The sequence below is a fragment of the Choloepus didactylus genome, chromosome X, assembly GCF_015220235.1.
Source record: "Choloepus didactylus isolate mChoDid1 chromosome X, mChoDid1.pri, whole genome shotgun sequence".
NCBI lineage: Eukaryota > Metazoa > Chordata > Mammalia > Pilosa > Megalonychidae > Choloepus > Choloepus didactylus.
In genome coordinates this window covers 122,096,885-122,168,973 of record NC_051334.1, presented here as the reverse complement: position 1 = coordinate 122,168,973, position 72,089 = coordinate 122,096,885, and the positions used below count along the sequence as shown (strand labels likewise).

At 40.7% G+C, this 72,089-nt stretch overlaps 1 long non-coding RNA gene across 1 annotated transcript; it reads left to right on the top strand.

Moving 5' to 3' along the window:
• The first annotated feature begins 42,766 nt into the window (after window positions 1-42,766).
• LOC119522718 lies at window positions 42,767-57,745 on the top strand. Its single transcript, XR_005214512.1, has 3 exons — window positions 42,767-42,899; window positions 56,761-56,860; window positions 57,620-57,745. It is a non-coding gene; the product is annotated as an uncharacterized LOC119522718 (long non-coding RNA).
• The last annotated feature ends 14,344 nt before the right edge of the window (window positions 57,746-72,089 follow it).

Below are 72,089 nucleotides of genomic sequence, written 5' to 3'. Positions count from 1 at the left end.
GTATATATGTGGACTCATTCACGTAGATATTTTATTTTGCAATGGGACCGTCGGGCACTTAAGAACTTCCATAGCTGACCTACAGAGAGCATGTCTTTTGAGCAATACCCAGTGTACCTAGAGGACACAGACTTTAACACTGACTTGTGGAAAGGAAGCTGTGTAGGATGGGAGTGGATCACAGAGGGCTGAAAACTCAGTGGAAAATGGAGACCTTCAGTAGCAATGTTAGGAAGTAAAATCAAGAACTCCTGGTCATAGAGAAGCCTGTCATGGTACTGAGCGAAGACAGAATGTGGTGATCCCTGCCACAGTGACTGGGGAGCCAGATCCAGCAAAAGGGTGGGAAGGTGGTGGAGGGGTTGGCTGGGTCACGAGATCAGGCCGTGACTGTGAACGCCCATCCACCCATCCCCGGAGAAGCCCTGGACAATTCGTTATGGTCAAGGGTTTACCATTAATTACTTTGTAAACCTGCAAGGACATTTTGCTTAGTGGATTTCTGTTTTCGTCTTCCAAATGTATGCTTTTAAAATTTTTTCTAAAGATGACAATAGAAAACTTCAAAGTTTTTAAAGACATAAGTAAAGGGGGTAATTATAACCCCAAGACTCTTGGCTAATCAACTAGGCTGGGTATGTTATGTTGTTATCTAAGTTGTGTGGTGGGAAAGCCCTATTACATGTGCAGACATACACATAGACACACAGTATGCACACAATTCATATACACAAACACACACATACATCCTATGGAGTCAAGACTGTACAATATATACATAGCAATATACCTTTCATTGTTAGTTCCAAAGCCATAAACTTGCTTTCTTCCTTGCAGAAGAGCCAATTTCCCCTCTCTCCACTTTCTTAAAACTTGGGAGACTTCTTCCCCCAGCTGAACTGTATAACGGAATCAAGAAGCCCATGCTCCCCATTTCCTTGCTGCATCATTTTGCCCAAAACACACAAAGACCTTTTGCTTTAAGGGTTTTTGTGCTAATAACTATAGGGATTTAAAAAACAGATGAAACATTTGAGAGTGTACAAGGTTTCCAGTCTCATAAATGCTATCAATTCTTACTTTCTTTGGGTTTTACTGTTGACTCCTTTGTTGGGGTGTTTGATGGAAATATTCAACTTCCCACTCTTTTTTTTTTTTGTCATTATTAAAATCATTTATTAAACACCTGTTTACATGTACCTCAGTGTTAGATACTGTATAAAACAAGTAAAACTGACAGGATCCCCCTGGGAATGGGAAAGCGGTCCAGAGCCGTTTCCAAACCAGGTGCATAGACTTTAACTGAATCCGTTGAGCAGAAAGAGCAAAATGGATGGACAATTAATGTGGTCATTTGAACCTAAAAACCAGCTGCTCCAGAATGGGCTGCTCAGTTGCCCAAGATGAAGCTTGGCAGACCCTCGTTGCTCCTTTCCCTCTATGGTTTGGGAGTGCTGGAGGCAGCTGCGTATGGGAAGAGGGGCCTGGAATGGGTTCCCTGCTGCCCCTTGACCTTCACCAGCCTCACTTTGAGCTGGTGCCTCGGTTCTCGCCATGTGCAGTGTGCACTGTGTGGGTGGGCTCGCAGATGGGAGATTGTCAACTTCCCACTCTTAATATCTGGGGTTTACAGCTCCTCAAATGTACTTTTCCTGTGACTCATCTCCTTTAGGTATAAAGACCAACTGTACAAAGATGAACAGTAGGTATCCGAGTATTTCAAGGGGGAAATTTTACATCTCTAGACTCAAGGGTAGGTGTAAATCACTTGAGGTGGCAGTTAGGATGTAGGCCACAGTGATCTGGTTCACCTCTTCTGCCAGGCTCATGGTCCGAGTTCAGGTATGTTCCTGACATGATTTGGCCAATAAGCTTGATTGGAAGGAACATGACTCACCTCTGGGTGAGCTTTAAAAGCCAGTGCGTGAATTGTTTCATTTCTTTCCTTCTACCCAGTTGTGCACAGAAATACCTGCTGATTTGGGGACCCATTAAGGTCCACAAATGACCTTGATGAGTAGAGACCCTGTGTGTTGGTAAGGGAGCATAAGTAAATAATGAACTGTTGTATTAAGCCGTTAGAACTTTAGGGTTGTCCATTATATAGTGTAACTAAGCCCAACTGACCAATACACTGTTCTGTGGAACTTCAAGAGAAAGAACTTCTACTTGTCAACAACTTCCCTGAATTTCTCAGTCTATTTCCTCTGAAAACCAGCAGCTAACCTATTGCCATAAGGTGCAAAGAATTTCCACTAGTTACATCTCATAGAATTAGCTAGGACAGGACAGGTCTTTTGTCCTATATGAAAGGAGGTGCAAAGATCTTTCTTCTGCACTTTTCTCTGTTAAGTCAGAAAAGCAGGGCCTTCAAAGTAAAGACTAAGCCGTGGCTTTTCAAGGTAGCTGTTGCAAGCCCCCATGTTTTGATTTGGGAACTGGACCTCAGAAATATTGGGCAGGAAGAGAATTGGGTGGGGCCGGTGGTAATGTGTAGTATCCTGGGATGGGTAGTCCCACAAATGAAGCAGAAATGCATTCTGAGGGTGGCAGTTGTTCATGGGCTCCTCCAACACAGAGTATGGGGCTTTGGCAGTGGAAAACCAAAAGGATCTCATTTCAGTATAGCAAGCAAGTGGTAGATAAAAACCTGCCTTACATTTCCAACCAAACCTGGAGCTATGAAGGTCAATCAGCTGATCTTAATGTAAATGAAAGAGTGGAATTTGAAAAATACTCCAGGTTGACATAGAATGAAGATGCCTATAATCCACACAGCCTATTTGTAACAGAGGGCACACATGGGCAAGTCTCCTTTACATAAGTCAGGTAAATAGAAACAAAGCAAAAACCACCAAGATCCCAAAATATGTTCATGTTAGGTTAAAGACTAGAATTAGGAGTTTTGATTAATTCCTCTTTAGAAACATTCAGTGGTTTCTAAATTTCTGCTCATAGACAACCAAAATCCCTAGCCACACATTTCAAAGTCTTCGAAAGTTTGACCCCAGAGCCAACTACATAATTTGCAGAGCCGACTACAAAATGAAAATGCAAAGCCTCTTGTTCAAAAAAGCAGGGAAAAAAAGTTAAAGGTACTAAAACACAAAACTACAACATGGATGGACCTTGAAAATACTATGCTAAGTGAACAAAGCCAGTCACAGAGGGCCACGTATCAGCTGTATGATTCCACTTATAGGAACTGTCCCAAATCAGGAAATCTATAGAGACAGGAAGATTACTATTTGCCTAGGGATAGGAGGCCTGGGAGAACTGAGGAGTGATAGTTACGAGATTTCTTTTTGAGATGACAGAAATGTTCTAAAATTGACCATGGCAATGTTTGTACGACTCTATAAACACACTAAAGACCACTGGGTTGTATACTCCAATTAGGTAAGTTGTATGGTATGTAAGTTATATGTCAATAAGTCTGTTATAAAAAATGGTGGTAATCATGATACATGAATAGCAATATACTATTTACAAAAATAATTTATATAATTTACTTTATTAATGTGGGATCTTGCTCATAAGATTTTTTTCTGGCTTACCTGCAAATTCAGTTATTAGGTCATCAAAATGTCTACTTTAGCAATTCCATTTTCAATCAACAGAATTGAAGGTGATGATGTTACTCATAATTTTTGATACATTTTTACTTTGAGAAGGATATTTCTGCTGATAAAACTGTTACTGGAGCTGTTAGGAGCCTATAGGTTGTGACAAAATGGGATACATTTCTGACAAATTATTTTGAAATATAAATTTTAGCACGTTTAGATCTGATGATTCTTGCGGGATGACTTTTGTAGGAAGATTTAACTTCACAGAAATAGTTTTTTGTAAGTCTGAACTTAATTTTAAATATAAATTTACAGAGTGGCATTTTAATGTTTCCACTGATATTTCCTGTAACTTGTGATGGTCCCACATGAAACCAAGTCACTGTGATTTTTGCATGATTTAAAATGTCTGTTTATGCATTCTATCACTGTGTCTTCAATTACAAGGAAAATTTAACTTTAAAATTTTCTTCTTCTTTAAAGATTGGTTCTTCTGAAGATTCATATGAAAACAGGATTCTTTTCTGTCAAATGCAACAGACTTTAACCTTAATTTCCATTTCTAAGCCTGTGGATCTTTGCATTGCAATGTCAGTGCTGTCATAGTTTTCAAAAGTAAAAGTGATCAACTCTGAAGACTTCTAATGGCCCCCTGATGTGTTTTATGGCAACATGCATGTGTATGCTTTTATTTTGTGATGATTTGCAAAGCTGACAGCCTGAGCATTGCATTTCCTGTCCTGGGGCTCAGGCTGGATAGTTATGTTTGTGCAGATGCCACTGAGATTGGGCCCCCAGCGGTGGGCAGGACAGCCTCCCCCGGCGGGGATGGCGGTGCCCTCTGTGGAGTCCCTCCTTTCTTTCCACGGACGCCTCCTGCTGCTGTTCTCATCTGCTGCTGCTCTCGCCACCGCTGGGATCCCAGGCTCACATCCTCCTGGAACGGGAGGGCCCAGGGTTGAGAGCCTGCTGTTCTACCCCTGTTGCTAGTGCCTGGTGTCAGGTGGCTGTAATTAGTTAAGCTGGGTTTTAAATTTGGGTCCTGGTGGAGGTCAGGTGCAACACCATGGGAAATGGAGGCCATCAGGTGTGAAAAAGATAGTTTGTTATTCACAGGTCAGAGAGAGGGAGGGGGGAAGAGAGAGAGAAAGAGACTGACTTATGTATTTATGTATCAAGATTACCACCGTTATTTTTTATAACAGATTTGTTGACATATAACTTACATACTATACAACTCACCTACTTAGAGTGTACAACCCAACGTGAGATGGAAGCCGAGGCAGGACAGAAAAACTGTTGGTAATTGTAACAGTAGCTCTCCCTGGATATTTGGGGAAGATGTGAAGACGACGCTATTGCTCTCCCTGCTTGCATGCATTTCTCCGTGGTTCTTTCCTGCTGTTGGATTATACTCTCCTGGAAGGACAGAGCTAGCCCACCTTCCAAGCCCTCCAAAAAATTCCTCTTCATGCTGCTGTCCCAGGAATTTGATGGCAACGGGATGCAGAATTCACAGCATGTTTATTTAATGTAATTTATTTCTCCCAACCACCAGGACAGATCCTACCATGAGCATTTTACAGGTGAGATTTGGAGACATTTGCCACTTAACCTGTATCAGTGACTGAGATGGGACTCAAGCTCACAGGTGTATCCTCTCTGCCCAGTGCACTTTCTCCTTTACCCCTACTGCTTCCTTCCCTTCTACACAGTCTGCATTCAAGATCAGATTTCATTAAGTCAAAACATTAAAGAAAATTCTGTTTTGTGGCTGATTGCATTATACAATCTTCTTTATGGATATGATAATATTTAACAATTACTGACAGGTCATATCCTAAGGATGCAAGGAAGATGGAATTCATTCTATTTCAAATTAAATAAAAATACAGAATGCAAATCTATAGCCATACATTTCAAAGGCTTTTATTATGAATACAAAGATGCTTGTAAGACACCAAAAATAACTCTTGAGTAAAATATTTTTTATTGATGATTAATTGGTTAGTCATACAAGCCAGATTTGTATCAACAAGGCAGGTAAGAACTTACTGAGTTTGGGTTATGAAAGGGAAATGATGGTTTGTTTGATTTTTGATCCCTCAGTACTTCTGCTTCCTTCCTTGATACAGACGTTCTCCCAGGAACTGCCTTTGTTTTCTTTCCTTCTTTCTCCTCAGTTTATCCTTTGGTGGACTTTGTCAAGCCCGAGGTTTCAAATATCTTAGTTGAGTCCCCAGTTTTTGCCTGTAATAAATGAATTCAACTTATATGTATTTCTAGGCACAGAGGACACAGCAGTGAAAAGAACACACAGGTCTCTGCCAGCCTGGAGCGTCGAGTCTACCAGGGGTGAGTCAAGAACATGCACATGTGTCAACAGGAAGTCCCTTCTGCCCTGCCTCTCCAGCTGCTACAGCTGTGCTTGACAAGAAGAACATACAAGGGACGAAGAGAAAAACTCTTTGGGTCCTCTGAGTGGGGAAAGGGATGGAGATAAAACCTAAGTCACCTGCTGCCTCTGTGGATATTTCTAGATGCTTCCTAAACATCTCCATCTGGATATCCAGAAGACATGTCAAAATTCTACCTGTCTAAAAATAAACTCCATAAAATTGAGCTAAAGCCAGACCCCAAAGAGTACATACTATATGGTTTCATTTATATAAAGTCCAAATCAGGCAAAACTCACCTGTGGTGACAGAGGTCAAAACAGCACTTACTTCTAGGGAGTGGAGAGGAGGAGGGTCTTCCAAGGTTTGGTAATGTTCTGTTTCTTGACAGATTGTTAGTTACATGGGCATGTTCCTTTTGTGAAACTTCATTAAGCTATACTCTAAAATACTTTTATTGCAGTATAATACACAGAAAATGCACTTACCTTATGTGTACAGCTTGATGAGTTTTCACAAGAACAGAACCAGCTAAATGAAGAAAGATTACTGACACCCATGTAGATTAATTGCCTATCTTTTTGTACTTTATATATCATAAGTATGGTGTCTTTTGTGCCTGACTTCTTTCAGTCAGCGTTGTGTTTGTGAGATTCATCCATGTTGTATGTGGCAGACTGGTCCTCCTCATGTCACATAGTATTCTGTGGTACAAATATACCGCAACACACTCACACATTCAAGGTCTGATGGACATTTGGGTTTCTACTTTTTTTGTCATAATGAAAAAGCTGCTATGAATATACCATCCATGTCCTTTAGTGAACGAGTATTAGCATAATTGTTGAGTGTATTCCTAGGAGTGGAATTGGTTATAAGGTATGCATGTGTTCAGCTTTATTATATACTGCCCCATGGTTTTCCAAAATGATTGCACCAATTTATACTCCAGGAGTGTATGAGCATTGCCCCACATCCTTGCCAACACTTGGTGTGGTATGTCTACGGAATTTTAGCCATTCTAGTTTAGATTTGCACTTGGTCCTGTATAAACATTGTATTAAAAAAATACACTTGTAGATCTTCACCCTTCTTGTAAAGCTGATCCTTCTTCTGCTTTCCTTTTCTCTCATAATGGCTTGCCATTATTCTTGTTCTCCATATTCAAAACCCTAGAGTTCTTTGACTCATCTCATGCTCTCTCCCATAAATACATTGTTTTATTTCCGTCATTCTATCACACTACACAGGAGCATGAACTGACGCTTCCTCGAGATTCATGGAGTCCTTCAAAGGGAAGAGAACTTTGAGCTACACCTTAAAGGACAACAGGACCACCAGGTAGGCAAGGGGCTCAAAGAGGCACCTCTGGAAGGGAGAATAGCATGTAAACATGTGAAGGCAAAGAGACGTGGGTGTGCTTCAGGGTGCCGCGGCTGCAGCACTGGAGGGTTGGAAGAACTTGCAAAGATAGATGGGAGGCAGATCACAGAGGAGGCTTGATGTGATGCTAAGCCATTTATACTTCTGTGGTTACAGAATGGGGATAGCTGGTAATGTCTTAACTAAGAGATGAAACGGATTGTATTTGTCTTTTAGAAATATTGCTATAACATAATGAAACAGATTAGAATCTTGAGGTTATTTTCAGGGAAACCCATTGGGAAATAGTTGCAATATTTCAAATGATAAATTTTGAGTATCTTGGCAAAAATAATAGCAATGGATATGGCAAGGAGGTGGTCAGTGCTCTGTGTTGAGATGGTAGAATTGAGAGGAGCTGGCCACTAGGAAGGTGATAGAAAGGGAAGATGCTAGGATGACTGAAATTGTTCTGCCATGGGTGACTGAGGCTAAAGTGGTGCCAAGGGTCAGGATTGCATCTAGAGGATGAGGAGAATGGGGAGGAAGAAAAGATAATGCTCTGAGTTCTGGCTATGGTGGAGTTGAGGTGTGAATAAAACATTCAGGTGGAGAAGTTAGTAGCCAGTTAAAATATGATTCTGTGGGCTTAGGAAAGACATATGGGCTCGAGGCACGAAATTGACAATTGTGAACATTCCCAGATAATGGTGAATGAGAATGTGGTCTCTTAGGAATAAGGAGAGTAAGAAATAAATCAGAGACTCAGAGGTGGAACCCAGGGAAGCACCAACATTGAAGAGACAGGCAGAGGGATGAGAACCCCATGAGAGAGACTAAACCAAGTATGTTGCTTTGACAACCAAGGGAGTAAACCATTTCAAAAAGATGAGAATGGCCAACAGTATCAAGTATGATGGAAGGGTCAAGGAAAACAAGGACCAAAAAGTGAGCGATGGTTTTGAGAAAACCAATTTCCATGATGCTGTTGAGGGTGAAAGCCCAATGGCAACAGCCAAGAAAAATGCATTCTGTTGACAATGACATTTTTTTTCAAGAATCTTGCCTCTGGGGGAGGGAGCAATGAAGGGATAAACAAAGGTACCAAGGAGGGTGTGTTTCCCTGTAATATGGAGCAGGGTCACCAGGATGGTAACTATTCAATAAGAGAGTGCTGGAATGAAATATAAATTATTTTGAATCCCTTTGCTCACTTATTAGCGTGACTTTTATTGGCTAATGAGCATGAGATCACCATTTAAACTTAGTCTTCTCTCTATAACTCAGAAATTCAGAGTTGTAAATTTATATAATCTAGATTCATAAACATACAAATCTCTGGTGGGCTTTTGAGAGAGATATTGTTAAGCACTTATATTTAAATACTTTGTGGGATATTCAGGTTTCCTAACATAAAGAGGCTGGGTTTTCAGTGACTGTTGTCATTATAATTGAAAAAATGATCTGAATTAAGTAGGATTTTGGAATGGCAAATGTAGAGAGAAGGGAAAATTTATGTAAACAATTGACCAGAGACACACAGTTTAGAGAGGAGGCAGAACCCATCTCAAGATGAAAGCTGCTGTTCTTATTGGAAAAAACACCCATCAAGCCCTGTCTGGTTTGCAATGGGGAGGTTGAAACAAAGGGAGATAAAAATGCTCAACATGCTAGAGCAGCTGAAGGCATTGAGGGAATGCAATTTCATGCCAATGGAGTTTGTTTTGTTTTCTGCTGAACCTCTAGCACCTAGAACCATCTCTCGTATATAAATAAGCTTTCAATAAATATTTGCTGGGTGACTGAAAGATTCTTCATAGAGTAAGGGCAGGCTGCAGAAATGTGGGATTCTCTGGGCAAGAATGGCTGGTGGACTTTCAGAACAGAAGCACCTGATACTCAGGGTTGTTTTTTATTCTATGCCATTGTTCTTTGTTAAAGTCTCAGAGATAAAAGAAAAGAGATTATATTTAGCAATATAGCAGGGCTGGGTTAATGGTACTTTGGGAAAAGAGCAGAGCGGCCAGCTGTGCCCTGGGGGTTGGGGGGAATAGGGCAGACAGCAGGTAGCAGAAGGAGCCCAGGTATTGTGAAGTCAAACAAGAACAGGAACTCAGGGTATGTGGTGCTGGGCAATAGCCACGGGATTCTATGACCCCACCTTGAGAAGCTGAAGCAATATTTGAAATGGGGTGCATATCTCCTTATCTGTTTATTAAAGAAAGGGTGAAGGAAAAGTACTCACATAGATTCACAATTTGAATTTTAAATACACAAACATGCACTTGCCACCACACACTCACTCCCGCCCCCACACATTCCCCACTGCAAAGTGTGGGGGAGCAGAGAGTAATCTGAAGCCTGGGTCCTTTAACCCTCCTGTTTATCATGGTGGAGTCAGGTGAGACAGACATCTCAGAAGGGACATAGGGAATTCTCCGTTTCCCTAAATCACAGAGTCTTGCCTAGGTATGCAACACCTTGAAGCAGAATTCTTCTTGTTGTCTAAGGGATGGGGGGTGGGTGGCTTGCCCCTCACTACCCTACACCCATTTCTTACGGGCTTTGAGGGTCTGGGTTTTAAAACCATTTGACTCAAAACCCATTGCTGGCAATACATCTGCATTTTAACAGCTGCTTTCTTAAGATGGTATCTTTAACTGTCTTCCCTGCCCCCAGCCCCCCAGATTTCAGCACTTGGTGGGGAATGAGTAGTGGTGAGAGAGTATAGAGAAGGAAGCCTCGAAGTATTCCTTAAAGGCTATATTGGTGGAAAAGACACCTGTTATATTAGGAAATCTGGGTGCTTGCTCTGAATTGGCCTCTAACTGAAATGACCTTGGGCAAATCAGGAGAGTCTCTAGGCACCTCAATGTCTAGAAAGTTGGAGAATGCATTTTCTAGTTGCAGTCTTACTCGAAAGCCCTGTGTATGAAGCAGAGCTAGCTTGGGGTGAAGCCAGATCATTGGGTGGATGGCACTGGGGGTGTTTGTCCTCTCTTGCCCCAACCTCCTGCAGCAGCCCTGAGGAACTCCTCAGAATTCCTAGGAGCATTCAGGGCACAGGCCGAAGCTCAGTGAACTAGAGCTCTCCAAGGTCCCATCACGCACCAACAGTCTAGGATTGATTGTTGCTCCATGGATAGATGCTTGATCTGCCTGCATAGTCTACCCAGGCTCAATTTGGGTTCCTTTGGATGGAAACTAGTGAGTTATGTTTTATGCTGGATGGGTGAAAGCAGATGATCTGAACCCACTTCACACACTGGGGTCATTCCTATCACCAAAAATATAGTGAATGAGGTGGACCAACCCAGGGTTGTATTGGCCTATTTATAACTCAGGAGGAAGACTGCACAAATGCCATCCATTATTTGAGACTCTACAGGGTGGAAATTCAATAATAACCTTCATTTTGCTGTTCCCAAGAGGCTTATTCTCTATGCTGTGGGGGTGTGTATATATACAATGATGAAAAATGAATCATTTTTGTTAATAGAAGAGTTATTTTCTAAGCACATTTGAAGATGGGTTATGCAAGTGGCATTTTAATCAGACTTCGTTCCTTAAGCAGTCAGTCAAGTGGAAGAAGAAAGAAAGTAAAATAAAACTTAGCTTTGGTTAGATCTAAAGACAATAAAATAACAGTAAAGATCTAGAAATATAAGAACAATAGCAAAACACAGCCAGACAATTCCACAGCCTCAAGTTTTACATTACAAGTCTGCAGTGAAGGACATAATACTATGCATAAGGGAGAAAAAAAGATGTGCTTTTTCTGATGATTGGATTCAGGCAACAATAGTACTTTTCTAAAAGACAGAGAATGAGGATGAACTGGCACCTATCTACAGAAAAATGACATGGCACATTCATTGAATAACTTGAATTTTTGTTCTAAGCACTGTTTTAGCTGCATCCTGCACATTCTGATATGCTTCATTTTCATTATCATTCACTTCAAAATATTTTCTCAATTCCCTTGTCCTTCCTTCTTTGGCCTACTGGTTATTTAGAAGTGTATTGCTTAATAGAAAGATATTTGGTGATATAATATTTATTATGCAAGTTGCTCCTGGAATGTGTAAAATATTGCATAATTCTCAAATTTTGCAAGTTCTCTGTTGTATAAAGTAGTTAGGACAAGTACATTAATTAGATATATGTTTTTAGCACTGGTCTAATACTGTTGAAATATACCAATCCATAATTTACCTTCCATCTCCTCAAGTCAACAAATGTTTTATTTGAATTTTAAATTTCATTGGTTATATTTTCTAGAATGCTCCTTCCTTTTTGATCAACTGCACAAAGCTACTGCAAATACTTTGGAATTCATAACTCCTTACAATATAGTTTTTCAACATATCCTTTGGCTTCTTCACTTTCCAAGTACTTAGAGTGTTCATAACAGAGAAGCTTTGCCTAAGCGTAGGTCAGATGAAACAAAAGTTTGGCATCATGCTGCAGAAGAAATCTTTAGTTAGATCTGTCTGTTCTTGGGCATATGTGTCCAATGTCCCATCCCTAAAGCAGCAGTTCACGTGGCATCTTGCAAAGTGTGGTGGGCCCTTCTGGATCTTTGAGTTACCCAGAAGGTCACAAGAAATCCTGCTGCTGAAAAAGAATAGAATAGATTTTTAACCCCCCAAAATGGGCAGCTCCTTCTGAACTGTTGCCCCTGCAAGCAGGTGGAATTTCATTTGATATCTGAAAGCTCAAATGGCTCCAAGGCAGCTGTGTGGTAGTCATGTGGCTGGGGAGTCAGCTCCCTGCTCTCTGCCTGCCAGATGCCAGAGGCGTGTCTCAATGTCAGAAACTCATTCCCACTGGCCACCTTGCTAACTGATTGTGACATGCCAAGCAGGTTTATCAGAACCCAGAGTGTTCATTCAGTCTTTTGGAAATGAATAACCATGTTGCTCCTGCTACTTGACCTTTCTACATGACTCAGATCATTGAAGATTTTGTTCAAGCCAAAATTAGTTTCTACATTAAACTCCAAATATTTAACACAGTATAAGGCTATGAACTGTAATTAAGCTCAGGGCTTCTCCCCGAGGGGACTTTGGGTATTTATAGGGAGGTTTTTTATTGTCTGGATGAGTGGAGGGCTGTACTGCAGCGGATGGTGGAAGTTGGTCCTGCAAATATACAACCAATCCAGATGCCATTTTCACAGATAAGCTAATTAAAAACAAAAAAACTGCTTATAAGTTTCTGAGGCTAGAATTATAGCATTTTACATGTAAAGCAGAGTGTTTTTTAAAACTATAATATACATTGGATTTTCCAGGATTGCAGCTGTTTTGAAATGTGGGGGTAGGCTGCACTTTGTTTTGTTCATAAGCTTCTAACAAGTATTTCACCTTTTTTTGGGGGGTGGGGGGAAGGTTGATGAATTTATTTGCAGAGCTAGGCTTAGAGAGAGAAAGTCCACATTTGAGCAACAAAAGAGGTTCTCTGGAGGTGACTCCTAGGCATAATTACAGGTAAGCTTAGCCTCCTCTCTACAGCTATTAGTTTCACCCGAGCAAGTCTCAATATCGAGGGCTTGACTTATAAAGTAGGAGGTTCCTAAGTTCACAAAGCATATGTTATATCCACGATAATCCACCCATATCTCACAGTATCGTCACTTAGTTGTACAATCCTCATCACTCTCCATTTTGAACAATTCTCATGACCCAAAACATCTCATAACTCTTGCCAGCCCTTATTTGTCCCTAGTATTTGTATAATACTAGTATGGTATTCCTATTAATTATAGTCCCTAGAATTCAATATTTAGATTTTTTCCATATACCCTTTTGTTATCAACTCTCTGTGCTAGTGTCATACCTTAGAAGTATATCATGCAAACCCCTGTCTATATTTGTGGTTCTGTTCTGTGAGAAACATGCCTTTAAACAACCCCTTTCAATCCTATTCACCTTCAGTGCAGCTCTGATACTTATCATCCCATTAACAAACAATCGTCACCCCATCCATTACCATACCTTTGAGTTCATCATCATTAACATATCTGAACATATTAATTTATCATTCTCCCTCACTAGTTACTGTTTATCACTAGGTTCCCAATTTCTTATAAGACTGATTTTACATTGTTCAGATAGTTCATAGAAGTGGTAACATATGATCTCTCTCCTTTTGTGTCTGGCTTATTTCACTCAGAATTATGTCTTCTAGTTTCATCCATGTTGTTTCAGGACCTTGTTGCTTCTTAACTGCTGCCTAGTTTTCCATCAGATGTATATAGCACATTTTGTTTATCCTCTCGTCTGTTGAAAGACACTTGGATTGTTTCCATCTCTTGGCAATTGTGAACAATGCAGCTATGATCATCGGTGTGCAAATATTTGTTTGTGTTACTGCTTTCAAATGTTCTAAGTATATACTGAGAAGTGGAATTGCCAGATCATAGGGTAATTCAATATCTAGTTTTCTGAGAAACCGCCAAACAGTCCCACCAGCAGTGAATAAGAGTTCCAATTTCTCCACATCCACTCTAGAATTTGTAGTTTCCTGTTTGTTTGATGGCAGCCATTCTTATTGGTGTGAGATGATATATCATTGTGGTCTTGATTTGCATCTCTCTAATAGCTAGCTGTTCCAGTTTGCTAATGCTGCTGTTATATAAAACACCAGAAATGGATTGGCTTTTATAAAGGGGGTTTATTTGGTTACACAGAGTTATATAGCCATAAAGGTGTCCAAACCAAGGCATAAACATTAACATACCTTCACTGGAGAAAGGCCATTGGCGTCCAGAAAACTTCCGTTAGCTTGGAAGGCACATGGCTGGCGTCTCCTTGCTCCCACGTTGCATTTCAAAATGGCATTCCCCAAAATGTCTCTGGGCTTAGCTTCTCAGGGCAAACTCTGGGCTAGTATCTCCAAAGCGTCAGCAAAACTCTCTTTTCAATGGCTGTCCCCAAAATGTCTATCTCAGCTGCAGCAGCAAGCTCCTTCTGTCTGAGCTCTTATGTATGGCTCCAGTGATTAAATCAAAGACCCACGCTGAATAGACAGGGCCACATTCCATGGAAACATTCAATCAAGAGGTCATACCCTAATCAAAGGTATCACTCACTGTTGGGTGGGTCACATCTCCATGGAAACACTCAATCAAAAGGTTGCAACCTAATCAACACTCATACATCTGCCCGCACAACACTGCATCGAAGAACATGGTGTTTTGGGGGACATAATACATCTAAACCAGCACACTAGTGAAGATGAACATTTTTTCATGTGTTTTTTAGCCAATTGCATTTCCTCTTCAGAGAAATGTCTTTTTATATCTTTTGCCCATTTTATAATTGGACTGTTTGTACTATTGTCATTGAGTTGTAGAATTTCTTTATATATACAAGCTATCAGTCTCTTATCAGATACATGGTTTCCAAATATTTCCTCCCATTGTGTTGGCTGCCTCTTGAGGCAAATTCCTTTGAGGTACAGAAGCTTTTGATTTTGAGGAGTTCCCATTTATTTCTTATTTCTTTGTGCTTTGGGTGTGAGGTCTAAGAAGCAACCTCCTAATACAAGGTCTTGAAGATGTTTCCCTACTTTATCTTCTAGGAGTTTAATGATACTGTCTCTTATATTGAGGTCTTGGATCCACTTTGAGTTAATTTTTGTATAGGATGTAAGGTATGGGTCCTCTTTCATTCTTTTGGCTATGGATATCCAGCTCTCCCAGCCCCATTTGTTGAGGAGACTGTTCTGTCCCAGTTCAGTAGATTTGGGGGCCTTATCAAAAATCAGTCAACCATCTATCTGGGGGTCTATTTCCAAACTCTCAATTTGATTCCATTGATCAATATGTCTATCTTTATATCATGCTGTTTTGATCGCTAAAGCTTTATAGTAGGCTTCAAAGTCTCGAACTGTAAGTCCTCCCACTTCATTCTTCCTTTTTTAGGATATTTTGGCAATTTGAGGCCCCTTTCCCTTCCAAATAAACTTGATAACCAGCTTTTACAAGTCTGCAAAGTAGGTTGTTGGAATTTGGATTGGGATTGCATTGAATCTGTAGATGAGTTTGGGTAGAATTGACATCTTTAGCCTTCCTATCCATGAGCATGGAATATTTTTCCATCATTTTTTTCCATTTAGGTCCTGTTTTACTTTTTTTAAGAAATTTTTTTAATTTTCTGTATCTTTTACATTCTTGGTTAAGTTTTTTCCTAGGTACTTGATTTTTAGTTACTATTGTAAATGGAATTTTTTTTTGATTGCCTCTTCAGTTAGGTCATTAGTAGTGTATAGGAACATTACTGACTTATGTGCATTAATCTTATATCCTGCCACTCTGCTGACTTTGTTTATTAGCTCAAGTAGCCTTGTGGTGGAATTCTCAGGATTTTTCAAATATAAGATCATATCATCTGCAAATAATGACAGTTTAACTTCTTCCTTTCCAATGTGGATACCTTTTCTATCTTTATCTTGGTGAATTGCTCTGGCTAGAACTTCTAGCACAATGTTGAATAATAGAGGTGACAGTGGGCATCCTTGTCTCATCCCTGATCTTAGGGGGAAGGCTTTCTGCCTCTCACCATTGAGTCCAATGCTGGCTGTGGGTTTTTATTTTATGTCCTTTATCATACTGAGGAAGGTTGCCTCAATTTCTGCCTTTTGAAGAGCTTTTATCAAAAAAGGGATATCGAATTTTTTTCAAATGCTTTTTCGGCATCTATTGAAATGATCATTTGATTTTTCCCCCTTTTGATTTGTTAATGTGTTGAATTACATTGATTTTCTTACATTGAACCATCCTTGCATTCCAGGAATGAACTCCAGTTGGTCGTGGTGTATAATTCTTTTAATGTGCCTTTAGATGTAATTTGCAAGTATTTTGTTTAGGATTTTTGCATCTATTTTCATTAGGGAGATTGGCCTGTAGTTTTCCTTTTTTCTTTATCTGGTTTGGATATCAGAGTGATATTAGCTTCATAAAATGAGTTAGGGTTCCTTTTTCTTCAGTTTTTGGAAAGAGTTTCAGCAAGAGTGGTATCAATTCTTTTTGGAAAGTTTGGTAAAATTCCCGTGAAGCCATCCAGCCCTGGGCTTTTATTTGTAGGTAGATTTTTGATGACTAATGGATCTCTTTGCTTGTGATTGGTTTGTTGAGGTCTTCTATTTCTTCTTGGGTCATTCTAGATTGTTATGTGTTTCTAGGAAATTATGCATTTCCTCTAAATTATCTAGCTTGCTGTCATACAGTTGTTGATAGTATCCTTTTATGATTATTTCTTTAGGATCTGTAGTAACTATCCCCTTCTTATTTCTGATTCTGTTTGTTTGGGTCTTCTCTGTTTTTTACTTTGTCATTCTAGCTAGGGGTCTGTCAATCTTGATCTCAAAGAACCAACTTTTGGTTTTATTTATTCTATTGTTTTTTTTTTTTTTGTTCTCCAGCTCATTTATTTCTGCTTTAATCTTTGTTATTTCTTTTTGTCTATTTGCTTTAGGGTTAGTTTGCTGATCATTCTCTAGCCTCTTCAGTTCTGTTAGTTCTTTAGTTTTAGCTCTTTGTTGTTTTTTGATATATGCATTTAGAGCTATAAATTTCCCTCTCAGCACTGCCTTTGCTGCATCTCACAGGTTTTGATATATTGTGTTTCATTTTCATTCGTCTCTAGATATTTACCAATTTCTCTTGCAATTTCTTCTTTGAACCCCTGGTTATTTAGGAGTGTGTTGTTTAACCTCCAGATATTTGTGAACCATCTGGTTCTTTGGTGATTATTGATTTCTAGTTGCATTCCATTGTGGTCAGAGAATGTGCTTTGAATAATTTCAATTTTTTAAATTTATTAAGACTTGTGCTTTGCCCCAGCATATGATCTATCCTGGAAAATGTTTCATGGGCACTAGAGAAGAATGTATATCCTGGTACTTTGGGATTAATGATCTATATATGTCTGTTAAGTCTACTTCATTTATCATATTTAGGTTTTCAATTTCCTTACTGGTCCTCTGTCTAGATGTTCTATCTATAGAAGAGAGTGGTGTATTGAAGTCTCCCACTATTATTGTAGATGTGTCTGTTGCTCCCTTCAGTTTAGCCAATGTTTGGCTCATGTATTTTGGAGCTCCTCGATTGCGTGCATATGCTGGTTTGAATGTATTATGTCCCCCAAAATGCCATTATCTTTGATGTAATTTTGTGTGGGCAGACATTTCAGTGTTGATTAGATTGTAATTCTTTGAGTGTTTCCATGGAGATGCACCCCACCCAACTGTGGGTGATGACTCTGATTGGATGATTTCCATGGAGGTGTTACCCCACCCATTCAGGGTGGGTCTAAATTAAATCACTGGAGCCATATAAATGAGCTGACAAACAGAAGGAACTCAGTGCAGCTGTGAGTGACATTCTGAAGAGGAGCTACAGCCAAAAGGGACACGTTGAAGAACACACAGGAAACTGAGAGAGGCGCTTCAGCTTACAGAGACATTTTGGAGACAGCCTTTGAAAGCAGACTTTTGCTCTTGAGAAGCTAAGAGAGGACAAACACCCCAAGAGCAACTAAGAGTGACATTTTGAAAAGGAGCTGCAGCCTAGAGAGGAACATCCTGGGAGAAAGCCATTTTGAAACCAGAACTTGGAGCAGACGCTGGCCACGTGCCTTCCCAGCTAACAGAGGTTTTCCGGACACCATTGGCCATCCTCCAGTGAAGGTACCCGATTGCTGATGTGTTACCTTGGACACTTTATGGCTTTAAGACTGTAACTGTGTAAGCAACTCATTTATGGTATCTGCTTTGAGCAGCTTAGCAAACTAAAATATCCTACTTATGAGAACCTGTAAATATATCAGGTTGCATGGCAAAGGAAATTAAGAGTTGCATATGGGATTAAGGTTGCTAATCAGCTGATTTTAAGATAGGGAAATTTTCCCGGATTACCTGAGTGGGTTCAATATACTCATAAAGATCCTTAAAGGTAGAAGGGGGACTCAGAAGAGAGAAACCGGGAGATGGCCAGAAGGACTTAGCCTGATGTCACTAGCTTTGAAGAGGGAGGAAGAGGCCATGAGCCAAGGAACACAGGTAGCCTCTAGAAGTTGGAAAAAGTAAGGAAGTGGATTCTACTCCAGAGGTCCTAGCAGGAACACAAGAGCCCTGCTGCCACCATGATTTTAGCCCAGTGAGATCCATTTTGGACTGCCAACCTCCAGAACTCTAAGAGAATACATTTGAATTGTTTAAGCCACTAAGTTTGTGGTGTTTGTTGTAGCAGCCATAGGAAACTTATACTCTACCTCATCCATCAGGCTTGATTAACTTTTGAAGACTCTGGAACTATTTTTCTCTTTTTCCCTCTTTCTGCTTTTATTTTTCCTCTGTTTCCTTCTTACACAAATGAGACATGCATGTAGAAAATGAGAAAATACATATAAGCAAACAAGGAAATAAGAGAAAAACCATCCTAATTCCCACTACCCAGGGATAATGAGAGGTGTCATTTCAGTGTTTGCTCCTCCCTACTTTTTCCTGAGCTGATGTAGAGCTAGAAAGGCACATCCCCGCACACACACAAGCACATGCTCCTGTGCGTGAGTATACATGTGCAAAATTTAGGATCCTGGCCCCAGACTTGATTTTTAACAGCGTTGGGTGTTCAAACACCACACTTGCCCTCAAATTATAGAGATTTGCCACCCTAAGAATATTTATAAGGATGTATCATAGTAGCTGAAGCTAGTTTCAAAAGCATATTGAGGAATTACAGCATTACTGCAATGTGTTTAGCTTCTAGATGACAACGTCAAGGGGGAAGCATTTATTCATATTATTTCATACAGTTTCTATTGTTTTGTAGTCACCCTTGATAAAGAGCTTCTTTTTGACTTCTTAGTTCCATTCTGCATTGAACAGAAAGTACATAGGAGACATCATCAGAATTAGCAAGGAATTACAGATACATTCAAGGGTTAAATAAATAGCATTAATTTATTTAAAATACATGCCATACTGTGCATGCATATAATGAAAAGGAGCTGGTCCCTCCCATACAAATTATGAAATTTTTTCTATATAATGAGAAAAAACAAATATATATACACACATACATATATATATATACACATATATGTATGTACACACACACATACATATATATAGCAAACCAGAATCTCTTGGTGATGCGTCTCTGTGAGGCATGGGCAATTGTTGGCAATCTTGTCTTTCAAAAGTAGGGGGGAGAGCATGTAGGACTAATAAAAATAGCACTTAGCACCACTACTCAAGTTCAAGTACTATGTCATTTCAGGCTTTCTCATTATATTTGCTTCTATTTTAAAGGACTATTTTAAAGATCAAAAGCACCATTTGTTTCCATTTTGTCAATTCACTTTGAGTATTTACACATTATACAGATGGGCATGAAACTGCCCCTGACCTTAAAAGCATGGGGTGGGGTAACAGCTGTACTGAAGAAGAAACATTAAAGCTGGGTTTGAAATCCTGATAGGATTTCATCAGCTGGGAAAGAACATTAATAATATCAGGCATATCTGGAGGAAAGTCTGTTTTTTCTGGAAAGGAGTCACATCAGTGGAGAATCATGTGGCAAACCTCAGTGGTAACTGAGACCACTGTGTGAGGCCTTGGCAGGTTGCCATTTGGAAAATGCTTGCCTCCCCTTCATCCAGTTTGGAATATTTGTGTTTCACAAAGTTGCTGTGCTTTGTGCCTAGGCTGATGGTCTGGGGAATTGTACCCAGACCCTTACAACATCTTTGTTTCTCTATTTTTTAGTATCTGGAGATACAATAATTTCCTTTTTAATTTCCTGGTTTGTACAGAAAGACAAAGTAAATGATAAAGCATTATGCAAATATTCCTGTTAGAAAAGGATTAATTTTACTAATGGAACATAAAACATAGAGAATATAAGGAAAATCTCTAATATTTTGAACACAGAATCCTACGAAGTGTGTGCACTTCACATTATGTCACCCAACCTCCCAAATAAGAGTTTTGAAATGCTCCCGAAGCCTTCAGTGAGAGATCGTTAAAAAGTTTAATTTTGAGAACTGTGAAGGAAAGTAAGAGGGATTTGTGTTTTCTGGGGTGGAGTAAAGGTGGCTGCCATAGCCACTACAATATCATCTACTGACAGTTTTTTTCTGAGGGTGAGAGAAGCTTCTAGAACAGGAATTCAAAATGGCACAGAACTTCTGTAACATGGTATTGTATTTTGGACCTGTTATGTATCCCAGAAAAGGCCATATTCTTTGAATCCATTCTTGTGGGTGGGACCTTTTGATTAGGTTGTTTCAATTGAGATGTGACCCAGCCCATTCAAAGTGGGTCTTAATCCTTTACTGCAGTCCTTTATGAGAGGATAAAAGTCAGAAGCATTTGGAGAGAGCAGAGAGAGAGAAACATCCCTGAGATGCTGAGAGAGAAGCCACAGATGCTCAGAGAGAAAGCCATTGGAATCAGAAGCTGAAAGCAATGAAACCCAGGAGCAAAGGATCAGCCGACATCACCATGTGCCTTGCTGTCTGACAGAAGAACCCAGATGCCAGCAGCCTTTTCTTCACAGAAGGTGTCCTCTTGTTGATGCCTTAATTTGGACATTTTTCATGGCCTGAGAATTGTAATTTGTAACTTAATAAATTCCCATTGTTAAAAGCCAGCCCATTTCTGGTATATCACATTTCGGCAGCTTTAGCAAACTGAAACACATGGCTTTATGCAGCTTCCTCAGGCAGCATTTTACAGCCCACGGCTCACTTGTTCTATTCTCAACATAATGCTGTTACGATTTCAATGCATCAGATGGAACATTACCTTCTACATTTTACTACTGCTAAAGGGGGGGAAGAAATCATGTGAAAATTTCTTTCAAGTTATGAAGACTTTTTAAGATCACTTAATGCTGATGATACCAATCAAAAATGGTGGGTTCTTTGCCCAATGCACTCAAATGACCAATTTCTGATACACTGAGGTTTCAAAGAGAAAAAGAATTTTTTGCTGTGAGCCAGGAGATTAGATGGCCTATTGGCCTGAAACTCTGTCTGCCCAAACTGAAGTAACTCTGACAGTTTTACGGTAACAAAAGATGGGCAGGTTTTAGGATAATGAGCACAATGGCTTGAGATGGCAAGCTTAGAGATGATGTAATTGTTGAGCATGCACAGACTGATTACATGCTTAGTCACAGAAGGTATGTAAGAAAATGGTGGCCTTAATATGATGATGGGCATGATTTTTAGTATTATAATAAGGTGTAGGTCACTTATAGGTTAAAGTTTAAGCTACTGTGCATGTCAGATGGGCCCATTTTGGTTAGATCCAGTTCCATCTAGCAAGGTGGTTTTGGAATTGGGGTGGGCTAGTTCTGGGTTGACTCAGGGCCCTTCATTAATGAACATTAAAGGCTGTCTTTAATCATCAGAAGACACTAAAGTTGAAAAACAGGATAAGGGGGTAAAAGTGATGCTCAGTCACAAGGTTTCTGCAATCACAAGATAAAGCCTATCTAGCTGTACAATTGTTATCAGAGATCAAGGCAGCTGGATTACAGTTCAGTAATTTCAGGTGTTTCCTTCTGGCTATTCTAATATACTAGAAAGAAAAAAAATCTATGTAATGATTCCATAATCATAATGATTTCTTAAATCCTAACTTTTTGGTTACACTGACTGCCATTTTTTAAAAACAAACAAACATCAGATACTCACGTGTGGCAGGTGTGTGTGCATATACACACCAAAGCTGACACTAAAACCCAACATTGTTGTCACATCAGGAATCACTGAAGTAAAGAGCAAACATGTACCTCATGCAGCAAGTGCATTTGAGCGGGCAAAGCCCAAGAAGGGAAAGGTTCTCACTACAGTTTTGCTCTATCATCAATTTTCTGTATTTCTAGAGAGAAATGTCTAAGCTGCCGCTCACTCCCTTTGTCAAAATGGCTTTAATAAAATACCACACTTGATCTCACTATGCAAAAAGATGATTCTCCAAGTGCCAGCCCAGAATAGTCTATGGGAGAAGGAATAGTTCAGTTAGTCAGAAGCCCAAGAGGTCAGATTTCTTTGTAATCCCAGGCTGGGCATCTTCCTCAAATTACAGAACAAATCTAAGGAGAAGAGAGAAACCATCGACTTCTGTCCCACCTAAGGTCATAGGTTTGCATACTTGGTTTGTGAAACTTATGTCAATTCTAAAGCATGATTTTTTACATTTCTGCCTATTTCTGGTAGTGATATACAATATTGGCTTTTAAAAAAGAGAATAAGGCTCAGTGGAAAGAGAATGGGGTCTGGGGTGAAGAGGGACCTGCGTTGGGGTGCCCTCCCACGAGCCCCCATATTGACTGGGTATACGCTTCAGAGCAAACCTCTCCTCTCACTTGAATGACCCTGATTTTTGTTATAGGGCACATAGGACATAAATGCTTTGGAGAAATATGTCATTCATATTAAGCAAGGAGAAATCTCCTTGATGAGAAAATAGGTCATGAACATCTTCATTTATTACCATTCTTTTGCATTCATTTCATTGTTTTTTCCTCCACTAGATTCTATTTCCCATCACCCTGAGTGAATTTTTTTCTCTGATCCCCACACATTTTTGTTGTGACCTGGTCAAAGTCCAGGCACAGAAATAGTTATCTACGGAGGACAAAAACATAGAAGAGTGTGATACCTTATTTCTCAATGTGGCAGAGAGGTCTGGAGCAGCTGGGAAAGATGGATGAGACAATGTTGGGTCCTGACACCCCTGAAGCATCTTCCTACTTCCGAGCCTGCCCAGTGTCCCTGCTGAGCCTCCACACTGCGGAGGAAATCAGCGGAGTGTGCTCTTCAGACACTGCTTCCCCTGTGACGTGTAGCCTGCTGAGCTATCACAAAGGATGCACCTAGAGTTACATACCCAGATTTGAAACCCATTCCCTGGCACACAGGGGCGGAGAGGCTTTGTCAGCTCCCTTGAAAGTTAAAAGCTAAAGTAATTCATTATTTAGAACATGTGATGGTCAGTTATTTCACTCTCCTTGAAGAAACCCTGGGCCACTGTATCTCTCTTTAGGCAGAAGAGTGGGGACATGGGAGATGTTTCAACAACAAACCAACTGAAGAAGGGTCACCAAGAATGTTCTCTCTCCAAGACCCAACCAAGTTGGGTTGGCCAAGTCAGGGTAAGAGGGTCCAGTTCCAGATCTGTATATGGTACATTTTGAACTCCACAGTGATCCCTGGACATTAAATTAAATGATCTTCCTATCATCCCTGTGAGGATGAGCCAGTTCATACAGAACAGAGAAGTACCAAATGGTCTATGACTCAGTAAAATTCCCAGTTATGCAGATGGTCTAATGGGTGGGTCTGCCCTTTAACAACTTGAGGGAATAGAAATAATAAATCCTGCATATCAGAGCTCAGATTTGTTCTGAACTACCATGCACATATGCAAGTGCTATTTTCTCTAAGTTGGTCTACTGTGGCTATTCCCAGCATTGCTTTAGTAACTGATTTAAAAGGCAGTGTTGCAGATAAAATAGATCTATGCTGTCTACAAAAAAATAAACACCTAAAATATGTTATGTTCTTTTTCTTGGGAGTCAGTTTCTATTTGGAAAATTGCACTGAAGCTTAAAATGTGCCCCTCCTTTCCCATTCTTGTGGGAGTTGTTTAGATTCCCAAATTACTCTCATTTTGCTTTGATGTATATTAATTACTTGTTGAATCTGATAATGTGAAACCTGGAATTTGAGGGTGTTATAGTTTGCTAATACTGCCAGAATGCAAAACACCAGAAATGGATTGGCTTTTATAAAAGGGGGGTTTTTGGTTACACACTTACGGTCTTAAGGCCATAAAGTGTCTAAGATAACACATCAGCAATCGGGTACCTTCACCAGAGGATGGCCAATGGCATCTGGAAAACCTCTGTTAGCTGGGAAGGCACGTGGCTGGCGTCTGCTCCAAAGTTCTGGTTTCAAAATGGCTTTCTCCCAGGATGTTCCTCTCTAGGCTGCAGTTCCTCAAAAATGTCACTCTTAGTTGCTATTGGGGTGTTTGTCCTCCCTTAGCTTCTCTGGAGCAAGAGTGCTTTCAAAGGCCATCTTCAAATTGTCTCTGTAAGCTGAAGCTCCTCTCTCAGTTTCCTATGTGTTCTTCAAAGTGTCCCTTTTGGCTGTAGCAAGCTTGCACCTTCTGTCTGATCTTATATAGTGCTCCAGTGATTTAATTCAGACCCACCCTGAATGGGTGGGGCAACACCCCCATGGAAATTATCCAACCAAAGGTCTTGTCCACAGTTGATTGAATCACATCTCCATGGAAACACCCAAAGGATTCCAAAATCTAATCAATACTAATATGTCGGCCTACACAAGATTGCATCAAAGATAATGGCATTTTGGGGGACATAATACATTGAACTGGCACAGAGGGTTAACTGTCCTGACCCTCTCCAAACCACTGCCTCTATTCATCCCCACGTTTGGCAGTCCATTACTGTGTGTATGACTCAGCCTTGGGATTCGTGAGCGCTCCTTAGAAAGGTCCAGTCCAGGAGAACACCCAGCAGGATCCTGGCCTTTTAGGCCAAGCTACATGATAATGTACTTGTGTGCCCATTTGTATGGACTTGATTGTGTATTTTGGTGGTGCATGTTAGGTGGGTGTTGTTTCCATGTTTGGAATTCCCAACACATGTGCCTGATTCAGCAACTATCAGTGATCTACAAGAGAACCAGACAGTATGATTGAGTTTATGTGACATGGTGCTTGTGCCACCAGGGCTCTTGGAAAAGCTGCTAAGTAGGTGACTCTGCTCTCTGATCCCTCTCTGCCCCTTTTCTGTGCCCAGTTGTCTCAATGCATGGTGCTCCCTTGTTTGCCAAATCCCTCCATTTATTATCTTGCTCAGTCCTGCCCTCAGCTTCATTTATTAAATGTGAAAATTGCCTTCCACCCCCAGCTCCCTCAACTTCCCATCTCAACAAGGAGTTATGTACAACGGTTACCCTAATAAGGTCATATGCGATAGCTATGAACAACTGTTGGCTTAAACCTCTCATGGGGTCCCTGTACTTTAAAACTAGAGGTATTGAATAAATAGAAATCAACATGAAGCTATTCGACTGTCTCACCTCTCACTGCTCTGGGCTTTCCAGGAGACATCAAGGTGCAGACAGGTGCTGCCATTCTTTGTCTTTCCAGAAAGTCACAGTCAAAGGGAAAATTTGAAATTTTGTCATGATAGACTGGATAAAAATGTTTATTTGCTATATGTTTAAATGTTTCAAAATGAAATGAGGTAAGGGTTTGGTAGGAGAGTCAAAACATGCACACAAATGATTCTAGATTATAGCTCCACAGGTTAAGATGATACAAATACCTTGAGAGGTATAAAAAGGATGTAGGAGTTCAGAAACCAAGAGAAATAATAGCCACAGAGGGCATATCAAAGAGGCCCTTTCTGCACAGAGGGCTGGCTTATTGAAGTCTGGACTGTGAAGGATGCGCAAGTGGTTGAGAGAACAGGGTTCAAGGGGGTCCTTTCCAGGGGAGGAGACGGGGAACTCTGTCTCAGCTTTTTGCCTTCACTAATAACAGTAGCCAGTTCACTCTCCTCAATTCAGACTGTTTTCTCCAAAGCATTTTCCTGAGGTGTGAGGTGTTTCAATTAGTTTTACAGCTTTGGAACAAATAAGTAAAACCTCTCCATGGTTTCAAGTTTTTAACCTGTTAATTCCTAGAGATTTCTTTAAAATATTTTTCTCACTGACAGAAATTTTTAGGGTGTGCAGATATAGAATGACACGGTTCAGTTTCAGGGAGGAAATAACACTAACCCTTTTAGTTATCAAGCCAGCCAATGAATAAACTGTTCATGATTTGAATTCGTCCTTTCAGTTACTGGAATGATCAAAGGGGATCAGTCTTTGGAGACTTGACTGATATTTTTGCATGCAGCAGTTATGATCACCAGAAAAGTGGCATGTAAACTAACAAATGTTTATTGTCTATTATATGGTAAAACCTTCATGCACATTATCTAATTTCTAAACTCATGTCAGCCAGCTCTGGATTCTGTATCATACTCTCTATAGTCTTCTTCTTGCCGTTAGTGAACCTATCTTTTGCTTTTACTATTTGCTATATAACTTATTACCTGAGCACTCTACAGTTTATAATTCAAAGTCAATGTGTTAGCATCTTGCATCAGTCAACAGGTGCAATACGTAAAACATATTTATAATGCTCTTAAAAATCACTACACTTGGTAAATGGAATTTGACATTACAAGCCATCTTTTCTAAGCAATATTTTTTCCCTGAATTCCACAAGTCCTACAAATTTACTCCTATTCTTCAGCGGAGCAAAACACACATAAGTGTGTATTTAACCGCCTACATCTTGGACACTGTGACCTAATTCACAAGGTGACTATACTGGGTGGTGCTTTTTATGTCCTGGAGTGTCAGTCACTAAACCTGATTCATCTTCAGCCACTCCTGGGAATGTTTCTTCAATTCCTCTCTTCCTCACCACTCCGTTTTCCCTTCCCCCACCAAAAGCTATCTGAACCGATGCACATAAAGTTATTTGGAGGCACTGCAAGCACAGCTCCACCCGGGGTAGAAAGGTAAGTAAGTAGCCAAAGAACTATTTTTGAGATGTGCTCTTTTGTGACAAAGAACCCATTCGTAAAATTGCTAGCAGCACAAGGACGAATAGTTGACAGGGCTGTTGTTGAAGTTGAGGCTGTTGAGAAAGACACATCGTTATTCCCAGAATTTCTGGGCAGATCTTTATATTTCAGGAAGAACCCACTTGCTTAAAAATAAATTGATCTCATGTAAAATAAAGAATGCTACCAAATTTTGCCATATATGTTAAATGGAAAGGTACGGCATGCTGCTCTCAACTTTTATAAGATAGTCATTGGCCATTCTTACAGCATAAAGTGCTTGTTTTTTTAAGACTTTTTCCTGGAGACTAGAGGCTGTTGAATCCTCAGGGAATATGTCTCCTACTGTGAATGGAAAATTTTGATGGAAAATTATGATGGCAGTGATTATATGGCTAGACGTTGTTCTAGGAGCTCAGTGAAACAGTAACTCATTTAATCCTCTCATTTCGGATGCACCAGAAAAGCCAAAGCATGAAGAGTTTAAATGACTTGCCCAGGTCTCTTAGGAAGAAAGACAAGGAACTGAAAAATGTTCACAAGACAGAGAGGAAGTGGTTGAAGGCTGGGATTTCTTCAAAAGCCCTAGTAAATGCTCCTGGTGCCCCCTCCACTTCTCCTTCTCCTCAGCATTTCTGAGCCCACCAGTATAACCTCCACCAGCCAGAACCTGCTTCTCTTTGCCTGAGGGTTCTCTGGGCTTGTCCCTGCAGGGCGGCCCTCCACCGATGGACTGAACCATGCCCCAGCCACCCACCCAAAGACTTGTTCAAGTTCTAACCTCCAGACCTGTGCACATGAACCATTTGGAAATAGGCTCTTTGAAGGTGTTACTAGTTAAGATGAGACCAAACTGAATGAGGGTGAGCCTTTATCCAGTAGGACTGGAGTCCTTGTAAGCAAAGGAAATTTGGACACAGCCGTGGAGACAAATGGGGAGAGAGATGACCATGGGATGGAAGCAGAGATTGAATTATGGATTTGCCCAAAAGCTACCACCAGACTTCTCTGAGGTCTGAAGCTTACTGACTGCAGAGAAAACATGGCCCTGCTGGTCCCTCTCGTTTAGACATCTAGCCGCCCGAACTGGGGGACGAGAAATTCCTTTGGTTTAAGCCAACTGTGCGTGGTACTTGGTACAGCAGCCAGGCAAACCGAGCCCCCCTCCCCTGGGCTACCTCTGTGGCACGTTTCCCCCACTGTTTCTAGGGTTTCTTAGTAGGGAGAAGCTTGAGCCTGCTCGCCTGGGCTCCTTTCCTCCTCTGCCTCACGTCCCCACTGCTCCACGAGCTTTTCTGAGATCACTCCAAATAAACCATCTGCACTCGAATCTTTGTCTCAGTGTCTCCTTTTGGAAGAAGGCCAACTAACGCACAAGGCTCTGCCAGGTAGATGTTGCTGAATAGGGGATATTCAGCATCAGATTCAAGGATGCAAGGTGTGACGCTAACGCTTAAACAGCCCCTTCTTGGAGGCTGACATTTGAGCCAGTGGTCACCAAGTAAAACGTTTGCAGCAAGGACAGCTTTCAGTATAGTGCTGTCATTAGGGGAGCTATTCAATAGACGCTCGTTCCCATTCATGGGTGTATCTGTAATGCTTTTATGATCATTCTGACCTATGCTTTCTCCATGAAATATCACCTTTTAATATATTGATGTTCTCCATAAATAAAAGTTGGTGCACCAATTAGACAAATATTTAAAGGGATACAACTGGCTAGGCATAACGAGGTACACTTTGCCACTTTCTAACCATTACTATTTTTCATTCCCCTGAACCTTCTCAACTTTGCATCCCAAACAACTTTGTGCCACATGCTGACAGCACTTGGTGTGTCCAAGAGCTGCTGGGGTGCTTGAGAAAGGGTCTCTGTAGTCGTCGTTAGCTGTATGCCATGGCTCATGGGCACTAAGTCACTGTTCTCTGTCACCAGATCAGAAAACTTCTTCCTCACCCCTTTCTTCCTATGCTGGCCTAAGCAAGAACCAAAGGAGAGGGTGATGTCCATTTCCAAGCACATGCATTCTTGTACCAACATAAATTCCTCCCTTTAACTTTTCCCAGTTTAAAAACAGAACAATGTCAATCTATCTCATCATTTCTCCCTGAGGCTCTACCCTTTGAAATCTAGAACTGGCATGAAAGCTAACTGGATAGCAGCCAACAACTTTGGGTTGTTACCTTTCTGTCCCTAAGTTCCATTAGAAATAATCGCTTCATTTTTCCAGACTCAGCATCCCAAGATGATTATTAGATTCTTAAGGACAGAATAGCACCTCATACTTGTTTGAATCCCTCATCCTGCTTAGAACTGCCTTACAGAGTACTCGCTCTGTTAATCTGATATTTACATATGATGGCATCATGATTTTCACTCAAGCCATGCATGAGTTGATCCTCACCCAGCATGAGAGCAGGTAGAATAAAAATCTAAACTAAAATTAGATTTTTTGAACATGCTTTTTCTTTTTTGGTGCATGAAACATTTAGAGGGAAATTATTAAGATTAATGCCTTGCTTATAGATATGAAAGATAAAACAATGTCTCTGACCTTCCATTTTATCTTTCCCAAATATGACAGAAGGATAACAGATAGTTTCCACTTAGTATTCAAAGTTATCCTTATGGGAGAATTTCTGAAACGTTTGTGTAGAGAGCCTCATGCTGCCTAGTGTGTGCTTTTGTTTTAGATAAGGCACTAGCAACCCCCTTTTCCATCCCTGGCAGCTGGCTTGGCAGTGCCCGCCTGATCTCGCAGCCTGGGATCGAAAGGGGGGGCGGTGTGCAGCCAGCAAAGGAAGAGAAGGGACATGACAGTGTCACTCGCAGGGGCTCAGCATGCCCGTGCTGGTGAGAATGAGTGTGGCTCTCTCTCTTGAGCAGGATGGACCCCCTGTAGCCTCATAAGGAGGGGGCAGCACCCCACCGCACCCCATGCAGAGGCCGCTAGGGCATGGCTCAGCCTCGCAGCCTCCTGCACCAAAGTGAGGAGAACATTCAATGATTCTGTTTACTTGATTCTGTTGGAGGGTCATCCCCATGGAAATGAAGAGGGATGTTAATCTCCTTAGGCTTGTGCTTCACAACCCATGGGCAGCACCCGAATCAGCAACCCGAATAACACAAATTGGCTCTATCTGCGGGGTCTCTGGTTGGAATGAGTGAAGTGAGAGGCGTCACCTTCGGAAACCATGTCTATGCAAGCAGACATGCTCCAAGGGGCTTTGCCCGTCGCTGCGCCCGTTTCTCATCTCAAACCTGTCCTTGAAGGAGCCCCCACCCTCATAACCTCAACTCGGGAGGCAGGCCCCACACTGCCCGGGAGACCCAGGGGCAGCTCTGCAGAGCCCAGGGCACCTGCTTCACAGGAGCTGGCTGGGGCTCGAGCAGCTTCTCGGCACAGCTTGGAATGACTCAGTTGATCACTTCAGTTGCTGCCCAGGTCACTCTGGGTATCTTTACACGCTAGATGCCAGCTTCCCAGTGTGCACGCTTTACCTGCACACTTGTGCAAAGTTCAGATGTCAGGGCTCAGCCCTGCCCCAGGGGTGCTGACTCAGCATCCCCCAGTTTGTGGATCTGGCAGCACGGGCTCCCCGAAGGCCCTGGTAGGTGCTGGGATTTGAGAACTCCTAGTCTGGGTTCTGCTCTGGGGAGGTGGAAACAACTCTACCCCCTGAATGGGGAATGGGACTCGGCCCCTTGCATGGGGAGCAACTTTATCCCCAAATCAAGGAGATAGCTTTTTAGGTCTCTTTTGTGTCACGGGAGATTTGTCCTCTTAAATTGCAGTGACCCGAATAAAACACAAGCCCTAATGAGGTCCTTTTATCACATAAATCTGATTTATCTTTTAAAAGTACCCACATTGCATTGCTGGAACTGTGCCTGACTGTGTTGCCAATTACACTGGGGACAAAGAACCAGCCTTGCCTCTTCTCCTGACAACATCCTGGGGGGTGGGGATGTGGGGGTGGGGAAAGCACAGAGAGGCTCTACAGCAACCCGAGGGGGGGAAAAATCACAGATTTGGGACAGAATCAGATTCATAAATGAATAAATAAAGGAAGAATGAATAGGTGTTAAAAAAAAAAAAAAACCCACTGAGTTATGGCTTTGCTCTGGAGGGGCAGACAGATCAATGTTGAAGTTATTGGGGATGTTTCTACAGCTCTTAATCTCGGCAGAGTTTTCATTTGGGACTGATCGTTCTGTGCCATGGGCGGTCCGGTGCATTGCAGGCTGCTTAGCACAGCCCTGGGCTCCACCCACTAGACGTCAGGGCATCTTCCCTCACCAGCCAGGACAACCAAAAATGTCCCCAGACATTGCCAAAGGTCCCTGGGGGAGTGAGGGGCAAAACGACCCTCCAGCTGAGAACCACTGCTACAAATGGATGTAGTACCCTTTTAATATTTGCTCAGAGTGCCTCCAAATATAATAGGAACATTGTCTGTTCGCATCAAGCCTGGAAATTGACAGTGGCAACGAAAGGCTTTGAAATCTACATGTAAGGGGAGCAGTAAACAAGAGCTGGGGCCCGACCACTGTGAGCACAGGAGCAGTTAAGAATAAAGCCATTTCTCAGCAACTGTGCCGTATTTTTAAAGAAGCAAGTAAAGTGCTGGGATGTGCAGACACAGGTTGGGCATGCCACAGGTGACATGGCCGCTGCCTTTACTGCTTGTTGGCCGGGCCCCTGAACAGTCATTTACAGGAGCCCTGACGTGGCCAGCCAGGAGGCAGTGAACGCTGGCAGTCGTAAGCCATTTATTTCGTTGGTGGGTTTAGAGGGAGACTCCAAGTTGCACCTGCAGCCAGGTGTTTGTTGAGGCTCAGTCAAGTAGGAGGGAGGCGTTAGCGGTGGAAGATAACCACACAGGTATGATGTGGCAGCATCAGTTGTAGGTCCTTGCTCTTGAGTTCTTATAGACAAGGATTGTGAAATCAATCCGATGGGTTAATCCCATTCTGAGTCCTCACAGTTGGCACCTTGTACCATTAGGAGATCCTGCCTCACTGTGTTACTGGTCCATTCCGGGTCCTTAGGGGCTTGGTTGGAGGCCTTAATTGGGCTCTTTTTACTCTCTGGAGGATGGAGCTTAGTGTCTAACTGGGCAAGGACTTCACCCAGAAAATGACTGCAAAAAACTGCAGATTTTAGATATATTTTGCAAGCTGTGAGCCTATAAAGAGATTTTCTCAGGGCTGGAAGAAGGCTGGGCAAACTGCTGAGGCAGGGAACACTGCTGAGGCCAGGAAGGCTTGCCAACTCATTAAAGGGCCTACTAAGTGCCAAGGAAGGCAGTTTGAATTTTTAAGGGCCCATTATGTGCCAAGGAAGGTGATTCAGATTCATGAAGGGCCTACTGTGTCCCGAGAGAGATGATTCAGATTCTTCAAAGGCCTACTAAACGCCAAGGAAGGTGTATCGGATTCTTTAAGGGCCTACTGTGTTCCAAAGAAGGTGTTTCAGATTCATGAAGGGCCTACTATGTGCTAGGGAAAGTGATCCATCTCCATTAAGGGCCTACTATGTGCTGAGGAAGGTAGTTCCCATTTGTTAAGGGCCTACTATGTGCCAAGGTTCGGATTCATTAAGATCCTACCAAGTGCCAAAGAAAGCCATTCAGTTTCATTTAGGATCTATGGTATGCTGAGGAAGGTGGGTCCCCTTTGCTAAGGGCCTACTATGTGCTAGGAGCTTTCATGTGGTATATTCTTTACACTTCAGAACAACCCTGGGATGTAGCCATTTTCATTTTTATGGAAGAAGACACTAAAACACAGAAATCTTAAATAATGTGTCCAAGGTCACATAGCTAGAACCAGTAGAGATAGGATTCAAGTCCAAATTTGATTATTTTTAAACTAAGAGATTTTCACTGTACTCTACTTCCAGACACCTGGGAAAAGCTGGCCCTCTGCTCCCAGAGTAATCGTATCTCCTGGCATTGGGAGAGATTTTATGCCTTTTCTCCCTCTATATAAGACCCCCTTACTGGCCCAGTGCAACCCCTTCTATTTTTCTTTTGCTGCGCTAGATCAAGGATCAGGAAAAATTTCTGTGAAGGGAGAAAGAGTAATATCTTGGATTTGCGGGCCACAGGTCTCTGTCACAGGGGCTCAATCTGCTGTTGTAGCACAAAAGCAGCCAAAGATATTATGTAAATAAATGAGTTTCACTGTGTTCCAATAAAGCTTTATTTACAAACACATGCAGCCAGCGGGATTTGGCCTGTGGGCTATCCTTTGCAGAAAGGGTCTAGGTTTTCTCTGAACTTCCCAGTTGGAATAACAACAATCCCCTAATACTTCTCACTGGGGGCAGGGAAGGGCACAATTTTCACAATGCCTGGAGACAGTTTTTTATTATCATGAAGGAGGGATGTGGCTATTGTCATCTAATAGGTAGAGGCCAGGAATGTTGCTAAACATTCTACAATGCACAGGACAACACTTACTCTCACCCAACAAGGAATTTTCTAGCTCCAAATGTTAATGGTGCTGAGGTGGAAAACCCTGTTGTTGCACCATGTACTCGTCACATTTTTGTTTAATTATTGGTTTAATTTCCTCTCTTTCCATGGAGTCCGTGAGCACTAAGACAGCAAGGGATCATGTCTTTTTTTTTTTTTGTCCCTATTCCCTAGTCTGAGCTTCCACTCACCTCATGGAATGTCTTGATGAACATTTGTTAGAAAATCATTGACTATCCCCAGATACTGTTGAATAAATTCTCGAATATATCCCAAAGTTCTTGGCCAATGTCAGCCCTGTAACTCCACCAGCTTCTAAAGATCTGCTGAAAAAAATCACAAGCCAAACACCATCTGTAACCACAGGACACCCTGCATCAACCGGATAACCCCCTACAGCATTCCTGGGACCCACGGAGCCCTGACAGGAACCCATCAGTAGTGATGGGGTTATCCTTAAACCCTGGCTTTTTTCCTGCATGAATGGAAGGTAAAGGAACACTTGAAAACGGAATCCGAAGTGCAAGAGTCAAGACTTCTGGTCTACTAATATGGCAGAATAGGCAGAATGCTCCAGGGTTCCATATCCTCACAGACTCTTTGAACAGCTAGCAAAACCTGGCAAAGCCATCTTCCTCAGAGCTCCAGAAAACAGGTAAATGACCGCAGTAACTGGGTGAATGCCAAATCAAGAAGCAGCTTTAAAAACAGGAGAAACTTGTGTTGCCCTTTCTGCCTCCCCCACCCTCCTAGTATGGTGTATTCTCATTGTGGGTCCCTAGCCATGTTCCAGAGGGAGCAGAGTGGGCATACTGGGGTGCCTGTACGTCAATGGCAGACTGAAAGACTGAACCAGAACACTCACCTCTGTCTGGTTCGCCATCCCAGAACTTGCTCTGCAGACAGAAGCATCTCACAGATAGCTAAAGCAGTGTAAGGAACATTTTGCCTGAGGCAATGGATTATCAACTTCAAGACATAAAATAGACTACCAGGAGAGGAGGGGGGATGGGTAGTCTATAGGGAGTAGAGGGGGGCTTTGGATTCCTGGAAACAAAGGAATTCCTAAGGTCATGAGCTCATGCCCAGGACAAACACATGCTCAGAAAAGACAGAGAGGACCCCATGCTATCATCTCAGGCTGATATTCTTGGTAGGAGGGCTAAACTCTAAAGAAGGGCATCAGCTAACACAGAACTAATTTACAAAGCCTATGAAAGGTGTTTTGTTTGTTTGTTTTTGTTAGCTCCTGGCATTCAGGATAATTTTTATCATGACTATCCAGATACAAACTTAAGGCAGACAACACAGGGCCTAAATTCCAAGTTTAACACAGCAAAACATGAAGGTGTACAGTATGCAACAAAATATTGAAAACACACAAAGAAATGAGAAATAATGGCCCATCCAAAGGAACAAGGTAAAACTTCAGAAACCATTAATGAATAATAGAACACTTTGGACATACCAGACAAAGAGACTACAAAAAAATTATCTTCAATATTCTCAAAGAGATAAAAGAAATAACAGAGAAAGGACAAAGAATATTGGGGAAATGATAAATGAACAAAATGAGAATCTCAATAAAGAGAGAGAATTTTTTAAAAGGAACCAAACAGAAATACTGGAATTAAAGGCCACAATAAGTGAAATTCCCTAGAGGGTTTCAATTATTAGATCTGGCAGAAGAAATAATCAGTGAACTAAAAGATGAGACAATTTAAATTGTTCATGTTGAGAAACAAACAAAAAAGAATGAAGGAAAGTAAGCAGTTAAAACAGCAGGAAACCATAGAATGTACCAGTATGGGTGCCCCAGAAGGAGAATAAAGACAAAGGGGCAGAAGGAAAACTCAAACAAATAATGGAAGAAAACTTCCCAGATTTAACAAAAGACATGAATATGCACATTCAAGAAGCCCAACAAACTCTGAACAGAATAAATTCTAAAAGAACCATGCCCAGACACATAGTAGTCAAAATGTTGAATGCCAAGTACAAGGAGAGAGTTCTGAAAGCCCCAAGAGAAAAGCAACATGTTACATGCAAGGAAGACCCAATAAGATTAAGTGTCAATTTCTAATCAGAAACCATGGAGGCAAGAAGACAGTGGGACAAAATATTTGGCGTGCTGAAAGAAAACAAGCCAAGAATTTTCTATCTAATGGGCTATATTTCAAAAATGAGGGAGAGAAAGACATTCCCAGATAAACAAAGGCTGAGGGAAATTTTTCACCACTAGACCAGCCCTACAAGCAATGCTAAAGGGAGTTCTTCAGATTGAAAGGAAAGGACACTAGAAAGTGGATCAAAGTGGCATAAAGGTAACCATATGGGTAAATATAATTGCCAGTACTGTTGTATTTTATTTTTTGGTATGTAACTCTACTTTTCACTTCTCACAGTTTCTAAAATGAAAATGCATATAAGTATTTGCAATTTTTGATGAATACTTTGCTGAAGGTATTCAGAAACTGTGATCAATGTAGATGATGGGTCCAAGGGAAGGATTCAGATGATAGCATCATGGGCAGGACCCTTCTACAATTTTACCCACTCTCCTACGTACTAGCTTTGGGGAGAAAGAAGTCTCTCAGCAAGAAAGGATTTGGTGTTAAGAATGAGCCTTACAGAGACTCTTATCTTGTCCCATCTTCAACTGTGTTGGAATCTCACTTGGCCATTATCATAATCCTCTTTTCTCGTGTGCTGCCACTCTTTGACAACTTGACTACCTCTGTTCTCCAGCTCATTTCTGGTTATCAGTCTTGTATTTCAGAATCTTCTTTCCTTACTCTTTGCCAGTCTTTCTATCAGGGCCTGGGGCCTTTTCATGGAACCCAGCACCAGCAGTGGGGTCCTGCCACACCTGCTAACAAACTCCAGCTTGTGGAAAGCCTGGTCACATGGACTTCCATCATCTTCCCCAGATTCTGTTCTCTGTCCCACCTACATGTTGGAACACACTGCTTCATTTTGTTTTGTTTTTTTTCAATTTAGGTAAAATTCATATAACATAAAATTAACTATTTTAAATGTTACAATTCAGGAGCATTTAATACATTCACAAAATCATGCAACTTCTACCTCTATCTAGTTCCAAAACATTTTCATCACTCCAAAGGGAAACTCCATAACTCCCCATGTCCTTTTCCCCAAATCCCTGGCAAACAATATTCTGTTTTCTTTCTCTATGGATGTACCTTTCTGGATATTTCATATAAATGGAATCATACAATTCATGACCTTTGTTTCTGTCTTCTTTCACTTAGCATAACATACTCAAGGTTCACTTATGTTGTAGCATGTGTCAGTGCTTTATTCCTTTCTATGGAGGATTAATATTCCATTATATAGATAGATGACATATTCTTTATCAGTTCATCAGTTGATGGACATTTGTATTGTTTTTATCTTTTGGCTACTGTGAATCATGCACAATGAACATTCATGTCCAAGTATTTGTTTGAGTCTCTTGGGTATTTCAATGTGCTTGGGTATATATTTAGCAGTTTCACTCTGTGTGCCAGTTCGGGTGTACTGTGTCCCCCAAAACGCCATTATCTTTGATGCAGTTGTGGGGACAGACATATTAGTGTTGATTAGGTTGGAATCTTTGATTGAGTGTTACCATGGAGATGTGACTCAATCAATTGGGCGAAATGTTTGATTGGATACTTTCCATGCAGGTGTTACCCCACCACTTCAGGGTGGGTGTTAATTGGATCACTGGAGTTGTATAAAGTTCACAGACAGAAGAGCTCAGAGCAACTGAGAGTGACATTTTGAAGAGGAGCTGCAGCTAAGAGAGGACAAAACACCTCAAGAGCAATATTTTGGAGAACACCATTTTGAAACATGACTTGGGAGCAAGAGGATGTCAGCCACATGCCTTCTGAGCTAACAGAGGTTTTCTGGACACCAATGGCCATCCTTCAGTGAAGGTACCCTATTGTTGATGCATTACCTTGGACACTTTATGGCCTCAATACTATAACTTTGTGACCAAATAAACCTCCTTTATAGAAGCCAATCCATTTCTGGTGTTTTGCAAAACAGCAGCATTAGCAAATCAGAACACTCTGCTTCCTTTTTCTTCTTCCCTACTGCCAAGTGCTTATGGGTTCTTGCTTACAATTAATTCCAACAGCCACTCAACAGCCATTTACACAGCTTTTCAATATGTCATCAGAGCATGGATAGAATAAATCAAGAAGTCCTAGCTGCTACCCTCCAGCTGCTTATAGTCAGATCAGGATAACATACAGGTAACCAGAGAATTACAGCACAGTCTTCTAACTGCCAAAGACAGGATGCTTTGGGAACACAGAGGGCAAGGACCTGGTGCTTATGATAACTAAGCTTTACTGAGTAGTTATGGTATGCCTGACAGTTAGGCAAAGATCAAAGCCTGTCAATCCTCCAACCACCCTCTAAAATGCTGCAGCAGATGCTCAGACCCCTGTGTCCCTTTGACCAGCTCTTGACATCCAACTGCCACCATCTATATCCCTGTGCTCTTTTCTTTTCCCTGGAGCCAGAAATGCTGCAGGTCATTGATGGCCAAATCCTGGGAAGTACTGGAGAATTAACACCCTTCTGGAGCAAGTTTCATGGATTGATGTACAAATACCCCGGCTCCCTATCCCCGGGTGTGGGAGCAGGTAACTCTTGAGGGAGCATTCTGCACACGTGCCAGAGCCTCCCTGAGGGTGCACCGTCAGTCACCGATTGTGGGGGCTTCATAGTGCTTTTTCTACTTGCTGTGTTTCCTTCCCTCTCTTCTCCAGCCTCTCTGGATGCTTTCCTGAAATTCCCAAATAAACTCTTGCATTTGGATCCTGTCTGTGGTCTTCTTATGGGGAAACCCAAGACAGTTATAAACCACTGTCATCCTCCTTTATAAGAGCTTAGGAACTCGTTGGCCCGAGGCTGACAGCTAATATGTGGCAGAGCAGACACAAATCCAGGCAAACTGGTTCCTGTGCCCACTGTTGTTGTTTTTTAATTAACTTTTTTATTTTTAAATAATTTCATACTTACAAGGCAGTTGCAAAAACAATACAAAGCCCTTACAAATTCCCCAATGAACTCCCTACCCAGAAACACAGATCTACCAACTTTTTATCATTTTGCCACATTTGCTGTATCATTATATCCATCCATCCATCCATCTATCCATCTTCTAAACATTTGAGACTATGTGGTATATGTCATACTCCTTCACACTTAATATTTCCATGTACATTTCCTCAGTACAACGATACTCACTATGGAACCACCTTAAGTACAGTTACCAAGTTCAAGCAAGTAACATCGATATAAAGCTTAAAATCCATATTCCAGCTTTCATGTTTTCCAATAATGTCCTTTTGGGCCTTTTCTCCTCCATTATAAGATCTGGTCTAGGGCCATAGATTGCATTTAATTTTCATTGTCTCTTTAGTTGCTCCTTTTTTTTCTTAATTGTGGAATCATATATACCAGATAAACTTTCCTGTGCCCAACTCTCCTGGCTCTTGAACTTCACCCAGTGTGGCAGAGGGAAAGCTCCTGCCACACACACCCCCAACACCCCATCCCACACACGCCCCCAATACTCCATCCCACACAAACCCTGTGCCTTCAGGCAGCCTGATTTCCTCCTCCTCCTGGGTACATGGTAGCCCTGTTTTGTGCTTTCTCATTAGACAGCTCTCAGTGTTGTTTGGACACTTCCTTTGGCATACCCCAGCCCTTCCATCAGCATGCCTGGTGAAACCAGAAATATGACAGCATTCTACTTCCCACTGTGGCACCCACAAAGAACCCCAAGACAGAAAGATATATTATTTTAATCTGAAAATTTAAATTTTGAGAACTTTGGAAATAGAATTCTTGGTAAATGTGTTAGTTGCCATTTGCTGCTGTTACAGATTGTTATCTTATGGTTCTAGAGATCAGAAGGCTGGAAATGGGTATCACGAGGCTAAAATAAAGGTGTTAGCAGGGCTGTACTCCTTGTGGAGCCTCTAGGGGAAAATCTGCTCCCTGCCTTTCCCAGCTGCTCGTGGCCACCCACATTCCTGGGCTTGTTGTCCCCTCCCCCCATCGGTCCAGCCTCAGCTTCCATCCTCAGATCTTCTTTCCTAACTCAGCCTCCATGGTCCCATCTCCTTCTTTGACCTCCCTGCCTCCCTCTTACAAGGACCCTTGGGATGACATCGGGCCCACACAGATCATCTAGGAGACCCTCCCCACCTCAAGATCCTTCACTTCATCACATCCACAAAGTCCATTTTCCAGATGACATAGACCCGGGGTCCAGGAATTAGACCTGAGCACTGCAGGGTCAGGGCATCACTCATTCTGCCTACCAGAAGAAACCTCCCCACAGCCCTGAATAGGAAAGAGATGCCCACCTTGGAGTAACAAATGAAAATCTGGAGATGTTTCTGTCCTCCTGGGCCAGCTATTCATGACCCATGTGCTAATGTACTGTGACTGCTTTCTCCATTTCATAAATGAGCCCTGCTTCTGATGCCTTCCCTCTGGGACCCGAGAAAGGCTGCCTCTCTAACCCCAGAACCATCGCAAAGCACTACTGCTCATTTGAATGCAGGCGCTTCTGCCAGAATGAATCGCAGCTGCCTCCCTCCAGAATCTACATTAAGTGTTGCAAATATCAAATCTGAATGCAAAAGCAATTTCATGTTAAGCAATGCAAGAAAATAGATTCTAGATTTTGAAGCAGAAAAAAAAGGCCACCACCACCCACAATGGCTCTTGATTACAGGTATTGAAGTTATTTCTTTGGGGGATAGGCATCTCACATATTGTGGAATTAAATTTGATATCTTCACCTCCATAGTCTTTATTTATATATTAATCCATAAAGGAGTGAACTAGTAGGTGAACCACTCTGCCATTTACTCATATTTGCATTGATCTTGTAATAGACTTACTTCAAAGTTATTAAAAAAATTTAAATTGGAGATTTGTTTTTTAAATGACACTGCTCTAAGAAAATGAGAGATCAAAAAAAACAAAAAACAACAACAACAACAAAAAAACAGATAACCAGAAATTGGGAAAAGGCAAGTTTTCCTATGTGTGGTGATGAAATTAAAAGCAAACCCAAAAACAACAAGAAAGGTAAGTCTCAAATCTTTGCTTTAGTTCAGTCTGAAAAGCTTCAGATGGAGAAATTCAACAGGGAATGTCTTTCACACATACAAAATAGAAATCTCCCAAGACAACGCTTGGAAGAATTTAGCTACAAGATGGCTATTGGAAGCTGCAACTAGAATATTAATAAAGCAATAAAATAGGAATCTAGAGCTTGCACATAAAAAATAGAACATAAAATTGGATGAAGGAAGAATGCCTAGTCAATGTCAGACTATTAAAAATTAAGTACAACATGAGCGTGTTTGGTTTGCCAAACCTGAATTTTTTCTACAATTATCGGAAAACCCAGAAAGTCATTAATCATCGACTCGCAAATGGGGAGCCAGTGTTATGAGCAGAGCAAATGGAATCTGTTAGAGACTGTTGGGGGTTGCCATCACATCCTCTTAGCTGCTCTCTGGGGCGCCCTTGGAAAGAAGGCAATACATGATTGATGAAGAACTGATTTCTTTTCAGTCGCGGTGGAGGGCGGGGGGAGGGGGTTCCACACCAGGGCATAGATAGCTTTTCTCTACTCAGGCCTCCTCTGTCAATATCTGACTCTCTTGAAGGATAATTGAAACGCTTGTCCATCCTTTGTCAAAGGTGGCCTCACCTTCCACGGATGGGGCTGCCTCCTCTCCAGTTTCCCCCCAGGGTGGGGCCTAGGCCACAAGTGTGAGGCTTTCCATGTGCAATTCCCACCCCCGTTCCACAACTGTCTTCCCCCTCCCCAACACACACCCCACCACCAAAACTTTTTCCTTGCATAAGTATGCAATTTCTTCACATTAATTTTTTATAGCTGGTCTCAAATCCACACACCAGACCCCCCATACTCAATAGAAATGTCACAGTGACTTCAGAAATGTATTTGTCCCCAAGCTAGGACACCCAGACAAGCACACAGCAATGTCCCACAGGTGCTTCCTGTGAGTGTCCAATACATATGGAAGCTGATAAAGATAAAAGAGAATGTCAAGGAAAACTTCCTTTATGCCAGGTACAAAGTTCCTGTCCTCAAGGAAACTCCACTCTAGTTGGCAGAAACAAGCAACTCAATTAAAAGGAACTTTATGTGGTATACTAGAGGGTGGTGAGTGCCAAGGAGGAAAGGAAGGGGTAGGGGACCATTTTTAAATGCTGTGACCAGAGAAGGGCTCACCAAGAAGGTGAATTTTCAGCAAAGCTTGAAAGAATGGTTTACATTTGCTCCTTCCTGGCATCCCAGGACTACTTTTTTTTTTTTTTTTTTTCAATTCTTAGCTTGGGTGTCCCAGGGCCCCAGAGGGAGTGATTATTTGAACTGCAGGCCTGTGTGAAGGAAGGATTTTCTTTATTAATACTCAGGAAAACTGTCTTCCACACTAGAGCCCAGTGGGTGCCAGAGGGTGGCTATTTGGAGACCCTCCCTTTAGAGAGAGAGTACTGTCATTGGTTGAGGACCCCGCCTCTCTGATGACGTCTAAACTCCACCTGCCATCACGTGTGAACCCACAACCTCTTCTCCTGGCTGCATTTGGTTACAGTGGGGGGCTTTCTCCACCTCCTACCCAGGATCCTGTTTTCCAGTGACCTTGGCATTTGTGGTCCCTGGGGATTTCCTTTTTTTTTTTTTTTTTGAAACTCAACTAAACCTTTGAAAGGACATTGACTATATTTTGTACAGTATTTCTAACTTCTTTTTGGTAGGGATTTCACAGGTTATTTATTTCCCATATAGGCAGAGACAAAAGTGAAGACTTAACTGTTTGAATTTTTTAATACAAACATGCTGTGTGTATCACATGCATTTTAAAAAAAGGGGTCAGTGGAAGCTATTTGGTTATCAATGGAAAGTGTTTAAGCAATAAGAATGTGGAAGGAGATGTTTAATTTCCAGAGTGTTACACTCACTAATTGATGCCAAAATGTCTTAATATTAGAAAAAGCTCTTTGTCCTCTAATGTATTTCTGGATGTTTTACAGAATTTGAAAGACATATGTCATGTCCACACGATCTGATATAATGGAAAAATGGTCGTGATTCAGAAACATAAATGGAGGAAACATCAAATAATTTTTAAAAAGATAAAAGTGCATGCCATTTTCATTCTAAATATGGAGAAGATCTGGAGTCTCAAAAAAAACAAAAGGGCCTCTCTGGCCCGCCTTGCTCAGGTGACTGAATGAGAAGTTCAGGCCGCCCTCCCAGCACAGAAGCTTTGAGCAACCAGCAAGAACTGGCAGAAACATCTGTCTCAAAGCTCCTGAAAACAGGTAATGAACTGCTGCACCAGGGCAAGGGCCAAATCAAGATAAAGGCCATGTCAAAGCAGTAGGATCTCAGGGCTCCCTGGCTGGTTCAGCGGGGAACCACTTACACTCCCAGTTGCAGAGGGAGCAGACTAACCCTCATGCGTGCACGGGGAGCAGGTATGACTGGCCCAACCCTGGGTGGTGGCCTGAGGGACTGTCCCTGCCTGTGAAGGCAGCTCACAGCTCACCTGCAAAGGCTTTGGGAGAGGAGTCAGGTGCTACTGGGGCCAGGGCTTGCTGGCTGGGCACACACAGGGCACTGAGCAGGAAGGTGGGAAACTGGTTCCCACAGGATCTAAAAGGCAAATGCATAAAAGGTCATGATAAATCAATGGCTTTGGATTATAATATATAAATAAGGTGGGGGACAGAGGAGTATAGTAACATAGCTTATGTACGCTATTGAAATTAGGTTGGTACTGAAGCAAATGAGATTGTTATAGGTTTAAGATGTTACATTTAAGCCCCAAGGTAACTATAGAGAAAATACTGGTGAATATGCAAACTCATAGAGACAGAATGTAGAGTACAGATTACTAGGGGAGGGTATAGGGGAATGGAGAGTTAATGCAAAATGACTATAGGGTTTCTGTTTGGGTGAAGGGAAACTTTTAATAAAGGATCGTGGGTTGGGTACTGCAACATTGTGAATGTGATTAGTCCCCCTGAATGGTGTGCTTGGGAGGAGTTGGGATGGGAAGATTTATGTTGTATGTATGTGTCCACAATTAATGAAAAAAAAATAAAGATTTAAACTAAAGAGATAATGATAATTAAATGCAATACATGATACTGGGTGGGATCTAAGAATGGAGGAAAAAGGCTCAAAAGGACATTACTGGGAGAAAGAAAATTGGAATATAGGATGCAAGCGTTATATCAATGTTAAATTTCTTGAGCTTGATAACTGCACTTAAGGTGGTTACATAAGTGAATATCCTTGTTCACAGGAAATGTACATAGAAGTAATATGTGTTCAAGGATTATGATATGTACAACCTTTCCTCACATATTCAGAAAATAAATAGGGAAGGAAGGGAGGGAGGGAGGGACGGAAGGAGGATGGATAGGAGGAAGGGAACAAGGGAGGAAGTAAGGGAAAATGAGAAAGTTGGCAACATGTTAAAATTGGTGGATCTGGGTATCTGGGCAGGGGTGTATGTGTGGAGTTTGTATTATTTCTGCAACTCTCCTGGAAGTTTGAAATTATTTAAAATTAAAAATTATAAAAAATAAAAGGAAGTTAATATGTTAGGTTTTGAAATAATGAATGGATATGACTTTTAGGAGTAGCAGCATGGGGTGGTTCTCAGGGTGATGATGGGCTTTGGATTCTAAGACACGTGGGGTTGACTAGTCATTCAACCTTAGGCAAGTTACTAAACTTACTGCACTGCAGTTTCCAAGTGTGAAATAACAAAGCAATATTAACTACCTCACAATGTTCTTGTTAGGAATAAAATTGAGTTTTCTCAACTTCATCATTATTGACATTTGGGGCTGGATCACGGTTCAGCAGGCAAGGATGTCCTCAGCATTGCATGAGGTAAGCAGCATCCTTGGCCTCTGCCCCCTAGACAGATGCCAGTAGCACTACCCCAGTTCTGACGAGAAAAATATCTGCAGTCACTGCCAAATGTCCCCAGTGGGTGTGTGTAGAGAACCCTGTGGATTAATTGAAAGAAAATCAGTAGAGCAGACTTCACTGTGCCTGGTGTGTAACAAGCACAGAATCCACCATCTATTCTAATTGTCACTGGCTAATACAACAGTGTCCTGATCTTTATTATCACAAGTAAGAAGTATGATTGTTTTCACTTTCCTCTTTTCTCCATCCTTCTCATGGGGACAGAAACAACCCGCTGAACCAGGTACTCTGCAAACAGGACACTGCCCTTAAGTCACCAACCTTACTGCCTAGAGGATAAACACACAACCACTGATGAATTCAATAGAAAATACTACTTCAGGACAAAAAACAGATAGCCAATGGGTTGTTCTCATGTGGCTATAAAGCTCTGAATGTCTTACCTTCAGATTGTCATCTTGCCTTTGACATTTCCTAGCTTGAGAAGGTTCTACTTTCATGTTCATCAACTCTTTGGAACCTTAGGCCATCTGTAGGAAACAGACGTCCATCCCATGTCAGGACCCCATTTCAGGGGGTTTGAACCCATTCATTTGTTCAGGAAACAGAGCACGTTCTAGGAACCCAGCACTGGGTTTGGTGGTGCTGATGCGTCGATGGACGTCACACAGTGTGTGCCCTTGTCTGGGAGATGCCATAATGGGGTGACTGCAGCATAATGGAAAGGCACATGACTAGCCCCCCATCCGGTCTAGCATCATCCAGCACAAAGTCAAGTTCAACTCATGAGCAAAATAAACCACCATTTATGTGTCATTATTTTCTAGACAAATATTTTCCTTGTGGCCTGCTGAGAGGTCCAGAGTAATACAGGCTAAGAGTTGGAGAGATTAAGTGGTTGAATGCCATACACAGACGAGGGTCTAACTTGTTCTAAAATCAGTGTTTACTGATTCCTGCTCCTTTGGTCTTTCTCCTAGAGATATACCAGCCTCACTTGTCCCAAATAATCTGTTCACCTGTGTGTCTAAAAGTTTCACCATTGCATTCTCACCTATGTGAATCCATTGCTGAAATACTCATTTTTTTTAAATTAGAGAAGTTGTAGGTTTATAGAAAAGTTCCCATATACCCTCCCTATTATTAACACCTTGCATTAGTGTGGTACATTTGTTACAGTTGATTAAAGAATATTGTAATTGTTATATTAACTGTAGTCCAGGTTTACATCAGGGTTCTCTGTGCTGTACAGTCCTATGGGTTTTTAAAAAGATTTATTCTAGAAACATATATGCAACCTAAAATTGCCTCTTTTAATCCCATTCAAATATATAATTCAGTGGTGTTAATTATGTTCACGACCTTGTGGTACCATCACCACCACATGCTACTCCAACTTTTCCATCGCCCCAAATAGAAGCTGAACAATTCATTACTCGCAGAGCACTATGTTAGCCCTTTAGTCTGCATTTGCCTTAGTTGTGTTTTCATGTATATTCCTGCATCCTAGAAAAAACTAGGGATCTGAAAGAAATGAGAAAAAAGGATGGGTCCATTTTCAACAGAGGCAGCAACTTGAGAAAGACTAGTCACGGGATGTTCTCAAAGGAAGGTAGGATTGGCTCGGTCCCCAGGGTGGGGATTCTGGGTTGACAGGAGACAGCATGGAGGAAGTGGGTGTTTGGGGTGGGGAGAAGAGGCACTGAAAAGGGGGTGGGGAAGATGACAAGGGCTGGCCTTCCACTGCACAATTGAATGAACTTGATAGTCTCAGCCATGCAAATAAGGAAGCATAGAAATACCTAATCCTCTTATGTATTAGCTCTCTCTTTCAATCTCTTTCACACTCATACACACACACACCAGTTGGACTGCCTTCCTCCCATGTGGTTGCCAAATCCTCCCCCAGCTGAGTCAGCGTGCCAAACTAAGAATGACAGCCTGCTGTGTGGACACGCCCCCTTTGTTAGAGAAAGGGATGGTCCATGGGCCACAGTTAAGTGGCCTGGCTACTACCTGAGAAAATATGATTATTCTGGGCATTTTTTATAAGAAAAATTACCTAAAATTACTTTTGGATAACTGAATTGGACAGTTATATAGCAAAAACTATTTAAATATTTGATATAAAAATATTCTAGCTACCACTTTATTGGCATTACAGAAACTGGATCTATTTAGTGCTTGAAACAAATCAGGAATTGTATAGCAAAGGGCCAGGTCTTGTTTGCAGGTATTTCCAAGCTACAAAGATGAATTCTCCATTGGTAGAAAGCACGTGGACTTCTACAAAGACGATGTTTCCTTAAACTCTCTTGAAATTGCTTTTGGAGAATCATATGATTCCACTAAATTTACTCTTTCAGTGTGCCTGACACTTGCCCTGTTTGCTGGGGATTAAATGGTGAACAAGATAAACACAGCCTCTGCTTAAAGCTCACATTTCCATGGTAGGAGGCAGACAATAGACAAGCAAGCAAATAAGTAAACACACAGGGTGCCAGTTTGAATGTATTATGTCCCCCAGAAAAAGCCATATTCTTTGATGCAATCTTGTGGGGCAAACATACTAGTGGGGATTAAGTTGGAATGTTTGGATTAGGTTGTTTGCATGCAAGTGCACCCCACCCAACTATGGGTGATGACTCTGATTGGATAATTTCCATGGAGGTGTTACCCCACCCATTCAGGATGGGTCTAAATTAAATCACTGGAGCCATATAAATGAGCTGACAAACAGAAGGAACTCAGTGCAGCTGAGAGTGACATTTTGAAGAGGAGCTACAGCCAAGAGGGACACTTTGAAGAATGCACAGGAGCTGAGAGAAGCTGCAGATGAGAGACAGTTTGAAGATGGCTGTTGTAAGCAGACTCTTGCTCTGGAGAAGCTAAGAGAGGACAAACACCCCAAGAGCAACTAAGAGTGACATTTTTTGAGGAATTGCAGCCTAGAGAGGAACATCCTGGGAGAAAGCCATTTTGAAACCAGAACTTTGGAGCAAATGCCAGCCACATGCCTTCCCAGCTAACAGAGGTTTTCCGGATACCATTGGCCATACTCCAGTGAAAGTACCCAATTGTTGATGCCTTATCTTGGACACTTTATGGCCTTAAGACTGTAACTTTGTAACCAAGTAAACCCCCTTTATAAAAGCCAATCCGTTTCTGATGTTTTGCATTCCAGCAGCATTAGCAAACTAGAACACACAGTTACAGATTATAACAGATTCTCAGAGGAACATCATCATGACATAACGATTACTTGACAGAGGTCACACCAAATGTAGAGACCCTGAAATAGGATAGAGCTTGTTATGATAAAGAAAACCAGAACAAAGTCCAATGCGATTCCAAACATCCCTTAAATATGTATCTCTGATGAAGGGCTTGCCAGAAAATAATTCCACCCACCTTATTTTCCTATTCCTGTGTGTTTATTGTAGAGTGCTGGGCACTATCTACAAAAGGTCACTTTGTTGAGTGTTGGAAGTAGGTTTTCCAAAGTAAGTAAGGCATAGCTTTTACTTTCTAAGAGTTTGCAATAAGTGCCAATTAATGGCAATGTATGGAAGTGAAAGGATCACATAGATGAAGCATGAGAAGGAGAGCAACTCACGTTGGTGTTGCAAATCAGTATGTTTGTATTTATGTCTCTGAATGTAAAATACTTAGAATATTTCCTGGAGCTTGTACAAATTACTAAGACAATGATGATCATGGTGATGATAAATTTTCATGTTTCTGATAATGGTACAGAAATGTGACTGACAGAAAGATGCCAAAATTCACAGTAGAGGATTTAAAGCTTCTCTAATTGCTTTTCAGTTCAGGGTAAGGTATAGTGAGTACATTCTGCCCTGTCTATCCCATTCAGTGGGGCAAAAAACTCTGGACAGAATGCACAAGAATGAATGCAACTGCTAACTGAGCACTATGAAAAGGAAATGTTTAGCAGGCAGATTATGGACACAAAACAGAACTCAAAATACTACCATTCTTGCTTTCTGGAGATTCTCACTTTTTGTTTCTTGTTTTTATCTCCTGACATGGACCCAAAGGCAGCACACAGGTATACAAAGAGAGACTAAAAGGGGGGCATGGACAGTGTGGGCAGATTGCAGCAAGAAGGGAGCTCAAGAAGGGACCTCACAATGTTTTTGTGTATGGAGTGCTTGGATCTTCAGTGAGTCAACACTGAGCAGGATACCAAAGGTTTCTGCAAACTGAACTAAAGGGTGGGCTACCACTGAGGTCTTGGACTGGGTTGTGGGTGCCACACAGATGGGAAAGAGCCAAACAGCACAGTAAAGGCATTGAAACCTGAACTGAAAGTGGAACCATAGGCCACAGAAGGTGGATAAGAAGTTGTGGCCTGAACCTAACCAGGACAGTTGTCTGCTTTTAATCTCCATAGGATTTAAACAAGACCCAGATTCTCACAACAAAATATCCACCATATCTAGGTTACAATACAAAAGCTCTTGACATGTAAAGAATCAGGAATTCTAACCAACTGTCAAGGAAAAAGACAATCAAGAGACAATAAGCCCATGATAAGGAAGGTGTTGTGATTATTAGACAAAGACTTTAAAGCAGCTTTTTTAACCATGCTCTAAGAAGGAAGGGTGAACCTTCTTGAAATGAATGGAAAGCTAGAAAACAACAGCTGAGAAACAGAAGCAATAAAAAAGAACCAAGAGGAAATTTTAGAACTGAAAAATGCAATAGCTGAAATTTAAAAATTCACTGGATAGACTCCGTAACAGTATGGAGATGACAAAGGAAAGAATCAGTGAACTTAAAAATAATGAGGAACCACGCCCCATACAGCCATCTTCCTGGTGGGCTGGGAATGCTCCTGCCCAGCGCCACAGCCCAGAGCTGTGCCGCAAAACCCAGTGCAGCAGGAAGTGTTTCCTGCACCACGCACACACACCTCAATATCTGGCATGGATGATGGCCTTTTGCACACCCGCAGCTAATTGTCCCAGAGCTAGGAAGGCAGAGGTGTATGGGGAAATTAACATGCCCCATACAGCCATCCTTTCAGTGGGCTGGGAACACCGCTACACAGCCCCATGGCCCAGAACTTCCCTTGGGGGACTGCACTCACCTGTGACATAGCACAGTCTTCCCTCAGCAGAGGCCATAGGAGGGCATGGCTTGGAAGAGGGACCCACTCAGAAGTCCCAGGGACCATACACCAATACCAGGGATTTATGGGTTAGCAGCAGAGAAAAACTGTGGTGAGACTGAACCAAAGGTTTAGACTCCTGCAACAGCTTTAAATGTCCAGGAAAACCTGGGAGTTTTGATTATTAAAGCCTCCCTCCCTTCCTAACCACTCAGACACACGCCCCACTTTCAGGGCGGGCAGCACCAACTACACACGGAAACTTGGTGCACCAGTTGGACCCCCACAAGATTCAGACCCCTACTCACCACAAAGACAAAGTTGGGGAGAACTGGCTTGAGGGGAATAAGTGGCTCATGGATGCCATCTGCTGGTTAGTCAGAGAAAGTGTACTCCACCAAGCTGTAGACCTGACAAATTAGAGATAAGTGTTTGAATCAGTCTGCATATCCTAAAAGAACTCTGTCAAGATAAGCAAAAGCCATGAGGAGAAAAACAACAGAAAATTTTAAAGCATATATAAAAACCAGAAGATATGGATAACCCAAACCCAAACACCCAAATCACAAGATCAGACGAGACACAGTACTTGGAGCAGTTAATCAAGGAACGAAAGACAAACAATGAGACCATGTCACAGGATATAAAGGACATGAAGAAGAGCATGACATAGTATATAAAGGACATGAAGAAGACCCTAGCAGAGCATAAAGAAGAAATTGCAAGAGTAAATAAAAAATAGACGATCTTATAGAAATAAACTGTCACCCAAATTAACAAGATTCTGGATACTCAGAGTACTAGATTAGAGGAAGTTGAACAGTGAATCAGTGGCCTCAAAGAAGACAGAATGGAAAGTGAAAGAACAAAAGAAAGAATGGGGAAAAAATTGAAAAAATTGAAATGGACCTCAGGGATATGATGGAAAATATAAAATGCCCAAATATAAGAGTCATTGGTGTTCCAGAAGGGGAAGAGAAAGGTAAAGGTCTAGGAAGAGTATTCAAAGAAATTGTTAGGGAAAACTTCACAAACCTTCTAAACATAAATACACAAATCATAAATGCCCAATGAACTTCAAACAGAATAAATCCAAATAAACCCACTCTGAGACATATTCTGATCAGATTGTCAAATGCTGAAGAGAAGGAGCAAGTTCTGAAAGCAGCAGGAGAAAAGCAATTCACCACTTACAAAGGAAACAGCATAAGACTAAGCAGTGATTATTCAGCAGCCACCATGGAGGAGAGAAGGCAGTGGCATGACATATTTAAAATACTGAGAAAAATTGCCAGCCAAGAATTCTTTATCCAGAAAAGCTCTCCTTCAAATTTGAAGGAGAGCTTAAATTTTTCACAAACAAATGTTGAGAGAATTTTCTAACAAGAGACCTGCCCTACTTGAGATATTAAAGGGAGCCCTACTGACAAAGAAACAAAGAAAGGAGAGAGAGCTGTGGAGAAAGGTTCAGTACTAAAGAGATTCAATATTGGTTCATTAAAGAACAATAAGAGAGAGGGGAAAAATACATCTGACAAACATAAACCAAAGGATAGGATGGCTGATTCAAGAAATGCCTTCACGGTTATAACGTTGAATGTAAATGGATTAAACTCCCCAATTAAAAGATATACATTGGCAGAATGGATCAAAAAATATGAACCATCACTATGTTGCATACAAAAGATTTATCTTAGACACAGGGCCACAAAGAAATTGAAAGTGAAAGGATGGAAAAAATATTTCATGCAAGCTACAGCCAAAAGAAAGCAGGAGTAGCACTATTAATATCAGATAAAATAGACTTTAAATGCAAAGATGTTATGAGAGACAAAGAAGGCCACTATATAGTAATAAAAGGGGCAATTCAACAAGAAGAAATAACAATCATGAAAGTTTATGCACCCAATCAAGGTGCCCCAAAATACATGAGACAAACATTGGCATAACTAAAGGAAGCAATAGATAGTTCCACAATAATTGTGGGAGACTTCAACACATCACTCTCTCCTATAGATACATCAACCAGACAGAAGACCAATAAAGAAATTGAAAACCTAAACAATCTGATAAATGAATTGGAATTAACAGACGTATATAGAACATTACATCCCAAATCACCAGGATACACATTCTTCTCTAGTGCTCACGGGACTTTCTGCAGAATAGATCAGATGCTGGGACATAAAACAAGGCTCAATAAATTTTTAAAAAATTGAAATTATTCAAATCACACTCTCTGATCACAATGGAATACAATTAGAAGTCAATAACCATCAGAGACTTAGAAAATTCAAAAATACCTAGAGGTTAAACAACACACACCTAAACAATCAGTGGGTTAAAGGAGAAATAGCAAGAAAAATTGCTAAATATATACAGATGAATGAAAATGAGAACACAACATATCATAACCTATGGGATGCAACAAAAGCATATTGAGGGGGAAATTTATAGCTTTAAATGCATACATTAAAAAGGAAGAAAGAGCTAAAATCGAAGAAGTAATGGAGCAACTGAAGAAGCTAGAAAAGGAACAGCAAACTAATCCTAAACCAAGTAGAAGAAAAGAAATAACAAGGATTAAAGAAGAATAAATGACATAGAGAACAAAAAAACAATGAGAGAATAAATAACACCAAAAGTTGGTTCTTTGAGAAGATCAACAAGATTGACAAGCCCCTAGCTAGACTGACAAAACCAAAAGAGAGAAGACCCAAATAAACAAAACAATGGATGAGAGAGGCGACATTACTGTGGATCCTGAAGAAATTTAAAAAATCATAAGAGGATACTATGAACAACTGTATGCCAACAAACAACATAATGTAGAGGAAATAGACAATTTCCTGGAAACACCTGAACAACCTAGACCTCAACTAATCACAAGCAAAGAGACCCAATCAGTCATCAAAAAGCTTCCCACAAATAAATGTCCAGGGCCAGATGGCTTCACAGGGGAATTCTACCAAACTTTCCAAAAAGAACTGACACCAATTTTACTTACACTCTTTCAAAACATTGAAGAAAATGGAACACTATCTATAACACATTTAATGACGCTAATGTCAATCTAATACGAAAACCAGGCAAAGATGCTACAAGAAAGGAAAACTACAGGCCAATTTCTCTAATGAATATAGATGCAAAAATTCTCAAAATACTTGCAAATCGAATCCAAACGTACATAAAAAAAAATCATACACCATGAAGAAGTGGGGGTTCATTCCAGGCATGCAAGGATGGTTCAACATAAGAAAATCAATCAACGTATTACAACACATTAACAAATCAAAAGAGAAAAATCAAATGATCATCTCAATAGATGCTGAAAAAGCATTCGACAAAATCCAGCATCCCTTTTTGATAAAAACACTTCAAAAGGTAGGAATTGAAGGAAACTTCCTCAATATGATAAAGAGCATATATGAAAAACCCACAGCCATCAAAGTACTCAATGGTGAGAGACTGAAAGCCTTCCCTCTAAGATCAGGAATGAGACAAGGATGCCCGCTGTCACCTCTGTTATTCAACATTGTGCTAGAAGTGCTAGCCAGGGCAATCCGGCAAGACAAAGAAATAAAAGGCATCCAAATTGGAAAGGAAAAAGTAAAATTGTCATTATTTGCAGATGGTATGATCTTTTATCTGGAAAACTCTGAGAAATCGATGACACAGCTAGTAGAGCTAATAAATTTAGCAAAGTAGCGGGAGACAAGATTAATGCACATAAGTCAGTAATGTTTCTATATGCTAGAAACGAACAAAGTGAAAAGACACTCAAGAAAAAGATACCATTTTCAATAGCAACTAAAACAATCATGTACCTAGGAATAAACTTAACCAAAGATGTAAAAGACCTATACAAAGAAAACTACATAACTCTACTAAAAGAATAGAAAGGGACCTAAAAGGATGGAAAAATATTCAATGTTCATGGATAGGAAGGTTAAATGTCATTGAGATGTCAGTTCTACCCAAACGCATCTACAGATTCAATGCAATCCCTACCAAAATTCCAACAATCTTGGAAAAGCTAGCTATCAAATTTATTTGGAAGGGGAAGATGCCTCGAATTGCTAAAAACACTCTAAAAAAGAAAAACGAAGCGGGAAGACTTACACTCCCTGACTTTGAAGCTTATTATAAAGCCACAGTAGTCAAAACAGCATGGTTCTGGCAGAAAGATAAGACATATTGATCAATGGAATCAAATTGAGAATTCGGATACAGACCCCCAGATCTACTGTCGACTGATATTTGATGAGGCCCCGAAAACCACTGAACTGGGACATAACAGTCTTTTCAACAAATGGGGCTTGGAGAGTTGGATATCTATAGCCAAAAGAATGAAGGAGGACCTGTACCTCACACCCTACACAAAAATTAACTCAAAATGGGTTAAAGACCTCAACATAAGAGATGGTACCATAAAACTCCTAGAAGATAATGTAGGGAAACATCTTCGAGACCTTGTATTAGGCAGTAACTTCCTAGACCTTATACCCAAAGCACAAGCAACAAAAGGAAAAATAGATAAATGGGAACTCCTCAAACTTATAAGTTTCTATACCTCAAAGGAATTTGTCAAAAAGGTAAAGAGGCAGCCAACTCAATGGGAAAAAATTTTGGAAACCATGTATCTGATAAAAGACTGATATCTTACGTATGTAAAGAAATCATACAAGTCAATGACAATAGTACAAACAGCCCAATTATAAAATGGGCAAAAGATATGAAAAGACAGTTCTCTGAAGAGGAAATACAAATGGCCAAAAAGCACATTAAAAAATGTTCAGCTTCACTATATATTAGAGAGACGCAAATTAAGACCACACTGAGATACCATCTCACACCAATTAGAATGGCTGCCATTAAACAAACAGGAAACTACAAATGCTGGAGGGGATGTGGAGAAATTGGAACTCTTATTCATTGTTGGTGGGACTGTATAATGGTTCAGCCACTCTGGAAGTCAGTCTGGCAGTTCCTTAGAAAACTAGATATAGAGTTACCATTCGATCCAGCGATTGCACTTCTCGGTATATACCCGGAAGATCGGAAAGCAGTGACACGAACAGATATCCGCACGCCAATGTTCATAGCAGCATTATTCACAATTGCCAAGAGATGGAAACAACCCAAATGTCCTTCAACAGATGAGTGGATAAATAAAATGCGGTATATATACACACGATGTGATACTACACGACATTAAGAAGGAATGATGTTGTGAAACATATGACAACATGGATGAACCTTGAAGACATAATGCTGAGCGAAATAAGCCAGGCACAAAATAGAAATATTATATGCTACCACTAATGTGAACATTGAAAAATGTAAAATAAATCGTTTATAAAGTAGAATGTAGGGGACCTAGCAATAGATAGCAATTAGTGAAGTGGGAATGATAAACTAATAAGAACAGATAAGTTATCTTGGGTAAATTTAACACCCTGGGAATGCTCAGGAATGACTATGGTTTGTTAATTCTGGTGGGTATGGTAGGAACAAGTTCACAGAAATGTTATCTTAGGTTATCTTTCTTATTCCTTTGCTGGGTTATAGTCTGTGTATTTTCTTGGAGTAGCGTAGGAACATGTTGGAAGTAATATGGTTATTTTAGGTTAGTTTGTTTTTTCTTATTCCTTTGTTTTGGTTCATTTGAATTTTTTTCATTGTATGTTTTTAAAATTTTTTGATATAGTTAATAGTTAATTAAAAAAAAAAGAAAAAAAAAAAGGGACACAGCTTCTGGAAATGAGCCAGACCCTGGCACTGAGAGATTGAGAATGCCTTTTTGACCAAAAGGGGGAAAAGAAAGGCAACAAAATAAGGTTTCAGTGGCTAAGAGAATTCAGAGTCGAGAGGCTGACCTGGAGGTTACTCCCATACAAACTTTACCTAGATATGCCAAATGGCCACAGTATGATAAGCCCGAGTCTACAGTAGTCCCCAAAACCCTCCAGAATACCCAGATCCCTATCTGAGACTCTATAAAAGTTTTACCCACTAAGTTTATGCTTTAGAAACTTAAATCGTCCAGAGAACTCCTATGCCAGCTAAGTCCCAAAGCCCAGAGGTAATAGCCTCTTCAAGAACATCAACCAGTTGTGTCCCCTTTTCTCATAATGATGACACCCCTTTTCACCAGGAACAGGTTAGGGTGGTCACGGCCTAGACATCCCTGAAGATCGGGAAAGTGATTAAACTAGAGGAAGAGGCTGCAGCAGACAACATGGAATTTAACAAAGGATTATGAACACTGAATCTCTATATAATTTTCTTTTTCTTAGCTACTTGGGTACTAGAATAGCTAGAAGAAAGGAACTGAAATGATAGAACTGTAACCCATAACATTCTTGGAAATTTGGTATATAGCTAATTGTTAAATTGTAATTTGAAAGTTATCACCTTTTTGCATATATGTTATATTTCACAATAAGGAAATAACTGAAACTGTGGAACTGTAACCATAAGATTCTTTGAAATTTGCTCTCTAACCACTTGTTAAATTGCACTTGGGAAGTTATCACTTCTACGTAAATATGTTATATTCCACAATAAAAAAAACACTAAAAAATAATAAATACAATCAAAATTATTCAATCTGAACCTCAGAGAAAAATGATTGGAAAAAAATGGCCTCAGGAACCTGTGGGAAATATCAAAAGGTCTGACATTTGTGCCATCGGAGTCTCAGAAGGAAAGAAAAAAATGTGATGTGGAAAAATATATTTGGCAGAATACATAAAATTACAGATGCAAGAAGCTCAGCAAAACCCCAATAGGTTTACTTTAAAGAAAGTCATTCCCAGACACATTTTAATAAAACTGTTACAAACCAAAGACAAAGAATAAATCTTAAATCAGCAGAGGAAAAGGACACATTACACATAGGGAAAGAAGGACTCGAATGACTGTGACTCTCTTATCAGAAATCACAGAGATGGGATGGCAGTGGGACATTTCAAGTGTTAACACCAACAGCAAAACTGTCATTTCAGAATTCTATATCCAGTAAAAATATTCTAAATGAATAAATGTGAATAAAGATGTTTTCAGATGAAAGAAAACTAAGATTTTTTTACCTGCAGACCTGCTGTAAAAGAAATGCCAAAGGAAATTCTGACAGCAGGAAAATGACAGCAGAAGAAAAGTTGGAATGTCAGGAAAGAAGGAAGACTAACAGAAATGGTAAGTATTTGAGTTGCTATCATAACTATTTTAAGGTCCTTAAAATATTTATGATTGTTGAAAGCAAACCTTATAACATTATCTAGTGGGATTTACAATGTACTGGATGTAATACATATAACATCTATAACAAAAAGAGGGGAAAATTGAGGGACTGATAAGATTTTTATATTCTACTTGAAGTGGACTGAGAAAAGATAAGTATGTATATTTAGCAGCCACCAAAAAACTACACAAAGAGATACATTCAGAAGCCCAAGGGATAAATTAAAATGGAAGATTATAAAATATTCAAATAATTAAAAAGAAGGCAGAAAAGGGGTAAAAGAGAAACGAAAAACAGAAGAGGCAAACAGAAAACAAACCCCTTCTTGTTCTGGAGAACCATGAGATTTCCATCAGGCAGCATCACCATGCCTTTCTTTGGCACTATTATGGTAAATGTGAATGGTTCTATTAGAAGTCTGTCTTTAGGAAAATAGTTTACTTGCTATCATCTGCATCCCTCTAAAACATTTCCTAGAGCTTACTTATCATGTGGAATAGCTCATTATAAAAAAGATAGCAAGGATTCATGGAGAATGCTGAAAAAGATTAAGTTCTAAAATGTTAGACCAACTAGGAAAAGGTAAATGGATTGAGCATTTATTTATGACAGGAAAATAAATGATATCAGGAAAAATTTATGAATTTGTTGAAAAGAGTCTAATTAAAAATAAAAACATATATATATATATATATATTTTTTTTTTATAACAGGTTAAGTTGCCATTGGACACTGTGAAACCTTGGAAAGCCGTAAATACAGAAGAGACATTTGTTTGTCCTAAATGGACTAGGTGTTAGCTCTGATTAAAATTTCATAAGTACTTGGGTTTAAATGCTAACATTTTAATGAACTGTTTGAAATGATGAAATAGCAAATAAAAGGGGGAAATACTCTCTCTACTATATTGAAATATAAGCAGCAGCTTTTTGAGGAAATGGCAAAGAAATGAAGCAATGAAATGCTTAGAGCATTTGGACTGGCTTTGAAGAAAAATGGGCTGTATTCCATGACCTTTCTAGGCTGGCCTGACGTGAAATTGTAAGCAAAAAGCCTTGGCAGTCTCCCCAGGGATGCTGAATGGCCTGAAAATATGCTCCCATAATGAGAGGGGCTTTTAACAATCTTCTCTCTGGAGTTGCTGATTATCCCCAAATGAATTTGGGGGAAATTATTTTGCACTCAAAAATTTCTGCCTTGGAAAGAAAAATTATATTTTTTGGATAAAAGCATTTTCAACTCATTTGCTTGCCTGGGTAGGCCAGGCTGTCTGAAAGCAGCTGAGTACAATGACGATACGGTCTAGGGATGAGTCAAGCCCTTGGCTGGGATCAAACTAAGGAAAATGAAAGGCTTTCTGTTTTAGGCAAATATTTGTCGAGAAGTTACTCAATTTTTGCAAGCTTCTGCTGAAGGGAAAATATCACTTAAACCCTATCACTCTAATGATCTCATCACAATATAAAGCTTCTAAGTAATGTTCTGGCTCTTTGGAATAGACCAGGGAGATTAAAATGACCTGAAAGCATAAACTCATTTTAGCTTGAATGTGCCTTTTATCATTCTATTGAAATGTGGTTAAAGGTCACTGGCAGCTCAGCCAGATTCCCAAATTAACTTCACTGCGAAATTTCATAACAATATGAAGGAAGAGGGGACCCTCTTCACTTTTCAGGATGTTGGTTGAATTGATCTTTGTGGAATGAACCATTAAAGCAAAACAATGACTCTTTTGAAGAGTTTGTTTCCTATTTCCCCAGTACCACTGGCTTCATGGGAGAATGGATGCCATTTGCTGTACAAGATCTTGTAAAATTGCAGGGTATTGAAGATTAAATGTACGGCCCAGAATAAGAGACAGAGCAAACCATAGCTTCTCTGATTCAGCTCGATTTTTAAATTAGAGCAAATCAGGGTTTAGATCATTATGCATTTCTCAATGTTTTGCAAAGAAACCTTAATAAGCACTTCTTTAGCATGCCCTACTTTCAGAACAAATGAGGAGTCTTAGTTTTCCATTCTCTCTTTGTTCTTAGATGCAGGAAACCGATCCCCGCAGAACCATCTCTCATCACTGGCCAGTTTTGGGTCAGAAGCAAGAATTTGGAGAGCTATGCGAGTCCGTAATTCATTGTCCCTCTTTGCCAAATTAGAGCCTGAGGACAGATGAACTTGCAGGACACTCCTGAATCCCAGAGTCTTCCAGCCATATTCCTACTCCTTGGGCTGATACATGACACTGTACAATAGAATAACTGAATGTCTGGAACACAGTTTTGTGGTTGTTTATAATTCTTTTCAATCTGCAAATCCTTGGGATTTAGTACAGTGATGGTCTAGCCACAGCATAGCATATACATGGCATAGTATGTAATTCTCAAACTAGTTTAACAGGGGACATGACCGACTGGCTACCTAGCCATGTGGTGACCTGTTCTAGTTTGCTAATGCTGCCAGGATGCAAAACACCAGAGATGGATTGGCTTTTATAAAAGGTGGTTTATTTAGGTACACAGTTATAGTCCTAAGGCCATAAAGTGTCCAAGGTAACACATCAGCAATCGGGTACCTTCACTGGAGGATGGCCAATGGTGTCCAGAAAACCTCTGTTAGCTGGGAAGGCACGTGGCTGGCATCTGCTCCAAAGTTCTGGTTTCAAAATGGCTTTCTCCAAGGACGTTCCTCTCTAGGCTGCAGTTCCTCAAAAATGTCACTCTTAGTTGCTCTTGGGGTGTTTGTCCTCTCTCAGCTTCTCCAGAGCGAGTCTGCTTTCAATGGCCATCTTCATACTGTCTCTCATCTGCAGCTCCTGTGCTTTCTTCAAAGTGTCCCTCTTTGCTGTAGCTCCTCTTCAAAATGTTACTCACAGCTGCATTGAGTTCCTTCTGTTTATCAGCTTATTTATATGGCTCCACTGATCAAGGCCCACCCTGAATGGGTGGGGCCACACCTCCATGGAAATATCTTGTCAGAGTTATCACCCACAGTTGGGTGGGGCTTATTTCCATGCAAACAACCTAATCCAAATGTTCCAACTTAATCCCCACCAATATGTCTGCCCCACAAGGTTGCATCAAAGAATATGGCTTTTTCGGGGGACACAATATATTCAAACTGGCACATGACCTGAAGTAGAAACTGGTCACCCAACCTGTGGAGAAGCAGCACAGAGGAGAGGCCAGGAATGTGGGCTCTAAAGGCAGAATGAAGTGGGTTCGAGTGCCAGCACCTCCACTTATTAGTGTGGATCTGGGGGCATAAACCACCTTTTCACACCTCAATTTCTCCATCTGTGATAGTATCCATTTTATAAGTTTGCTATGGGATCAAATGCGTATCTGTAAACTGTGTAGAACAGTCCCTGGCATAAGGAAAGCCTTGTATATGCGTTTATTAAATTAAGTGATTCCAAAGGCAGGCAGCACCTCTTTCGCTCTGAAAGTGTTGGTTAAGGCAATTCAAATTGCATGTGTATGTGTGTTATACTCCACATATGGACCTTATTTTTATATGTTATGGTGAAGCAAGGGGGAAATTTTTTCTGAATTTTGAAATTAAGTATAACTGAAAAGGTAAACTCTTTTGACAATAATTATTATAATACTAGTTACTGCAGATTATTCAGTACACTTTGCATATATTAACATGTCTAATTATCAAGCCAATCTTATGAGGTAGACAATATTATCGACTCTATTTAATGACACGGTAATGAGCCATTATTGACTCCCATTTTCAAAAGTGTAGAAGCATATAAGCCAGCAGCAGCCCATAGCATATAGCTTGATAATTGGGATTTAACGACATGAAGGGTTTCACTGACAGAATTATCCACTGCATTTAAAAACAATTGTTTAAATAACTGGTAAATATCATCATATAAGGTATCACTGAACTTTGCAAATGCTGATTACATAAACTTAAAGATCCACAGAATTGCTTTGTCTGACTCTGGTTCCAGAGTTTTATTCTTTTACACAATTGTGGTCTATTGAGATTGCATTGGATTTCCCTCTGACCTGTCACCTGGGAAAGTGCTCTTGAGAAAATCTGAATTTACAGTGGTCATTTTGATGTCCTGGAAGGTGATGGAAACTCTTTGTCCACCATTAGTTTTGTTCTGGGTTCCGACAGGCCTGGGTTGAGGGGAAGTGTGAGGGATTATTAATTTTCTGAAGTGAATAAAAGATAGCCACGGATTCCATGCAGCCCTTTCATCAAGAGGTAGACTCTGTTTCTGCCCCTGTGAATTCGGAGTGGCTTGTTTTGGCCAATAGAATGGGGTGTTGTATACTTTCTAGGCCAGACTTTGAGAGGCTTGGCAGCTTCTGTTCTGGCTGTCTCGGAATCCCGTAGCTGACCATTTTAGCATCTCAGCTATGGTTCTGGACCTTTGAGTGGGGTCATCGTAGAACACAGAGCCCATGATTGCAGCCACATGAGTGAACACAGGAAAGACCAGCAGAACTACACAGTCAACCCATGGAATCACGAGAAGCAGTAAGTCGCTGTTGCTCCAAGCCCCTAATATCGGGGAGGTTTGTTACATTATGCATTGGCAACTAATTGACCCACTTCTGAGTCCCAGTTCCTCCATTCTTTGAAAAGGCCCCAACCTGCCAAAGGCCAGTTGTGGTTGCAAGGCCCTGACAGCAGGACGTTCGTAAGAGTTTCTGAGACGTTGCTCAAGGCTCCAAGAGATTTAAAGGTCACTGCTTCTGAGTTATTTTTGGCTAGCTAGACATGCTTGAATAAATGGGACTTTGAAAACATGAATCTCAATAGGATTTTATTTCTTTCTGTTTAAGAGAAAGCCATGAGCCATAGAGAATGTTTTCTATTTCTTTTCCTTTGCAAAAATCTTGTGAGATCCTAAAGTCATATTTTCAATTATCTGTTAGAATGATCAATTATTAGATCTCTCTCTAGCCTTTGTAACTTCAAAAAAAGGGGGAAAAAAGGTAACTAGAGGGCTTTTCTCCCTAACTTATTAGGACAGGAGGCAGTTATCAAAATATTAAAAATATACTAATATTACTGAACTCATGCATTAGAACCAATTACATTTTTGGCCATCCCAGGGAAGGAGAGGGGTCAAATTCAAATGCAACAAGGCTCATCTGCTTGAGAAGCTCATTGGTTAAGCACATAATCCTTTTACTCCTGAAGAAAATGCTGAACTGGAAGAATAGGGTTAAAAAAAATACAAATGCTTTCAACAACGGAAAGCAATTATATTTCTATGCAGGCTTTCCTTGGAACATGAAGATGAGGCAATTGTTTTAACCTCAAAAATATTTCACTGATATTCAGAAGATAACTACTACTATGAACATATAATGTATTCAAATGATCAGGTTCAGGTATTTTTCAACCATCCATCTAATGGGATTTCATCCACCTGAACAGTTTAACTTTGATTGACAGATTTATTTGCTTACCTGTACTCTTTTAGAAGGATACATGGTATTTGGCTTTCCAGGATAGTTAGAGATACTGTCCTGGGTTTTCATGTGTGTAAGCAGAAGTAAAATACCGTGGAAATGCCTCACCAACCGCATCATAATGCTTAATACAAATCTCAATGGTATCAGTTCAAATATCAGTTCCCTACGCCCCTGTAACTATGATATTGGTATTTCTCAGACCAAAAATCATGTTTAAAGAATCAGTTCTTTTTAGGCCTTCCATTGTTGTAAAAATTAAAGCCTATCTTTCTACACATTTTTCAAATTGCTTTTACTGAAGGGAATATAATTATGCTTGTATGCAATATATGCATTGAGAAGTGTGGCAGAATTCAAATAAAACTGAGGAAGTTGTGCATGGGTGAGCAGAGTGAAACTACGTGGCAGGGTGGGGGTGACTGTTGGCTTTTTTTGTGTGTGTGTTTATATTTTCTCAAGGAGCATACGTTCTTTTTTGCAATTTGGAAGAAAAAATAAAATAAAAAATACATTTTTAATTATTTGAATTTGAGACCCAGAAAGTAAGAGCAAAAGGTAAGACTCAAACTGAAAGGTAGCCTTTGTGTAAAGGTTACAAAGACAAGTCACGGGCTCAATTTTATATTTCCCTCTCATTATGATCATAATGATTCTCAAGCAGTCCAGTTTTCTGCTGACTTGCTGCCAAGAAATACATGGCTACCTCTCAGATGTGGAACCATCTCCTAACTTTGTCATACCCCTTAAGCCCCCTTTGCCACTGATTCCCTATAGTTGTAAATTTTCAAAGTGGTAATTATACATATTTTCCAAAATAAGAAGTCAAAGTAAAAACCTGCATTTTTAAGAAAGGAAATAAAAGAAAATTTATTCAAGTGAATACCTTCTAGTTGAGCCTGTGTTTTGACATCAGGTGAATTCATACTCATTAAATTATATAAATAGAGTTCAGTGTTTTAATCAAGTGAAAAGTTACCATAGTGTTAACTTGACCCATATTTAGTACCATATGAAACAGTATAGTGTGACATGGCATTAATAATTGTGGGAGCAGCTGTGCTTTAGTGGGCAGAAAGAAAAGGCAATCCAACAATGCAGGTGTCCCACATTTCAGATGCCTCACATATACAATGAGATGAACTATGACCCTGCTCCTCTTTATCAGAAGAGATGACTTGGGATCAGAAAACATCTATCTATCTTGTTTTGGCATCTCTCACCCAAAATGCTTGGTCAGAGCCAGCCTCAGAGTAGGAGATGGCTGATCTCTGTAATGTAAAGGCTTAAGAGTAAATGTTTTTTTAGCTCAGTAATTCCAATGCTATAGTTTTTCAAGGATTATTGCCAAAATTATGTTCCTTGGCAGAATACACTTTCTTGGATAAGAAAAGAAACCATGTTTTTGGATTGAAAATTAAACTGTAGGAAGTGTGCCTGCTGTCACCATAAATCAGAGAGTAACTAACTCAGGCAGTTGATGGATGTGGAACCCTTTCACTCTCCTCTGATGGCATTCAGTTCTGGAACACAGCCTTGCATTGTGTGAGTAGAGAGAAACCTTAGGGGAATCTAGCTGAAGCCCAGATTGCAAGACACAAAGTGGACCGAGCTAGGATTTCCTTTTCATGGGCGAGTGCTAGCAGTCCTCTAGGAAGTGCAGAGGTGGGGTGGGTAACGAAACTTAGGGAGAATTGATGATACAGAAAGAAGTTGGGAGAGAGAAAACACTTCTGATGGATTCTCTTACAAGCCCTATACTCCCCAGCCTGGCTTCCCAACCTAGGATAATACATTGGAAACTGCTTTTTAGATAAAGTACAAATCCTACTTAGTATTGCTTGCCAATGCTTACTTGCTGCTTTAGTAAAAGACTGCCTAAATCTCCATTTTAATTAAGTTTTGGATCACTGTGGAAACGTCTAGAATAAAAATTTGCCATGTTGCTTGAAGAATCTTTCCTAAGGATATGCTACTGAGAGTTCCATTTACACGATACAATATGCATGGTGTTTCCTGGGGTTGTGGAATCCCAATAGTCCCACTCCTTCACCTCTTGTCTTTTTCCTGGAGAATACAAACTTGATATGGATGACCCTGTCAAAGCCTAACTTCACACTCCTTGACTTCTTGCACACCAACAGCTCTCACTTCCTCTTTGCTTACCATTGCCATAGCCAAGCACTTGCTTCCAACATTTGCTGGGATTGCCTAGGGCTGCAACTTTAAAACACAAAAGCAACTAACAATAGTGCAAACACAAAAGGCTTTAGTTTCCACACAAAGCAAGAAGTCCAGCACTAGGCAATTTAAAGCTGAGGCAGAGGTTTAAAGATGCTTTGAGGGACCCACGATCCTTTTATCTTTTTGTTCCACTGTGCTTAGCAAGCTGATGTTGCCCCACTGTCACAACCTCGACTTTGCTCCTACAAATGTTATATTCATGTCTAAGCAGAAAAAGGTGGAGGCCAAAAACTCTTCTCTATGAAGTTTCATCTTTTGGTTCACATGGGGATTTGTGACCCAGGGACTTCTCCCTTCATCTCCCTGTCCAAAATTGTCACATGCCCCCAACCCTTGGCTGCAACAGAGGTTGTGTAGTTTTAGCTCAGAACATTGCTGATCTATGTAAATACAGGATTCTGTAACTGTGCTGGTTTATATTATGTCCCCCAAAACGCCATGCTCTTTAATGCAGTCTTGGGGGGGAGGGTGCAAAGGTATTAGTGTTGATTATGTTGGAATCTTTGGATTAGGTTGTTTCCATGGAGATGTGATCCACCCAACTGTGAGCAATACCTTTGATTAGATTATTTCCCTGGCGGTGTGGCCCCACCCATTCAGTGTGCGTCTTGATTAAATCACTGGAGGCCTATAAGAGCTCAGGCAGAAGGAGCTCACTGCTGCAGCCAAGAGAGACATTTTGAAGACAGCCATTGAAAGCTGATGCTGACATTTTGGAGAATGCCATTTTGAAATGCAACCTGGAAGCAAGCAGACACCAGCCACGTGCCTTCCGAACAAACAGAGATTTTCCAGATGCCATCGGCCATCCTTCACTGAAGGTATACTTGTGTCGATGCCTTAATTTTGACATTTTCATGGCCTTCGGACTGTAAATTTGTAACCAAATAAACCCCCTTTATAAAAGCCAATCCATTTCTGGTATTTTGCACAATGGCGGCATTAGAAAACTGGAACAGTGAAAAAAATGAGGAATTGATATCAGGAAGGTATTTAGCAGTGGCTGCCACACCTCCCAAGTTAGAGATGGTTCCAGTGTTCTCAAGGGCTAACCCTAGTTCACCTGACTCCACCTCCCGTTTGAGCAGCGGCAGCATCTTGGAACTATTCCTCTACCTACAAACTCCTGTCACACCTTCTCTCCTCAAAGCCTGTCTTTGCCCCTCCAGCTCCTCTTCTCAAAATTAAAAGCTGATGCTCCTCTCTACCTTTGGGCCCCTCTTCTTTCTACAACCAGGTGCTCCTCTTGGTGGCTGTTGTACAAGTTGCACCCCACGAAATACAAAGCCTGGATCAAGGGCTGCAGGCAAGAGAGGAAGGTCTGTGAGGGTCTGCAATGGAGAGAGGTTTTGTTCATGAGCTGAGAAGCAGCTTTGAACATGGATGGCAAGTAACTGGAATCACACACAAAAAGCCAAAAGCCAAACAGGGTGAAGTGACATTTCTACTGGCAGTAGGTACAGGGGTAAGGGAAAGATGGCACCTGGGGACTGGAGACCATCAGAAAGAGAGAAGGAGGAGACCAGTTTTTAGACTGGGTGTGCTTCCTGCCTGGGGCCACATGCATTTTCTTTCTTTCAGGGGAGGGATGTTAAAAAGGACGGCTGGGTCTTTATCGAATTCCAAGTCTATTCTTCCGTCTGCAATCCTCTTCTGAGTACATTTCTAGTTGCTTTCTGGATTCCTACATCTACCTAGAGATCCTAAGGCCCGTGAAAAAATCAGTGTGTCCCACACCTAAACCACCCTGTCTCCATCACCACCACCCCCATGCATTTCCTCCACTATTTCCTAGCTCAGTAACAACAACTTCCAGTTGCCTAAGTTAGGAGTCTCAGAGCCTCTAAAATCTGTCTTGCCTGCTCCACATTGCTATCCACTGCTCTAGCCTAGACGGTCGTGATCTCCACCCCGGACCTCTGTAGTGGCTGCCTGAATGGTTTCCATAGCTCCCATCCAAATCCACTCTCCACAGTGAGCTCGGGGTCTTGAATGACAGATCCAGGGAAGCTGGTCCCCTGGGTATCAGCTTTTGGTGGGACTCCTTCCTCTGGCCCAGCCTTGCCTGTTGGTTGCTGTCTCTGCAATCCTCTTCTCTGCGTGCGGGGTTGTATCTGCATGAGATTCTCACGGTTCCCAGGGCATGTCCTCAACTTCCACACCTCTAAGTCTTAGTTATACTGCACTTGCAGCGAGGAACACCCATCCCTCAACTTTTTTTTTTTTAACTTGGACATTCCTGTATGTCTCGTTCAAATGTCACTTCACTTGTCTTCAGCTTTCTGATGCCCTACTCATCACCTACCAAAGCCCAAACAAACAGGATTGTTTCCTTGTTCTTCTACATGGAGCATGGATCACATTCCATTTTAATTGGATTCTTATGCATTTTTCTTTCCATTAGGCAGTGAGTACCGAGACAGCAGGGATGCTATTTTATTATTCTTTTTTAACTGTAGCATTTAGAACAGGGCCTTGTGATACTCAGTAATTGTGCTGAATTGAATTGTAGATAATGTGCTGGAGGTTAATGGAGAGTTAACTTGATGGAATGTTATTCATTCTAAGGAAACTGTGTGCCCTGTATTTATGACATGCATTAAAATCTAATGTTTTCATTTTTTAAATATCCTGAATAAACCTTTTTTATAAAAAAAAATAATCTGGCAGTCTTTTCCTTAAAATAATACCTGCAACTCTCCCAGTGTCTGTCTGGGAGTTTTGACACAACAAAAATCAATGTAAATGTTAAGTAGCTCTTCTAACTGAGAAGTAAGGATTTAACAAATGAATGTGATCACTGAATCATTATATACATATTTCTTTTTACTTTCTAGTATATTAGAATAGCCAGAGGGAAGGACCTGAAATTTCTGGACTGTAATCCAGCTGCTTTAATCTCTGATAATGATCGTATAACTATATAGCCCTTATCTTGTGATTGCAAAAACCTTGTGACTGACCCCCACTTGTACCCCCTTATCCTGCTTTTCAACTTTAGGGTCTTATGATCACTAAAGACAGCACCTAATATTTATTAAAGAAGGGCCTTGAGTCAGCCTAGAACTAACCCACCCCAATTCCAAAACTATCTTGCTAAACAGAGCTGGATCTAACCAAAATGGGCCCACCTGACATGCACCATAGCTTAAACCTTAACCTATAAATGACCTATACCTCGATATATTACTAAAAATCATGCCCATCATTATATTAAGGCTGCCATTTTCTTACATACATTCTGTGACTAAGCATATAATCAATCTGTGCCTGCTCAATAATTAGATCTCTAACCTCGTCATCTCAAGCCATTGTGCTCATTATCTTAAAACCTGCCGATCTTTTGTTAATGTAAAACTATCAGAGTTACTGGAGTTTAGGGAGGCAGAGTTTTAGGCCGATAGGCCATCTGATCTCCTGTTTCACGCTTAGCAATAAATTCTCTTTGAAACCCCCGTGTCTCAGGAATTTGACATTTGAGTGCATCGGGCAAAGAACCTCTGCTTTTAACTAGTGTCACCCTAGCTCCAGGGAATTGGAGATTCCTTCTTGCAGATTTTAACCAGTTGTCTCTTCAAACCACCTCTCCACTACTCTAACCTCCCACCATCTTCCTTGAATCTTTTCTTTGTTGTAAATGTGCCCAAAACTGAGATAAATGGCATTTGATTAACTGGACATAATTCATGAAAATTTATCAATTGTGAATTCTTGTGAACACCTGATCATTCTTTTCTTCTAGCACCTTTCTAATTTTGTCTAATAACTTTATAACTTAAGTGGGTGCCTATGAAGCTGAATCCACTTCACCTACAACCTTCCTTGAATTCTACTCCAAGACAAAGTGGCACTGGCTATAAAAAGAAAGTGGCCTTGGCGAAGCAAAGTTAATCCAGTTCAAGACTGCCAGGACACTTCTTGTTTTGCTAGTGGTGAACAGTGCCTCTAACCTCTGATGTGGTCCAGCTTCTCTTAAAAATTAAAAGTTAAGTTCCTCCTTGATCTATTTTAACTCCTATTTAATAGGGTCATCTCTCAGATACATGAGTGCTTTTAATAACAAAGATAAGATTATTTTGCTTTCTCAGTGATACATTTAATGTGCAAACAAGTAAATGCATACATAATTCAAACAGTCTGTATAAATAGCAAAGTAATATTGAAAGTTACAATTCTATTCTTGTATTTTAGTGATTATTTCTACATTCATAATAGGCAACATAAATTCCCAATTGTGCTACTTTCTATACACATGCCATTACTTTTTAATAAACACAAGCATCCAAACAATTATCTCAACACAAGCACTAAAATCCTAATGATTATAAATGTCAATGCCATCTATTGCTTTTGAAGTTTATCTTGTATTAAAAATCTATTTCTAGGTCCTCTTTTCAAAGCAGGCTTTTTGTAAAATAAAACACTGTAATGTGGGAAAACCATTTAAAGAAAAACGAGGCTCAATTTGGATTCAACAGAGATAGAAAACTACATTAACCTCCAGCCAATAGGGTCCTTCAAGCATCGTACTTAGCAGCCTTTTGAATGGGGAGGAGCAGTTTTGCCAGGGACAAAGATGGTGGGTGGGAAGGGAGTGAGCTTTGGAAAGAGGAGAGTCCTTCCCCTAAGCCAAATCAAAATAAAAGTCCCTCTATCTAGTGTTATTAGACTGAGCAAAATCTGAAGGCTGAATTCTCCTCAAATAGGGCAAGCTCTAGGAGACACTTACGAAGGGGAGCCTTCTGTGTGCTGCCTGCTCATTCTCTCTCCCCAGGATTCTGCTCCCTATTTGATGGGCTACTCATTTCAGATCAGCATCTAATTTGTGGTCTTCTCAGAAGCATCAACCTTTTCAAGGGGAGCTGTAAAACAGATTCTACAAAATCAAGAGTAAAAGCTAATGAGCCTACACTAGTGGAAAAGCAGCAAGCAGGTTTCACCTCGGTGCTCAGCCCCTCAGATCAGAGCCCCAAGAAAGGGCCCAAGGCTTATGGGGTTCAAGTGTTTGGTATTCCTGCACATTTTAATTGTGCAAATTCTCAGCTCCTTCTCAGGTCGACTAAATCTATTGCTGCACAAACTCCAAAAAGAATATGCATTAACCACCTGAAGGGCCCTGAAAATTTTATCTTAGTATCCATAGGAAATCACAAAATACCTGATTAGAATTTGAATCCATAGTTTTTAAAGTCTGCGTCGATCTCAACATCAGTGCTATTCCACCAGGGGACATTTGGCCATGTCCGAGGACATTGTTGGCTGTCACAACTGTGTGGATGTGGGAGCTATTGACAACCAGTGAGTAGGGCCAGGACACCTCTAATAAACCTGCAGAGCACAGGACAGCTCCATGACAAAGAATTACCCAGTCCCAGAGGTCAAGCGCCAAGTCTGAGAAACCCTGATCTACACCTGTATCTATATCCTCATCCGCAATTACAGATGAATCATTGATTCTATGGTTCGACTCACCAAAAACAATGCTATTTCAGAAGACTAATTTGGAATTGTCTTAGTTCACCAGAGATCCAATAACAAAATACTACCAACTGGTGGACTTAAATAACAGGAATACACTGGCTCACAGTTTTGGAGGCTAGAAATCCAAAATCAAAGTGTCTTCAGGCCATGCCTTTTCTGAAGGCTGTGGCATCCTGGCGGTGGCTGGCCGGTCATCATCTCTACGTCCATCATGTGACCATCTGTCTCTTCCTGTCTCCTCCAGTGGCTTGCACGCCCCTGTCAAAACTTCCTCTGCTTATAGGGACTTGAGTTATACCAGATTAAGGCCCATTCTGATTCATTTTGGCCTCATCCAAATAGGATCTTTGAAGCTACTATTTACAAATGAGTCTATACCCACGGGACTGGGGGTGAGAACTTGAACGTGTCTTTGCAGGGGAGGGGATTCAATCCCCAAGGAGAGCTGAAGCTTTTCATTCCCTTTAGCATCTTTAGCATTAGGTACAACTCAGGCTTTCGGTTGTTCTGATAAAAGTTCAATGGGCTTTGAAAACATAATGACTGGAGAAACTCCAGAATCATGAATTATGCCCACTTATTTTTTGTGGGCAAATTTCAATGAATTTGTTTTCAGAGAAAAGGGGATTAATAAATATTATGACCTTACATTAATTTTATTTATTTAGTTTTCTTTCTCCCTCTTTCTCTCTCCCTGTTTCTTGCTCTCCCTCCGTCTCTTCCCCCCCTGTCTTGCTCTGTCGGTCTCTCACTCTCCCTTCTCTCCCTAAACCCCTTTCTCTTTTTTTTCTTAAGTTATATTCAAGATTGACACCAGTCACAACAAAACAACTCTGGATGGCAGGGACACTGGCATCTTGACAGTCACTTAAACAGCTAGAGAAATCCCAAGCTTTGGGGCATGAGGAAACAGCAGCTATTTGACTTCAAAAAATTGCAAAATGCCTCCATCCCATTTGTGTGTGTTTCTGGAGATGAATTAAGAGCAGGCTGTCCTGGCTACATGGCCCCTCGATGGGTCACTATCTGGGGGTCCTGTCTTGCCCTTTGATTGCCTACTTTTTAAATTTTCTTTCATTGGTATCCTTTAAAAACAACCACCCTTGAACTTCTTTCTGTGCCTTCTCCTTAAATTCATGCCTCAGCCATAAGAGGAAAATGGTACCAGCCTTGGACTTTGTCTCATGCAGGAGGAAGATGAGTCTGTGGGAGGTCTGCATTGTATGTTCTCCCCAGCACTAAGTTTCCATTCAAATGAGAGTCATAAAGGCTTAGGAAAATAGCTTCAAGAAGGCTTTATAAAAAAATAATTACACTTAAGATCTGAAGAAAAGCCTAAGCAAAATAACACAGTCAACTTGTTATATTATTTAACAGCTTGAAAAAGTCCCACTTAAAAAAGCAACCTGAACCACAGACCCTCGGATTTAATTCAAGTCACACTCTCCCAAGAGCAGAATCCCAAGAGGCCGCGTCATCAAGCTCTCCAATCCCCTAAACCATGGATACAGCTCTCCCTCCACAGCACCAAAGAGTCCTACTTTAAGGCTAGAAGGGAAAGAAAAAAGGAGTTCTCCTTTATTCTAATAAATCTATGAACTTTGCCTTTGGGAGCAGATTTGATTTTCCATATTTCTTTCTTTCCTAAGCCAAAAGAGTTTTTTCCTGAGCATTTAACCCTTGTCATATTTCAGTGCTGAAAATATCCTGATTAAATCTTTTGATGTAGAAAACTTATCTTTGTTACCATTGGTTTGTTATATAGATGGAATGTAAATGAACAGGTATCGCTGATAACCCAAAATCCAAGATCTTGAAAAGGGACCCTATTCTAATGAAATAAAATGTATACTGTGTCTGTACATACGTGTAAACATTTCATGACAAACTCTCAAGTCAACAGCCACCCCAGCTATTAAATATTCTGGCTCCTCGGTCTCCACCTTCATTCCTGAGGGCTAAATTAGAAGAGTTTCATCTGGTGAGGCCAAGACTGCCTTCCTCCCTGCCCCTG